Genomic DNA, 56157 nt, shown 5'->3' with positions numbered 1-56157 from the left:
ACTGTCATTATTGGCACTATGACATTACCATTCCCAATGTAAACATTGACTATAAGACATTACCATTCTCACTGTTATCATTGACACTTAATATAATCATTGATACTAAGACATTACCAGTGTCAATGAAATAATTGACAATAAGAAATAAAAATTCTCAATCTAATCTTTGACACTAAGACAATACTATTCTCAATCTAATGATTGACACAAACACATTACCATTCTCAATCTAATCATTGACACTAAGACATTTTCATTCTCAATCTAATCATTGACACTAAGACATTACCATTCTCAATGTAATCATTGACACTAACACATTACCATTTTCAAAGTCATCATTGACACTAAAACTTTACCATTCTTAATCTAATCATTGACACTAACACATTATAATTCTCTATCTAAACATTGACACTAACACATTATAATTCTCTATCTAAACATTGACACTAAGACATTACCATTCTTAATCTAATCATTGACACTAAGACATTACCATTCTCACTGTCATCATTGGCACTAAGACATTACTATTCTCAATGTAATCATTGACACTAAGACATTACCATTCTCAATGTAATCATTGACACTAACACATTACCATTCTCAAAGTAATCATTGACATAGCATTCTTAATGTATTCATTGACAATAAGACATTACCATTCTCAATGTAATCATTGACACTAAAACATTACCATTCTCAATGTAATCATTGACACTTAGTCATTACCATTGTTAATCTAATCATTGACATATTATTCTTAATGTAATCATTGTCACTTAGACATTACCATTGTCAATGTAATAATTGACACTAAGTCATTACCATTCTCAATCTAATTATTGACACTAAAACATTACCATTCTCAATCTCATCATTGACACTAAAACATTACCATTCTAAATCTAATCATAGACCCAAATTATTACCATTTTCAATCTTATCATTGAATTTAACACATTACCATTCTCAATATAATCATTGACACTAAATTATTACTATTCTCAATGTAATCATTGACACTAAAACATTACCATTCTTAATCTAATCATTGACACAAAGACATTACCATTCTCAATCTAATCATTGACACTAAGACATTACCATTCTTACTGTCATTATTGGCACTATGACATTACCATTCCCAATGTAAACATTGACTATAAGACATTACCATTCTCACTGTTATCATTGACACTTAATATAATCATTGATACTAAGACATTACCAGTGTCAATGAAATAATTGACAATAAGAAATAAAAATTCTCAATCTAATCTTTGACACTAAGACAATACTATTCTCAATCTAATGATTGACACAAACACATTACCATTCTCAATCTAATCATTGACACTAAGACATTTTCATTCTCAATCTAATCATTGACACTAAGACATTACCATTCTCAATGTAATCATTGACACTAACACATTACCATTTTCAAAGTCATCATTGACACTAAAACTTTACCATTCTTAATCTAATCATTGACACTAACACATTATAATTCTCTATCTAAACATTGACACTAACACATTATAATTCTCTATCTAAACATTGACACTAAGACATTACCATTCTTAATCTAATCATTGACACTAAGACATTACCATTCTCACTGTCATCATTGGCACTAAGACATTACTATTCTCAATGTAATCATTGACACTAAGACATTACCATTCTCAATGGAATTATTGACAATAAAACATTAACATTCTTAATCTAATCATTGACATAACATTCTCAACATAACCATTGACACTTAGACATTATCATTCTTAATGTAATCATTGATACTAAGACATTACCAGTGTCTATGAAATAATTGACAATAAGAAATTACCATTCTCAATCTAATCATTGACACTAAGACAATACTATTCTTAATCTAATGATTGACACAAACACATTACCATTCTCAATCTAATCATTGACACTAAGATATTTTCATTCTCAATCTAATCATTGACACTAAGACATTACCATTCTCAATGTAATCATTGACACTAACACATTACCATTTTCAAAGTCATCATTGACACTAAAACTTTACCATTCTTAATCTAATCATTGACACTAACACATTATAATTCTCTATCTAAACATTGACACTAACACATTATAATTCTCTATCTAAACATTGACACTAAGACATTACCATTCTTTATCTAATCATTGACACTAAGACATTACCATTCTCACTGTCATCATTGGCACTAAGACATTACTATTCTCAATGTAATCATTGACACTAAGACATTACCATTCTCAATGTAATTATTGACAATAAAACATTAACATTCTTAATCTAATCATTGACATAACATTCTCAATATAACCATTGACACTTAGACATTATCATTCTTAATGTAATCATTGATACTAAGACATTACCAGTGTCAATGAAATAATTGACAATAAGAAATTACCATTCTCAATCTAATCATTGACACTAAGACAATATAATTCTTAATCTAATGATTGACACAAACACATTACCATTCTCAATCTAATCATTGACACTAAGACATTTTCATTCTCAATCTAATCATTGACACTAAGACATTACCATTCTCAATGTAATCATTGACACTAACACATTACCATTTTCAAAGTCATCATTGACACTAAAACGTTACCATTCTTAATCTAATCATTGACACTATAACATTACAATTCTCTTTCTAAAAATTGACACTAAGACATTACCATTCTGAATCTAATCATTGACACTAAGACATTACCATTCTCAATGTAATCATTGACACTAACACATTACCATTTTCAAAGTCATCATTGACACTAAAACTTTACCATTCATAATCTTTTCATTGACACTAACACATTATAATTCTCAATCTAATTATTGACACTAAGACATTACCATTCTCAATGTAATCATTGACACTAACACATTACTATTTTCAAAGTCATCATCAACACTAAAACTTTACCATTCTTAATCTAATCATTGACACTAAGTCATTACCATTCTTAATCTAATCATTGACTTAACATTCCTTATGTAATCATTGACACTAAGACATTACCATTCTCAATCTAATCATTGACACTAGGTCATTACCATTCTTAATCTAATCATTGACACTAAGACATTACCATTCTCAATCTAATCATTGACACTAAGACATTACCATTCTCAATCTAATCATTGACACTAGCACATTACCATTCTCAATCTAATCATTGACATAGCATTCTCAATGTAAACATTGACAATAAGACATTAACATTCTCAATGTAATCATTGACACTAAAACATTACCATTCTCAATCTAATCATTGACACTAACACATTTCCATTTTTAATGTTATCATTGACACTAAGTCATTACCATTCTTAATCTAATCATTGACACTAAGTCATTACCATTCTTAATCTAATCATTGACATAACATTCTCAATGTAATCATTGACACTTAGACATTACCATTCTCAATGTAATCATTGACACTAAAGCATTACCATTCTCAATGTAATCATTGACACTAAAGCATTACCATTATCAATGTAATCATTGACACTAAAACATTACCATTCTTAATCTAATCATTGACACTAAGACATTACCATTCTCAATGTAATCACTGACAAAATGACATTACCATTCGCAATGTAATTATTGACACTAAGTCATTACCATTCTTAATCTAATCATTGACATAACATTTTTAATGTAATCATTGTCACTTAGACATTACCATTGTCAATGTAATCATTGACACTAAGTCATTACCATTCTTAATCTAATTATTGACACTAAAACATTACCATTCTCAATCTCATCATTGACACTAAAACATTACCATTCTCAATGTAATCATTGACACTAAATCATTACCATCCTTAATCTTATCATTGACTTAACATTTTTTATGTAATCATTGACACTAAGACATTACCATTCTCAATGTTATCATTGACACTAGGTCATTACCATTCTTAATCTAATCATTGACACTAAGACATTACCATTCTCAATCTAATCATTGACACTAAGACATTACCATTCTCAAAGTAATCATTGACATAGCATTCTCAATGTAATCATTGACACTAACACATTACTACTCTCAAAGTCATCATTGACACTAAGACATTACCATTCTCAATCTAATCATTGACACTAAGAAATTACCATTCTCACTGTCATCATTGGCACTAAGACATTACTATTTTCAATGTAATCATTGACACTAAGACATTACCATTCTCAATCTAATCATTGACACTAAGTCATTACCATTCTTAATCTAATCATTGACACTAAGACATTACCATTCTCAATGTTTTTATTGACATAAGTCATTACCATGGTCAATCTAATCATTGACACTAAGTCATTACCATTCTTAATCTAATCATTGACACTAAGACAATACCATTCTCAAAGTGATCATTGACATAGCATTCTCAATGTAATCATTAACACTAACACATTACTATTCTCAAAGTCATCATTGACACTAAGACATTACCATTCTCAATCTAATCATTGACACTAACACATTACCATTTTTGTTGTTTTTATTGAAATTAAGTCATTACCATTCTCAATCCAATCAATAACACTAAGTCATTACCATTCTCAATGTAATCATTGACACTAACTCATTACCATTTTCAATGTTTTCATTGACATAAGTCATTACCATGGTCAATCTAATTATTGACACTAAGACATTACAGAAAGTAAAAATCCCAGTCTTCACCAGAATTCAAACCTGAAACCCCTGGTTCAGAAGCTAACAACTTTACCACTCGGCCACCACACCTCCTACCTAATTTGACATTCTTTCTGATAATTAAGTAATAAAATGTATTCTTTGTCACAATTGGTCATAGTTAGAAGTTAGGCCTTTCTTAAAATTAGACAGTTTTTGTCTGACATGGTAGTTATCTTCTAATTCTTTTTTTTTTTTGGTTTCATTAATGTACTTAGTTTGTAGCTCCTTTTCCATATTTCATTGACCTCAGTTGATATCATGCAGAATGTCAAACTTTTTTTAGGTTGCATGCAATACAATAAAAAGCTATAGTATAATGATCTTGGCACAAAATTTTTTTTTTTGTTTTAATTTTCGAAAAGGTCAATAGCAAATATTCTTTTTTTTTTATGGTTTGCTAAGCCTACTTAGCATACTTTATAAAAGTGCATAATTTGACTATGGTGAGTAATGCTTATAATATTAGCTTTTTCTTGCATCAAAGTAAATCAGAAATTATTTTTTAAAAATCAAATGTTGATTTAACATGATCATCAATTTAGTTGCTCAGAAAAGAAAAAATGTCTTTGAATGAAAAAATGGTTAGAATTTTTAGAATAGTTAGGGATTAAAATGTAAAAAGAATGCCTTTTAGAATTTGCAATCTATATGGCAGAAGATGTAAATGTCATCTGTTTCTGTGGCCTACTGTTATAAAGGTATCATATGGCCAGCACAACGACCAACCTTCTTTACTTTCCCCAACTAATGTCAGATACCCATTAGAATTGCACTGACCCAAGGCATTCTAAAATCCTGAAATTCAAAAACAATCTTCAACAAGATTTGAACCTGAAAACCCTTAGCTCTAAAGCAACCGCACTAAACCACTTAGCACCCCCCCCCCCTCAACCACCACAGAGCTGTTGGGTGTTTGAGGTGTCCCTATCTCTACACAAAAAAATGCAATTAATTCTCAGAAAAAAGGACTATTTGCTTATAAATCAAATATTTATCTGATGATCAAAGAAAAACTCAAATCCCTTTAAAAAGTTTGTACAAATGCACATCTCTCAGTATATCAGAAAAACTGTGTTGCCACTCTTTAATGGTGCTTCACACATTGAGCATGTTTGTATTTTATACACCACATTAGATTACTATTGCTTTATGCCTGTGAAATATGGAAAGTATATCACCTGAAATACATCATGAATTAACTACATTTGCTGGGTATTTTAGTGAAGAAATTGTGGTTCAGAGAAACGCACTGCATGTGTCTAATGTCATTGCTGCCCAAGGCTGTCCTACTGATGGCTAGTATTCTTTTTCTGTAACTGTCCCTAACGATAGCGTTGTTGCTAAATTTAAGTTTACCTTATTTGTGTTAGACACAATCAACTGAAAAATAAGAATCCATTCGAGATTTAAGTCTCAACTTTGAGATCTTTGACTGTTTGGCGGATCTTAAAATAATGACTGTAAATAAAACCAAACAAACTGCACATGTGTAGTAAATGCCTCTCCTCTTGTTTCTGATTTGTCTTTTCATTGTTGTTAATTAGTCATCTGTTCTTGAACCAGTTTCCACTGTGTAGTAGTCTTTTCGCTCAACAGCACATCCTTAATGACATAATCAAAAACCAACATGACCATCCTAAGGAACACGTCAGAAATGTCATCTTGAGGAAGAAGAGACTGCTGGCAGAAAAGCCTGATACCAAATATTGAGTTGCTGCTGCTGAGAATTTCGCAGTTGACAGACACACTGAGAAAAAAAAACATGTTTGGATTTTGGGAGTTATTAGAGAACATGGCTTTACATTACATATCTTGATTCTTAACTTGCTTCATATGTCTCGCTTTTCGAGCAATAATAATGGTCAGTTCAACTTGTTTTGTCTTCATCCTAAAAGCTGCAATACAAAGAAGAATATCAGAACTACTCGATAAGCGATCAGCAGCAGCTTGTCCATCGCAACGAAAATCAATGCATTAGTATATTTAGTAAAGTTATTGACAGTTTCAGCAGCCAAACATTTGCAGTTTTCGTTTGATCGAATGTAGGGAAGCACGGTCCTCACTGATAAAGTTAACAATGAATGTGTACATTGAAGATTTTGTTCACGTTTTTAGTTTGTTTTTTTTATTTCATGAATAAATAGAGTATTTAATGTTTACTGTTGAGGCTAAGACTTTGAGCCATGGTTAGCAGCTTGCACTCTGTGAAAAATCCTGAGGGCGCCCATGCCCATGGCTAGATCATCCAGATGATAGATTTAGATATAATAATAGTAATACAGATACTGTGAGATAGAATATATTCTAGATCTAAATCTACATTAGATAAGATAATAAAATCTAATCTAAACTTGTCCTCTAGTCTACTAGTGCCTCAAGGTCAATATTCTAGACCTAGATCTCTCTATATATAATAATAATTTAACTTATGAGTAATAGAGTCTAGAGATCCATATAGACATAGACTATCTACTAGATCTAGATTAACTAGATCTAGATATGATATTGATAATCTATCTAGACGTCTAGAGTCTAGATCTACTAAAATCTACTTACGGTAAAATCATCGTTAACTAGAATAGAAACAATAGTTACTAGATTTACTAGAGTAGATTTTACTACTACTACTACTACCTACTACTAGTACTTAGTAGTACTACTACTAACTACTAATACTACTGTACTACTATACTCTTTGACTTAGACAAAATACTAATTATGGTACTAGATTTTACTAGATCTAGAACAGTTTAGACTATTAAGACATTTACCCGTGTTGCTTCATCCGAAAAAGATAAATGTTCGCGAACAGACAAAAGAATTTTTAGTTTATTTATTTTTTTAGAATTTTATTTTGTTTCTTACGCCTCTTTAAAGTTTCAACCTGCGAATGCTGTGAGTGTGAAAGCAAAACACTCGCCATTTTGTTATTTATATACAAAACTATAGATACGAATTTCGGCTAAGTGATAAAGAATTTAGTAAATATACGATTGCTTTCAACTATTACCCAGTAGATCTAGATCTAGATCAGTGCTTTTCAAACCTTTTTCAACAGGTACCGCTCGTCGATATCCAGTAAACTGAAGTAGATATACTTTACTGTTGAAGAATCGAGTTTTTAAAATAAAAACATCACTATAATGAAGATGTTAAAGCCAGACTCTATCCTGACTAGATATCTTGAAGTAACTGTTTAAAAACGGGCAGTGTATCTGTAACACGCCATTTTTTGGCGCCCCCTCCCCCCTTTTTTATTCTAGGAACAAAAATTGTAATATCATAAATACATTGCGCTCAAATAATAAGAATAACTATAGAGTGTATTACCTAGCTCAAAATATCTACAATATATAGGCCTATTATATAGTCACAATCTAAAACTTCGCTTCTACAAAATGCTAAAGTTTCTCGTGATAAAAAAAGGACTTGCTGTAGCCTATAAGGCTATAACAGTCATTTTTTTAAAGCCGTTTGTGTTCTGACATCTATTGTGTTTCAGATTCACTTATAACAGTTTTGTTTGGCGAAAAATTGATTAGCTATGACTTCTGTTTTAACTAAGAGAACAAAATATCGCATGTCTTTAGGTAAGGTAGGCTATATATAGATAATGTTTTTGCCAAGAGAATCACTTTTGAGATTTATTGAAATACATCATTTAGCCTACATGCTAAAATGCGTACTCAATTATACTAACTATAATGTACCTTAATATTCCATAATAAACTGTAGATCCGTGTTTCTCAAACGTTTACTAGCTGTGAAAACAATTTTATTTGCGCCCCCTTCCCTTTTTTAGCAAGATTTGGTCTAGGGAAGCGCTGAAAGCATCCCAATTGGGATCCGGAACGGTTTAACTCGGTTATAAGGACAAAGAAAAGTAACATACAGACATAATTTTCGCGTTTTTCTTTTAGAAGTAGGCCTAAATGTACAATATATTTTGGAATCCTAATGTACGTAGTAGATGTTCGTTAAAGCTGCTCCGTTTAGACTTTTTTTAAATTTTAATATTGAAACATTCGCTTGTCCAATGTGTAAATTTTTTTTTTAATGTTTTGAATATTTTTTTCATATTTCAAGTTTATTGCACCCTAGCCCAAACTTCCTCCCAGGACAAGCGGGGATAGTGGAGGGTAGGGAGACCATCGATCATCTGTACTGGACGCATATACCACACAACAAGCCATATCCGTATCCCCTTATTAAACCGGCTAAAACCGATAGCAGACAACATCATATCAGAAGAACAAGTAGGTTTTAGACAAGGTCGCAGCACAACAGAGCAAATCCTAAACCTCAGAATACTCTGTGAGAAATATCTCCAACACCAAGAGAATCTTTTCCATGTCTTTATTGATTTCAAGAAAGCTTTCGATTGAGTAGGCCTATAGCACGGAGCACTCTGGGCGACAATGGAAAAGTACAACATTAATAAAAACATAATCAAAGTTATCCAGAACCTCAACAAGGATGCCACCAGTGCCGTGTACTTCAACAATAATATTGGGGACTGGTTCAAAACCACAGTTGGAGTAAGACAAGGCTGCCTACTGTCACCAACACTCTTCAATATCTTCCTTGAAAGGATAATGGAAGATGCCCTCGAGGGCTATGAAGGTACTGTTAGCATTGGAGGAAGAAGAATTACTAACTTGCGCTTCGCAGATGACATTGACGGCCTAGCAGGGACAGAAGAAGAACTAGCTGACCTGGTGATGCGCATTGACAAGACTGCCGCAGCATATGGCATGCAAATAAATGCCAAAAAAACTCAAATTATGACCAATAGCCATCAGGGCTTTAAAAGAGACATCAGTATTGGAGGTGAAAAGCTAACTAGTGTTAACAGCTTCAAATACCTCGGAGCTATTGTCTCAGATGAGGGAACAAAACCCGAATTATTGGCCCGAATAGCACAGTCCATAGCAGCCCTTTCAAAACTTAAAATAATATGGAAAGATAAGGGCTTAGCCCTCGGCACCAAAATCAGACTGATGCGCTCTCTGGTCATGGCCACATTTTTATATGCTTGCAAGTCGTGGACGTTGAATGCAGAGCTTGAGAGGAGGATCCAAGCAATGGAATTGAGATGCTACAGAAGGATCCTAGGCATCACATTCAAAGACCGCATCACAAACCAAGAAATCAGAGACAGGGTTACTGTAGCGATCGGAGCCCATGATGACCTGCTAACTATTGTGAAAAGACGAAAGCTTAAAACCTTTGGCCACATTAAAAGATCTACGGGGCTCGCAAAGACCTTCCTTCAGGGAACAGTGCCAGGGAAAAGAAGAAGAGGCAGACAGAAAAAGCGATGGGAGGACAACATTAAAGAATGGACAGGCCTGCCATTGAGAGAGGTTCTAAACAAGGGAAAAAAAAGAGAGGAATGGAGAAAGACGGTCGACAAATCTTGCCTGGTGCCCCAACGGTCCAACAGACTAAGGGATAGGTAAAGGTAAATCTTCAAAGTTCACTTCAAAACCAATGTTGTGAACACATTCTCACGACGCTATACAAACATAAACAAGTATCAACTATTTCACCACACTCTGCAACGAATCTTTCAAGAAGAGCTCATAAAGCCTCAACAGAACTAGTTCTTTTCAAAGCCATCAAACTTTATGGAAACCCAACGTTGTATGTTTAAAATTTGGCACAAGTGACCAAAACAAAAAGTCCAATTTCTACATTTAATGTTGAATGCAAAATCTCATTCATTCTCTTCTATGTTAATGCTTACTTAGGATGCAATGACACACACAAAGGTTGAATTGTACTTTTGATTGTAGAGTGCTCAGATAGATGAAAAAATTGAGACATCGATTCTTGGGTATAGAAGATCGTACGACTACAACTTGTCTTTGCTTGAGGCAGATAATTACCACCAAATAGTACGCGTACCCTAGTGCTATTAGAGCATGGAATGGGTTGCCTGAGCTATCCAGGAAAACCAGTGACTTGGCAGAATTTAGGTCATTGACTACATGCATGACGCGTAGGACGTAATCATCTTGTTTTTTGAAGTAACGTCTGTATTATATAAGATAAGGCACGATACCATGTGCATGATTTGATTATAGACCTAGGTTTAGATCCTTTGTATCTAGGAGAGTGGTAGCCATACTCGACTTCAAACATGACTTCATTGGCCTAGGGACACGCGTAGGGCGTAATCATCTATTTGAAGTAGAGTCTGTATTTTATAAGATAAAATACACCCCTCCCCCGGGTTGGCTTGCGGTAAAGAAGGCTTCAGGAAGCAACGTCGAGGAAAAATCAGGAGTGAAGCCCCATAAGTTGGGAGTGTCAACTATAACAACTGAGTTGGTGCCAAATGTAACACGAAGCGTTCCATTGAATTTCACCAGCAAAGTCGAGAGAGGGATTGTGACGCATGGGTCACCCAAAGGCTGGTAATTGGCTGGTAGACCAGAGAATCTCAATGTAGACCTATAGCCTACAAGTGCAACCTTATTTTGAATTGCTGTTCTTTCTACAGCGAATCCTCTACGAAATATAGTAGTTATGTTGTTAGTTCATCACTTAGAATGGGAGAGGCTTGCAATATGGACCAGGATCAAACGTGGACCACCTCGATATTATGGAATGTACAGTATTGCCGTAAACCAAATATTTAGTACGCAGTAGTGACTGCCCTTACTTAGTTTCATATCTATGTTCATACATCAATGTACAGAAAACGAGCATTTCCCAAGTTAAAGTAATTTTGCGTTTTCGCATATTTTCTTCTAAACTTTGTTCGTTATTCATTTCTGTATGAAATATGGATCGTTTGTGTATTCTAATATAGGCCAGTGGTCTCCATTAGATTCGTGACCATATCGCTAGTGAATTATATCAGATCCCATATGTATTATAGGCTAAGTTTCTGTATTTTTCATTTTCTGTATTGCCAGTAGTTGCTAACAGTGGTTTAGACAAGAACCTGTTTGATGTCTGTTGAAAACAGAGATGTGGGGCTGAATCAAAAGGCAAATACTTCTAAAAAAAAAACATGGACTGCAGCAGTAAATAGGATAATATTAAAGGGAAGCAACTTGGCAGAGTACAAGTATTATCAGATGTCCGATGAAGATGAAATAGTAATAAAAAACATTTCTAGGAGACTAGATGCTCTTTGGTGGTACAAAAAAAAGGGGGCTAATGAAACTTGTAGATGATGTAGCTAAAAAGAACAGCCTCTATCATGCCTTGTTTGAGCAGTGAGATTGCAGCTATATAGTCTTTTATATTAAGTTGCCTGTAGTTCTGCTAATGCGCCCTTTTGGTGCCAGTTACTTATATTAGTGAGTTAATAAGGCTTTTTGAGTATGAAGTTTCAGTATTTCACATAACAGCTACACTTTCCCAGCTGTGACCTACATATAATGTTACATTCAGCAGACATAACAATGGTTCAGCTGTTATCACTTTAGGTTCTTATTCGCCCGCTACGATTTGTCTTAAATTTTCTTTTGGTTTCAAATGTGTAATTTCAGTACTAGTTTATAATTATTGATTTTCATTCAAACTGAGATGTAGTTATAAAGTATTTAGATCAGTGCAGTACATTGTAATGTGCTGGCTGAGAAGTTATGGAACAATGTCAGTATTTCTTAACTTAAAACTTAATCTATTCAACACAAGAAAATATATTAACAAGCAAAACTATAATCTGCGGACATGTCAGTCCATTTATTCAATGATCAACATAGTCAACCAAGGTCACTTAGACCCTTAATTTGAAGCAAACATAAATACATGAAATCTGTATGTACAGCAACAATGGTCATATTATAGAGTTCACTTCCAGTAGATCCCACAGGACTGGAAGCAATGCTTGCCACTAACACTAAGACTTTGAACTAGGACTGGATAGGATTTCAATTGAACAAGTGAAACGATCAACTCAACACCTTGGTCCATAAGTTGAACTGTTTTGAACCTGGAGAAATGACTCAATATAATTTGACCAGAAGGCAGATCTGTTTCAACAAAAGCCTGAGTTCTAATTCATAAGTCAACAATATCAAGAAAAAAAAAGTGTCACTTTGTAATTTTACAGAACCAACTGAATGGCCAGAGTCTAATGTACATGATATCACACATTCACCCACACTAGATCTACAGATCAACATATGTTACTATCTAAAAATGTTTGAGAAATATATAAATCAATGTTTCAAAAGGGAAAACAAAAGGTTTAAAAAGCTGCACATTGCCATCCAACTAACAATAGTCAACAAGAGACTGCAGTCTGGAAACATCCAGATCAAACTGGTTTTATTTTTTCTGTTTTTTGGAACATGTGAGAAGAAGTTAAGGAAATTATACACTTTCAATCAGATTACTAACTTAAGTACTAAGAGGCAACATTATCTATTTCTAGGCTCTAATTAGTAATATGATCACTAATATACCAAGACCCCCCTCCATAATGACGGAAATAAAAAGGAACAGATTACGCTGGGCAGGTCACCTTGAAAGAATGTCAGAGAACAGAGGAGCAGCAAAGATTGTTCACAAAACAAACAAAAAGCAGGAACCTCAGAGGTAGGCCACAGTACAGTGGCTTGACGATGTAGAGGCAGATCTAGAACAGCAGGATAGATCAGAATGAAAAGATGTGCTATAGTAGGTCAGGGCCCTCCAAGGGCTGTAGTCCCACCGGGATGGATGAACATAATGACTATTTTAAAGTTAAACTGCCATTATTACAAACTATTGAATTCAAACATGAGAAGGACCAACTGATTTTTATGTTTTTTTTAAAGTGACTGGATTTTTTTTCTACCTTTCCCAATTGAAATGTTTAATTCCCAATTGAAATGTTTAATATACACACCTCACTCATGTATCTAGCAATGGAAAGATGACTAGAAACTTTAAGACCAGAAAGTATTTACCATAAAGACTAAATAATTAAGCCCCAGCTGACTACATAATGAAGTCTCAGTCCCTAGATCAAGGATATGATTTGTCTCTCTTTTCTTTCATCTTCAGTTTTGGAGATCCATCTGTTTCATTAAACTGTTCCTGGAGAAAAGGAAAAAATCAAACAAGTCAAAACTTAAGACATAGAGAGGTATAGAGAATTATTAAATAAATTCTCTAATTCAAAGCAAATGAAAAAAATAAAAAAATAATTAAAGAAATGTGCACCCATATAAAGCAATAGAACACTGCAAGTCAGACATGGTCATGCCTTATTACTGTTACACAAAAACTAACACCTGAATTGTATTACCAGCTTCAGATAAGAAAGATACTATACAACTATTGTAAATTAAAAACACATATGTTTAACATGGCTTTACAATAGATTGATGCTTACTTAATTTGAAGAAGAAAAAAAAAACTTTGTTTTTCTATTACTTGATTTCTAAATCAAAAGTGTATGTTATTAGTGGACTGTAAGTAATCTATGTACATTGTTGTGGTACTACTAATAGCATTGAATATACAATTAATTTAGTTACATTTTAGTATTTAAAAAATAGTTTAGATGTATGTGTATAAAATAATTTGAAAACAAAAGCTTTTAGACCATGCTTATTTATGTCAATTATTTCACATGTGAAGAATGGTTCTTAGTGAATATAACAAAACCAAAAAATCAGTTTTCTGTCCATAAATGTTTACCTCTGTAAAATAACACAAATTAAACCTTTATGGCAATATCAAAAGGTCCTCAGTGCTTGCAAAACTCTCCTCCAGGGAACAGCACCAGGAAAAAAAAGGAGACAGAGGAAGCAATGGGAACACAACATTAAAGAATGGACAGGCCTGCCAATGAAAGAGATTCTATTAAGAGGAATGGAGAAAGATGGTTGACCTATATTGTGTGGTGCCCCAATAGTTCAACAGACTAAGGGACAGGTGAAGGTGAAAAGTTTACCTTGCTCTTAGAGGAGTGAATCTGTTGTTTAGATTTCTCTTTATAATCTCTCTCTGCATACATTTTGGAGGATCCATTGGCTTCCCCATTTTGTTTGCCTACATTTAGTGGAGAAAAAAAAGTTTGGAGCCTTGAGGCAGTGCCTTCATCTCAAAAATATTTGTACAGAAGTGTGTAAAACAAGGAGTTCTAGAATGATTCTATCAATACGTACGTGAAGCTAGATAATGATCCTCACTTTTTCTTCTTTTGGAAAGTTCTGGGTCATAGGTTTCAACAGTGTTCCTGAAGAGAATCACTGGAGTTGATATAATACATTTATAATCTCTCCTAAACTAATTTGATACCACTTAACAATTATCCCAATGTGTCCTAGTCTACATTTTTATAGCATTTAAGAATAATACAATTCATAATCTTTTCTTAAAATATACACCAAAATGTTTTTAATTGCTTAAAATTTAATTTTGAATAGTTCCCCTTGGAATACACAGATTTCTTATTTTCAATCGTGTTTTTTCCCAAAAAAAGGATGTTTTTCAAGAGTGGGGGCTAAAAAAAAAAGGATCTATATTTAATATTAATTTTTCATATGAAAATGACATGGGATAGTGAGCTCAAGACAATTAATTTATGTTTTATATACATTATATATTAAGTTATGTTAAAATATGAATAACTATCATTAAGAACAGTTTTAGTTCAGTTTGGATCATAAAATATGGTCTAGATCTTAATAGACTTGGTAAGTCAGTAAGTTTTTATTTTTACATTCCATTATCCAAAATAAAATATCGTTTAGGTTTTATAAATATTAGTATTTATCTAAAAAAGGCATACAGTCCCATTTAATTCTATACCAAACTTAACATTTTCCGAAAACAAACAAACAAGTTGTTGAAGTTTAATCATAACAGGGTAGTGAAATACATATGAGCAAAATGGATAATTCAGTTGGAACATGGAAAATAATTATGGAGAGAAAGAGTTAAAAAAAGATTTACACTAGGACACAAAAAAAATAAAATAAACATACCCTCTTTTTATCTTTACGATCTTTTTCCATTTCAAAAGACTCATCAGCTTCTTGACTTGTGGGACTCTGTCAAATAATAAGTAAACTGGGAATTAGAGCTCTATATCTGTTGCTGTTACCAAACAGTGCTCTATCAAGTGGTATTTACTGTTAAAGTGTCCACTGATTGGTGTAAATACCACAATGAGCTTTAACATAAACATCTTTTACATTTCACAAATTAGTTGACCAAGTGCAGGCAATTTTCTTTTCTCATTTAAGGTATAAACAACAAGAGCATTTTTTTTAAAGAGTAAATCAATGAAACAAAAGCTGAGATTTTATCTAGGAATAAAATGTTTAAAGTTAACTGCAGACTATCAGAGATTGATGATCCCAAAATGACAGCTAAAGCAATTTAAATTAGTTTTATGTAATTTGATAGTCTAAGCCATTATGAAGTCACACTTTAAACAACGAATATCCAGGTATATATTGTATATCACATAAGCTAAGCCACCCCATCATTTTTAAAAATTATGTTTAGCTTGGACAGAAGATGCCATATCAAAAATACTTTTAGAAGGAAGCAGGCTAAAAGAGATGGGGCTGACTTAGTGTGTCTAGAGGTCACAAGGTCATTACCTTTCTGTGCTTGCTTTGTTCATCCACTGGTGACTCCTACAATCAAGAAGTAAGTTGCACAACATGTCAACATGACATGCAGTGGCTGTTGTGGTGGTAAAGAAGAAGATGATGTGGTGGCAAAGCATCTCATGTTTTGTTTTAGTGCCACAACCATGCCAGGCCAGTGTGCAATTCATCATGCCCTTATCTCCCCCACCCCCCAAAAAAAAAAACCAATGAAAACATTGCTATATCAAACAACATATGATCAGGGCATGATGAATTGAAGACAATTGAAACAGCTTTCATTGCAGCAAGAAAAATATTTTAAAACAATTAAACAAATGTTTCTGATAAAAGCAAGACACTAATTAGTGAAACTTTTATTTGACTTATGAGTTTAGCTTTTGCAGTTGTAAGACCTAAGTAGAAAATCTCTATAAGAAGTCTTGAGAATAAGATATGGTTTCAAAGAAAACCTATTACCCTATGTGATTCACCTTCAAGTTTGGGTTGAATGAAGGTGGACAGCACTATCTCTCATGATATTTAATATAGAAGTTTTATTTCTAGGTTATGTTGGTATCTTTTTTATGTTATTGAATGAATATTATATCAAGATCTTTTTTTTTTAATTTGGATACATTCATTTCTTTCTGAACAATACATTTTACAAATAGGCCCACACATGTTTAGACTTGGGTCAGCTTTTACTTTCATATGGGTCTTGTTCTAATGGAAGTAAAACATTTTTGGTCAAAAAAAATGAAACAGGTTTACATCAATAAACAGAAAGAAAGTTTTGAAAAATACATTGGCATCCATCATTATCACTTAGATAATGGACATAAGTTACTTTTAGAACCAACATTCAAAGTGATGTGCAATAATGAAAAATAGAGACAGACAAAATCAATGTTGCATACAATCTACTGCTGGTTTGTTTATTCATGGACCAAAATGTACAGTACACTCACAAAACAAAGTGTACAGTACACTCACAAAACAATGTGTACAGTACTCACAACTGTTTCTATCAAGTTTGTTCTCCCACCTTCCTGTTAACATTTCATTTGTATTCTTACTAGCCAAGAAATGTACTCAGTCCCTCTCTATGGTCAACACTTTCTGGTCTTAAAAAGTTTCTAGTCATCTTTCCATTGCTACTTCGCTGAGACCACTGTATTGCCACTGATCACGGCTCCATTCCACCACCCCCTTTTTTTTTGGAACATGCTAACAGTGCAGCATAAAGACAAACATATTAATTACATTTCCTGTTATTTACATACTACAAAAGACAAGTATTGTTAACAGAAGTAAGACAAAGGAACAATCGCACTGGAGTGACAATAAGCAGCTACACGTCAAAACATCATCACAAAACAAGCTGACAGGTAAACAGGGGACCAAGAATGCAATGCAGACAGGTTGAGAGTCTAGTAGCCCTTTTATACTGGAAGCTTTAGTGATGTTATCTAATATATAGCATAGTGCAAAATTTACTCTCAACATGGGCAAATTGAGTTGATGTCTACAGAAAACAGGTTATAACTCAAACATCACAAAGAAGCTTGTTTTAAACCTAATAACTATTTCCAATAGCATAAGTATCGGAATTTAAAAATGGATACCCATGGAGAATTCCAAATGGTCACTGCCTCAGAATACATGTCAAATCACAGCTTTCATCAATGTTAATATTTCTTATTGATATCTGCACTGAATTCTTGCCTTTTTAAATACTTTAAAACAAAATCCAGAAAGGGTTGGATGTTATAGGCCCTGCTAGTTGTTTTCATTTCAGTGGATAGAGGATGGAGAGTGATTCGTTTCTGTATGGCTCCTTCAGTATGACCTTGTTCTTAGGTTGTTTCAGACAGCTGCAGAGGATGGATTAACTCTTGTATCACAGCAGTACATCAACGTAGCTGGCAGTCACTCAACATGCTGAAGACACCAACTTCACTTGAGACTTCTGACCAGGTGGGAAGACAGCACTGCTTCGTTCAGACAGCAGCATTTTATAACTTTGCTCAAATAATGACTTTCTTTTGATATCAGGACTCTGCTAGTCGAATGGTTTGCAGGTGGTATTAACAGCAGCAAGAAGAGATCATTTATTATCTTCCCTACTATCAACTTTCAAGGCGTCTATATTTCAGTCATCATATGTCAGTATCTTTCAATAAATGCTTCTTTGACTTTAACTGCACATATTGGTAAACCAAAGGCTGATGAGCAGCATGTTTCATAAGACCAATTTCCTCTCTTCACAGAAAGATTTTTGTTCACTACACCTCTATCTCCTCAAGAAAAGGATGCTTATCAAACAGATCAGGCTTTTGACACCTTGAAAGGTAAATTTCTTCCTCTGTTCCATTGGTTTCTTTGGCAACAATATTACATGACGCAATAGGCAGTCGTAGGCAGAGTGACGTTAGTTGGTTTCAAACCTGACCACTTGCAATATACATCAAAAAATAAGTTATCCATCCAAGATTTGTCTCTCTCTATGCAAGCTGCTTATCAATGTTATTGTTTTGAAGGAAGGGTTTCAAAGTGATCAAGCTCTTTGTTTTTAACATAGACATTTTCATTTCCCTTGTCACTGTGCTCTCTATGTCTGGGATTCACCTTTTTCTCAAGCCGCAATGTATCAGTATCATCCATTTTGTGCCTTCGTCTCTTGTCATCTGGCCCCAGCATTTTTGGATCTTACTGCCTCCATTTCTCTTGTTTATTCAAGCTCTCTTCTGTTAATTCTCTCCTTGTTTCACCTTCTACTTCCGTTTCCACATTGATTTCCTTATTGATTTGATCTCTGCTTTGAACACTTTCCATTTGATCTTGTTTTATTCACATTAGACTTTGGGTTATCTTTGACGCTTTAACACTTGACGGAGAGGATACTCCTTAAACCATATTGTGGTTAGCTTGTCTGGGAGAACTTGTCTCAGGACAAAAACCTTCCACTACACTTGTATACTAACCTGAGATGACCCACTCATTTCCAGACGCCTTCGTTTAGGATCTGAAAAAAAATAATTAAGAAGTTTCCACTGAAACCAGATTTGGTCTTCAGAACAACTGTAATGGTATAGAACAAATGACAAATAAAGAATAATGCTTACAGTGATTGAGAAAAAGGATTGTCTGGCAAATGTGGACAAATAATCAGAGAATATTGGCATTGCTTTTGTTGCTAACTGATTGAATCAATCAAAAATGTATTCCACACTTGTAAAAGAAGAGCACTGCTTCTATTAACTGGATGTTTTATATCACTATTTATAAAGCCCCATAGAAAATAAATAATATGGAAAGAAATCATGTGACTTAAAAGAATATTTTTTCTCTCTTCAGTAGAACTAGTATACACAAAACTGTACAACAGGAGGCAGAGTGGTAAAATGTCAAGCTTTGAAATAGACGTTTACAATTCCAGAGAAAAATGAAAGTTTAAATTCTGTATTTTAGGTCAGTCTATATTTAACTTAATTCTTAAAGGTACATTTAACTTAACTTTAACAGGTACATTTATTGGATAACAGAAAAATTGTCACATTTTGCATAGATTAGAAACCAGCTATTTAGAAATACAGGTATCATAAGAACAGGAGATCTAGCCTTGAAAACTTAACTAACTGGCTACTTAATGTCCAGGAGATCTAACCATGAGAACTAACTAACTACTTAATGTCCAAGTTGGTCACAAGATTCCATCCCACTAAAGAAATGATGGAGGGCTAGCCCAAAAATAAATTGGTCAGTGAGAAGTTCACAGGAAGAGAAAGTTAAAAAAAAAAGGTAGATGAATAATCAACTTTCCTAACTGATCCTGAACTATTGATATTACAGTTGACTTTGTACCTCTTTCCTCCAAATGTTTGGGTGATGGCTCAGCACTATGTCTGTGGGAGGATGCGCTCAAGTTGTGGCTTGCACTGCTCCCTTCGTAGTCTTTCACCCTGGATGAATGTCTCTCTTCCTCCTTGGCGAAGGCTTCACGTTCTTTCCTCTCACGCTTCTCTTCTTTGGCTTTCTCTTTGGCCAGCTTGGTTGCTTCCCTGTCTTAGCGGTCACTTTTCTTCAATTTCTCCTCCTTGGGCGTTTTGGGCCTAACTGAGTCCTCAGTCTGATCTGTGCCTGCCTGCCTGTGGTATTGGTCAGGACTATCTCGAGCTTCTTTCTTTACTCTAACAAAATTGAAATAAATATTACAAGTTAAATCTGGGTTTAGTAAAAAAACATGAAAAAATGTATTTTACTAACAAAGAAAAAAAGAACGATGCATTTATTGTACAGATCAATTGGGTTGGGATGTTTGTACAATTTAAATTGTCATTTGACAATTGTGGTAAAGTTTAAAATAAAGTCATAAACAAAGAAAACTAGCACAAGAGAACCACAATTTAGATATAACACAAAGGAGAAACTAGAGCTCCATTCTTCAACCTGATCAAACCACATGAAAGAAAAAGAAGAATTATGTAAATAGAAAATGTGAGGAAGTTTGCTTTCCTTTAGCTCCAACTAGAACTGACAGGTTCAAGAAGTGACAGGTTCAAGAAGTGACAGACCTATAACCCTATAACTCCAATTAAAAGCAAATATTAAGAAAAAAAACTCAGATCAAAACTGTATGAAATATTTTGAATGTGACAAAATTAATTTAAAAAATGTTAAAAACAAGTATATAATACCCACAAACATAGATAGAATGGAAGAATGATGCAGTACCTAGAGCAGGTAGAAGCAGTAGTCTGTGAAATAAAAGTCACTTGATGTCAGTTTACCAGTGTAGATTCTCTTTTTTCTCTGCTGCTCTCTTCTCTCTTTCACTTTCTGTAGCTCTCTTCTCTTCTCTTGAACTGAGTTCAGGTTTGACATCTTTGGAGCGTCCTGTTCAACATAAGACAAATATCACAAATGAATAAAAAAGATCAGAAGAATCATTGATCCTAAAAATATTTGACAAGTTTAAGCCTGCCTTAAAATCTACATCTCTCTCAATCACTGATCCTAAAAACGTTCGACAGGTTTTAAACAAATTTAAGCCTGCCTTACCATCAACATCTCTCTTAGTACTGATTCCTGATGAGCTGTCTGACTGCCACTGCTGTTGTGTCTGATTCTGTGCTGCTGTATTGTTGGTTTTCTTTGGCTTAGGGAAGAAATATGTTTCATTACTTTCACACCGGGTAGATAAAAAATGTATTTTAAATAGTCCATTCATTGGTCTATGTATATAGTAAAACTGTAGAAAGCATTGTTATATTTTTTTAAATAAAATTAATGTTGTGAATGTGCATACAGTTTGACAACAGACTCACTTCTTTTATATGGAATTCCGTTTCTTGTACCCAAGTTGGTTTCTTGCTCATTAACTGTCCAGCATACCTAGCATAGCATTACATAAACATTTGTGAAGGTAGGCAAATATACATATACAAAGGCATTTATAAAATTAGACTAAACTATCAGGCAACTCATGTCTAGTTTTAGCTATAATAGATTGTTCTTTCTTACAATATAACTAATGCATAAATATCTGGTCTTTTATCCTTCTCCTCTTTACTAAGTTTATCCACTTGTCTTTCTATGGCCATTCCAATCTGAGTCATTCTTGGAAAGTTAGGCAAAATCTGAGAGAAAACAAAATGTTATGTCACACAACTATATGTAAAGTAGAACAGCTGATAGGTTATTTACAAGACAATGTAAGGCAAGTGAATAAAGAAATGACCAATGTTGGGATTGTTAAAACAGATACAAAGTTAGGGATAATACTGTGTAGTGAATATTGGTAACTCAGTATGCTCACAATGATGTGAACATGGTCATCATTTTTTTTAAATACCAGCAGATAATTAGTGAGAACTAAATGAAAACAGTTCACCAGATCAAACTGTCTCCAGTACAAGATCTGACAGGAGAAACCAATTAGATACTCAGTACAAGATCTGACAGGAGAAACCAATTAGATACTCAGTACAAGATCTGACAGGAGAAGACAATTTGATACTGGGCCACAAAGGGACATCTTTTCTGTATCAAACAAAACTTGATTCAGCCCATACAGTAACAGTTGCTTTGACATTCAAGCAAATAATAACCTGAAAGAGAAGTTCAAGTCCAACAATTTTTTTGTTTCACCTGAAGCAGCATTTACCTTCAAAAACTATTAGCTGCTGAAATTGTGTCTTTATTTTCTTTTACAGACTTATGCAAGCAGGTATTTTCTTGTCTGAAAATAAAACTAGCCTGACCTTGTTGAAAACTAGTCTTTAAGACTATTGAATGAATCTTTCATTCTAGACACATCTACAAAACTATTAAATTGGGTTCAATTCTAATAGTTAGCTTCTCAATTATTGATGACATCCTATCATCACCATCAACAATTACCTATAATAATCATTTGATACAAAAATAATCTCAGAATCTTCATTATCTGAAAGCAAGAACTTATCAAGAACTTACTTTGGTCAAAACAATCAAAGAATTTCTCATCTGACTGTAGTTCTTGGACTCCAAACATGTGATCACAGACTAAAGAAAGAAAAAGGTAACAGTTAGCCTATTTAACCAGTCTAACTAGAAAAGCCAATGCAAATCCATGTTTTGGGCACCCTAGATTCTGGATCTAGCACAGGGGTTGTACTAAAGGTATAAGAGATGGAGGCACTGAGCTCTGTCTGACACAGGCTTTGTCTGCTCTGGTTTTATACTGTTGATGCACAAAATATTTTTTAAAATTTATAGATATATATTTAAAAAAAAAAGGGAGGGGGGCAATTCTGTATTATTAAACATGATGAATAATGTCTGCTTATACATTGAGCAATTTCTATAAGCTTTTTGAAATCTGCTTTTTTTTTCTATGGAGGATCCTTACTATATAAAGAAAAATAAGAAAAAACAGGTGTGAGAAGACCCATTGGCAGCCACATACTCCTATCAAGGTTAGTATAGGGGGGGGGTAAAGAGTTAATCATACTCCTCACATTAGTAATGCTCTTATAGCTACCCCACCAGAACTGACTGTTTAACAAAAGAAGGGAAGGGTATCAGTCCCCAAAAGTCCACACTCTAACCCTAAACCTAAACGCAAAGACATTTGATTTTAAAGTCTTCACCTTAGTTAGCCTAAAATGCCATTTATGACAAACATGTCTGTAATTAACATAATCAAGTCTGTTCATTTTGTTATTCATATCAGTTCCTTTACGGAAGACTGTTAGAAAACCTGGAAAGTTGAAGCACTCCTGAAAGTAAAAAAAAAAAAGTATAAAGTGAATAACTAGAAAAATGTTAGCACATCTTAGCATGTCTTATCAGAGAGAAAGATTGTTCACCTTTTCATAGATAGCTGGACTGCTGTGCCACCTCATGACAGTCTCTAAAGCACTGCACAGAAATCTGCCATAACGTCAAGCCTCATTATCAGTACAGCTAGTCAAAAACAATTTACAAAAAGTTTCAGGCTCTATAGAAATCTAAAATTAGAAAAAAAATTCAATCTGGATTGAACAGGATTTTTTTTTTGCATGATTACCTGTCATCTATATATCTTAAAACAACAGTATGGGGTGGAGTTTATGTATTTAAAATACTGGTGCAAACATATATAAATATATTGTAATTTGAATGAATTCCAACTACAAATATTGTAGATAGAACGTGCCCAATACTTACCCTATCATAAGTAATAAGAGTGGAAAAATTGGGTGTTTTTAAATTATGAAGAACTTGTATAAAATGACCACAGTATATGGCATCACTGGCAGTGAAACAACAGTGTGGAAACAAGCAATACTGAAGTAGATTGGTGGTCATCTCAGACTTGAGAGTCCCTGGGAAACCAGAGTTAGAACAAGATCAGATATGGGTACAAACGTATCAATGTATGTATATGTGTGTGTGCATGTGTGAGTACCTGTGGGAAACCAAGAATGTTTCTCCTCTTCTAGTCTCTCCATCACTCTCTGGACATGCTCCACCTGCCTCCTAGCTTCATCTTTCAATCTGTCAGTTAAGATCTTGCATCTTTCTTGCTCTTTACTATTCTTGCTGACAGGCTGCGAGAATTGAATATCATAACCAGGTTGTTATTGATTTCTAAAGAAACTATTATACAGAATCAAATGCCAGGCCATCATATAGAATACATTGACTACAAAAAGATCGGTCCAAAAATACTTGCATTGGAATTGGGCAATTACATCAACATGTTTTCTATAGACCATAGATGTCTAAATAGATCACAATTCTTTTTTTTTATTATTTAAATCATAGTTGTGGCTTTGCTTTTCAACATACAATTATACAGAAGAGAAGCAATCAAGGACAGATTAAACAAGGTGACTGAGAGATGATAAAGTGCTTGACTTTCAAACAAGGACAGACTAAACAAGGTGACTGAGAGATAAAGTGCTTGACTTTCAAACAAGGACAGACTAAACAAGGTGACTGAGAGATAAAGTGCTTGACTTTCAAACAAGGACAAACTAAACAAGGTGACAGAGATAAAGTGCTTGACTTTCAAACAAGGACAAACGGAAACAAGGTGACAGAGATAAAGTGCTTGACTTTCAAACAAGGACAGACTAAACAAGGTGACTGAGAGATAAAGTGCTTGACTTTCAAACAAGAACAGACTAAACAAGGTGACAGAGATAAAGTGCTTGACTTTCAAACAAGAACAGACTAAACAAGGTGACTGAGAGATAAAGTGCTTGACTTTCAAACAAGGACAGACTAAACAAGGTGACTGAGAGATAAAGTGCTTGACTTTCAAACAAGGACAGACTAAACAAGGTGACTGAGAGATAAAGTGCTTGACTTTCAAACAAGGACAGACTAAACAAGGTGACAGAGATAAAGTGCTTGACTTTCAAACAAGGACAGACTAAACAAGGTGACTGAGAGATAAAGTGCTTGACTTTCAAACAAGGACAGACTAAACAAGGTGACAGAGATAAAGTGCTTGACTTTCAAACAAGGACAGACTAAACAAGGTGACTGAGAGATAAAGTGCTTGACTTTCAAACAAGGACAGACTAAACAAGGTGACTGAGAGATAAAGTGCTTGACTTTCAAACAAGGACAGACTAAACAAGGTGACTGAGAGATAAAGTGCTTGACTTTCAAACAAGGACAGACTAAACAAGGTGACTGAGAGATAAAGTGCTTGACTTTCAAACAAGGACAGACTAAACAAGGTGACTGAGAGATAAAGTGCTTGACTTTCAAACAAGGACAGACTAAACAAGGTGACTGAGAGATAAAGTGCTTGACTTTCAAACAAGGACAGACTAAACAAGGTGACTGAGAGATAAAGTGCTTGACTTTCAAACAAGGACAGACTAAACAAGGTGACTGAGAGATAAAGTGCTTGACTTTCAAACAAGGACAGACTAAACAAGGTGACTGAGAGATAAAGTGCTTGACTTTCAAACAAGGACAGACTAAACAAGGTGACTGAGAGATAAAGTGCTTGACTTTCAAACAAGGACAGACTAAACAAGGTGACTGAGAGATAAAGTGCTTGACTTTCAAACAAGGACAGACTAAACAAGGTGACTGAGAGATAAAGTGCTTGACTTTCAAACAAGGACAGACTAAACAAGGTGACAGAGATAAAGTGCTTGACTTTCAAACAAGGACAGACTAAACAAGGTGACTGAGAGATAAAGTGCTTGACTTTCAAACAAGGACAGACTAAACAAGGTGACTGAGAGATAAAGTGCTTGACTTTCAAACAAGGACAGACTAAACAAGGTGACTGAGAGATAAAGTGCTTGACTTTCAAACAAGGACAGACTAAACAAGGTGACTGAGAGATAAAGTGCTTGACTTTCAAACAAGGACAGACTAAACAAGGTGACTGAGAGATAAAGTGCTTGACTTTCAAACAAGGACAGACTAAACAAGGTGACTGAGAGATAAAGTGCTTGACTTTCAAACAAGGACAGACTAAACAAGGTGACTGAGAGATAAAGTGCTTGACTTTCAAACAAGGACAGACTAAACAAGGTGACTGAGAGATAAAGTGCTTGACTTTCAAACAAGGACAGACTAAACAAGTTGACTGAGAGATAAAGTGCTTGACTTTCAAACAAGGACAGACTAAACAAGGTGACTGAGAGATAAAGTGCTTGACTTTCAAACAAGGACAGACTAAACAAGGTGACTGAGAGATAAAGTGCTTGACTTTCAAACAAGGACAGACTAAACAAGGTGACTGAGAGATAAAGTGCTTGACTTTCAAACAAGGACAGACTAAACAAGGTGACTGAGAGATAAAGTGCTTGACTTTCAAACAAGGACAGACTAAACAAGGTGACTGAGAGATAAAGTGCTTGCTTTTCAAACAAGGACAGACTAAACAAGGTGACTGAGAGATAAAGTGCTTGACTTTCAAACAAGGACAAACTAAACAAGGTGACTGAGAGATAAAGTGCTTGACTTTCAAACAAGGACAGACTAAACAAGGTGACTGAGAGATAAAGTGCTTGACTTTCAAACAAGGACAGACTAAACAAGGTGACTGAGAGATAAAGTGCTTGACTTTCAAACAAGGACAGACTAAACAAGGTGACTGAGAGATAAAGTGCTTGACTTTCAAACAAGGACAGACTAAACAAGGTGACTGAGAGATAAAGTGCTAGACTTTCAAACAAGGACAGACTAAACAAGGTGACTGAGAGATAAAGTGCTTGACTTTCAAACAAGGACAGACTAAACAAGGTGACTGAGAGATAAAGTGCTTGACTTTCAAACAAGGACAGACTAAACAAGGTGACTGAGAGATAAAGTGCTTGACTTTCAAACAAGGACAGACTAAACAAGGTGACTGAGAGATAAAGTGCTTGACTTTCAAACAAGGACAGACTAAACAAGGTGACTGAGAGATAAAGTGCTTGACTTTCAAACAAGGACAGACTAAACAAGGTGACTGAGAGATAAAGTGCTTGACTTTCAAACAAGGAGTTCCTGTTTCAAATCTATGTGAATACTGGGATTTTTAATTTTGGGACTTGGTTGGTTGTTGTGCTGGCTGTGGGCCATAGAAACAGATGATAATTACATCATCTGCCCTTCAGATTGCAGTCTGAAAAGGGAACTTACTTATTTTTTAAATGAGGTGGCAATTAATTTAAATGTCTGGCTAACTTTTATTGGCTGCCAACACAAATGGTTAGAATGATAAAGGAATGATAATGTGAAATGTGTTTAATGTTCTTGAAGTATACAGAATTAATAACATTATATCACATCTAGTCTACATACCATGTCTTTGTTAGCTTCCACTGTACTGATTTGATTTTCCTGCAGAAGATCTGTTTCTCATAAGCACCTTTAGGAACATACAAGTCATACATGGACAGTGACCAGAAAGTGATGTAGAACTGTGGCCTGGAACAAGGAAACATTCATTGGGTTACACAAGGGAATCAATCATTCATTCTTGAATCAAGCTGGGCTGCTATGTAAGACTTACGTCAGGTCATCCCAAATTTTAGATAAAAACACTGGCTTGATGGCTTCAACCACTGGTCCCATAACCTCTTTGTAAGCATTAATGTAGCAAATGGTCTAGAATCAATGAGAGACACAAAAAAATGTTTTATGTAAAAAGAAAATGAGTAGAAAAAGACAAAAGATTGAACAATATACTAAAAGCTACCTTATGATTCTTTTTGTCCTTCAACTTTTTCAGTTCATCATATTTGACCTGTAATGAGATGTAGAGACTTGGGTTCACTCTCTTAAGTATTGCACAACAGTCATTAGTATATTAAACTTTTTTTTTAAAACAAAAAGTGAAAGTTAAAGACTCCAGGGTAAATGACGATGCAGTGTGGCTTAGCACAATGACCTTGACTTCACCAGCTGTAGATGCATACCCATCTAGAGTAAAAAACCATAATGCTTCACCAAGACCCAATCTGTGACTTTTGATTCAAAAGGCTCAACACTTTATCAATCAACTACCCTGCCAAACTTAAAAATGGAGTATTAAGAATAATTATAAGAACAATTTAAAGATGAAAAGAATTATTTGCTTTTCAAAGAAAAAAATTAAGAAACATATTGTTATACTAAATCTGGGCAGACAATTCAATTTGAAGCTTACATTGATAGCATGTGCATAGAGAAGTTTGGAGAGAAAGAAGGCAGCTGAATGAGGGATATGGTAGGTTGATAACAAGACATCAATGGGAGGTAATCTCTTCACAAACTCTTCTGTACTGAGTTGCATGAAGAGGAAACTTTCTTGTCATATTTTCCACTGTCACTAACAACTAAGATGGGCTGTGAGGTTGAGTGGCATGAACTGCTTGGACATGTAACAAGGGGCATAAGTTTGAATCTCAATGTACATCAGGAAATTTTTATATTGACATGTGATCGAGTTGTGTTTGCTGAGCACCCAAATAAAAAAGAAGCACAAAAACTTTCTCCCAGACACCCTCTTTTTTTAAAATTCTTTTTACTTGGCTACAATGTCAAAATAATTACAAGTGCAGGAAAATATTAATAAGGAAGCATGGTCAAGAGGCTAAGTACGCTTGAACTTGGCCTGGCTACCTATGAAGGGGGCTCGAGGTTCAAAACCAGACTAAAGGCAGCAATGCTAGGATTACTATGACTCAACTTGCCTAACTGTCGACCAGAGGGTTTCACCGTCTCTTTAGAAAAACGCCTACAGAAAAAAAAGGAGATTGTTTAAAAACATATCTACCCTAACTTTATGATTTATGAATTTTCGAATTAAGTATCTCAATTTAATTGAGAATTCTATTTATAAACACAAACTATAGGCAGCTCATGGCAGTGTTAGGATTAAATACAAGAGAAAGCAAGGGCAATAATTGTCTAAACATCTCAGGACACAAGTTTTAGACTTACTTCATGATGTATTTGGCTCTATCCAGACAATCTGCTCTTGTACTGATAAGTATTGGATACAAGAAAAAACTCTCATTTTTCCATGTCCCATAGAGATGATATCTGAATGGTAAAAGAAAGTTGTTGTTTTTTTTTGCTTTCATTAAGCCTCTAAGTGGGCAACACATTTTCTAGGTAGGGCAACAAGAAAAATGTTATTGCTAAAGGGAGGCACACACAAAAATCTAAAAGATGATGCCCACTTCGATAAAAACAAGTGTCCATGATCATAAGATAATTACAGATGTAGCAACATTCAGCTCTCTCACCGTATCTCATATGGATAGAGTTTTAGTAGAGTCCACAATTCTTCAGCCATTAAAGAAGAAGGGAAAGAGATGGTAGCAGGACTTCTTCAAGAGCATTTAAAAATTTAAAATTTAAAAATTATGTTCACTCTGTTCTAAAATACACACTCAGGCTATAACTGTATTCAGTGTTAGCTTGGTTTAAAAAGTGTTGAAAAGTAATTTTTCATTTAATCTATTCATGATCTTTATATTTAAAAGTTTTTAATAACCCATTGTAACAGAATGTTGTACTATTCATTTCAGTTCTAAACATAATTTATTTTGTAATACCATTTTGTATATGGGAATTCTAATACTTTGTCTTAGATATAATAGAATTATGTGCTGGTGATTACTTAAGGGATATTAATTGAATATGATCTCGCTTCTAATTGTAATTCATTTAAATATTTATGAAAAAATAATTAGTTGAACAATATTTTTTTTTAATTGCAAAATAAGATAATCATATTTACAAAAACATTAAAATTATATTTTCACCATCAAAATAGGATCTTGAGAAGCATATGGACCAGGTAATACAACATTGGCATGGCTAAGTGATAGAGCTGGTGATAGGTGTAGGCTAGAGGACAATCACAGGATTCTACTTTCTTAACTCTCCACTTGGCTAACACAGATGCTAACCCTATGTTCCTGAAAGACAAGAAATTAGGATAATAAAACTAGTTGTTTTTTAAAATTCTTATGAAAAAAAAAAGTCAGTAAAACATCATACTGATATTAGTTCTATTTAGAAATGTAAACTTACTTTTCATACAGAGGTTCTATCACTCTATTTACTAATGAGCAAAGGGCATAGGAGATGGATGGATGAACCAAAACAAAGTTTTCAGGCAGCCTGTCAATGATGGCCCTAGCATTCTCCCAGGCTCCTATTTCTAGCAAAGCTTCACACAGACCAAGTTTTTGAATGTTTTCTCTCTGAAAACAAAAAGATAGCCAAACTTACTTAAGTCATATTGTTAACCACTTATTAATATAAATTCTTTAATCTTTCAAAACAAAGAAACATGTTTTGTTATTCTAAAGCACAAACTTAACATTGTCATTAATTCTGCATGTGCTTTTAGTAAAGATGAAGTTAACCTTTCAGACTTTACAATCTATGGGGTGGATGATGTAAAGGTCATTTGTAGCCAGGTCCACTGTTAAAAAGGGTGTCATGTGGCCAGCACAACAACCAACCACCTTTACTTTTCCCCAACTAATGTCAGGCAGAGCTGGATGGACTCAGAGGTGCTCTAAAGATCCTGAGATAAAAAATCTCACTCTTCATCAGGATTCAAACCCAGGAAGCCAAGAGCTTTATCACTCAGCCACCACATCTAGTAAGTGTATTTAACCATTTTGTCACATCATTGTTTGATAGTTAGTGACATGTATTTTGTTGGGAAGCACAAAGTACATGGTATATTCTTGTTCACAAATCTCATTCTAGAATTTTAACCACATGGGTAGAGGCAGTGATCGCCATGTTCTTAAACTGTAAGGATGTCTAATGTAGTTGATTCAATAGTTTAATACCAGTTGTTTACTTAGAATATTTCATTGGATTTATGAAGCATCATATGTAATTCTTTATGGCTGGAATTGCCAGTGAACTGTTTTTTTATTTTATAGTAAATAAATCTTGTCAGCTAACCAAGGTCTTATTTGATGAATTTTAATAAGTGTTGTTCTGTATGAATCGGAGTGGACTTGTGTGACATCAAGTAGTACAAAATTCATCTTTAAGTACACTACTATATACAATCAAACGTCACATAATAGCAGTGACACCATTGTTATACTACTAAGCTCAAATACAAACTATCACCACCTCAAAGTTGGTGTCATACAGAGATACACTATTTTGATATTACCAGTTTAATTCACAATTCATGGTTTCTGAAGGTGAACACTTTTAACCTTAAGCTAAGTAGTTACTTGATAGCAGTCAGTAAGGGGCAGGCATTGAAGGTAGTCACTTGAGAAAGTTATTGCAAGCAGTCACTATAGAGTTATTATAAAGCAGTTGACATTTGTACGTTTTTAAGTTATTACTATTTTTGTCAAGTATTTCTATAAAGGATTATTACTGATTATTCTTGGATTGTGTATCAAATTTCCTATGTAGTGTTGTTATATACATATACATTAAACATATTTGTGTCTGCTACATTAAGTGTTATTTCCTCATTTATGAGAGCTGTATAAATGTGCAAATATTCATCCTGATAATGTCTACAGTATATAACTCATTATAATATGAACCCACCTAACCCTAACCCTAATTCCTGATAATGTCTACAGTATATAACTCATTATAATATGAACCCACCCAACCACCATCTAAAATAAAATGGTGACACAAACAAAACACACAAATTAAAAGACATAGAAAGTAGAAATAATGGCATACAATTTTGAAATGTTTATACTAATGAACTAATAGCTTTAACTACTGCTAGACCTTACCAAATCAATAATCTGTTGTTCTTCTTCTTTCTTTTCATCCTCTTTTTTATCAGCCAATATCACAGTACTCAGCTTTTTAGCATAGGCTTTGGCATCTGAGACTTCTTTGTTGTGAAATGGAATTATTTCAGAGTCTGCTGGTAATAACTGTCAAATTCACAATCATAATATTACCAGTACATCCAATACAGAAGAGCCAAATTTAGCCCATAAACAACAGCATAAAAACAAATTATAAAAATGTTAAGAATGACAACTACAAGCATTTGGAAAAAGATTTCTTTAAGTAAAAAAAAAATAAAAATACAAGTTGAATGTTTTTGAAAGCTGTGTGGCATATTTTCATGCATTTTATACCCTGCATATAATTGTCACCTGCACAAATTACAAATTAAGTAGAAACAAAATAGTACGAACAACACCATTATATACCCCACATGTGCAAAGTGTGACTAAATTACTGGTAAATAAAGTACCATCATTGGTACTATTTGTTTTCTTGAGGTTTATAATGAGATGCTCATAAAGCTTTCCAATGTACACGTAAACAAAAACACAGCAAACTGTATAAAGACACACCAGTATGTTGATAGGTTCCGTTATTCTTTGTTTAAGAATAAAATGATTCTTGTTAACCCAGTACCTTTTTACACTGGCACAGCTGCCATTCATTTGTAAAAGTTGTATAACCCACAATAACTATATGCAAGAAAATACAGTAGATGTACAAGTTCAGAGTATTTACCAAAATCAACTTACATAAGAATACAAGTCATTTAGATCTACCAGCTCATTCTTTAATAAAAGTGCTGCACGTGAACAATGATTTGGGAGTGCTCCAGTCAGCAGACTGAGAAATAGAACAATTTAAATGAAACAATGTCAGGATAAACAAAACACAAATATGTTGACATGTTTCATGATGATAGCTTTAATTCTTCACATAAACTTTTATCCTAACAATGGCTCAGACAGCAGAACAAAGAGTATTACCTCTCTGAAGTGAAATTTAAATCCTAGAATATGGCACAAAGTCAACTTGTCTATAATGTATGCGCGCAGGAGTGGAACATAGAAGAGGCATTCTTCAGGATGGCATTCAAAAGCTTCAAGGATAACGTCTAACATGCGGTTAGGATGAAGATCAAAACAACCTAAAAAAATATAAAGAAAACAAAAGTTGATAATTAAGTTACTAATTTACGCCCTTTTGAATTTTAAAGTTGAAAATTAATTTTACTGGTTTTTATTACATCATAATGGACCAATGAGTTACCAATCAATGATTGAATATTCTGCAGCACTTGTTCCCAGGAAATCTTGAGATTGAAATCTGGATTTAATTTAGTGATTAATTTTGAGTAGCCTTCACTTTCTTCTCTTAACAAATTAAACTTCTGCTGCTTGTAACTGAAAAAAAAAATAATAATAATTATAACACAGTAGCTCATGCTTGCATAGAATTTCAAAACTATTTGTAGGCTATGATTCACAACCTGTAAACAAAAATAATAGAAAGAAGAATAAAATTGGAACCAAATTAATTGCATAACATTTGGAAACCATTATTTTTAAACAGCTCTATTGCTAACTAGCACAGCACCTTTGCTAATCACCTCATCTTAATATTTTAATAATTGCTAATCACCTCATCTTAATATTTTAATAATTCCTATTTACAACTGACTAAAGTTGTGTTCTGGTTTAAACATTTGAAGGTTAGGGATTTGGAGGGGTCAGGGTTGCATACCAGGTATGCCTTTAAGCAGGTTCCACTGTAGGGTTTACTAAAGTCGAGTTTCGGTCTTCACATATTTCTGATTATATCCAACTTGAGAACTGACTAAACCAACCAACTCTAAGGAGTCTTGGTCTAATCTTTCTTTTAAAAGGCAATCAGCTATAATAGTGTTCTGAAATAGTACATAAAAATACTTTTTTGAAAATACAACACTACTATTAATTAAAATATTGTTTTCCTCATATACTGCTGTTTAAAAAAAAAAAAAAAAAAACATTTATTAGATGAAAAGGCACACACTTTAAAAATCTATAATAAAATAAAACTAGCACAGATTATTATCATGCCTGAAATAAAATGAAATGAAACAAAGACCAAAATGAATAAGGATTTAAACACACTTTAAAAAAAATAGAAACTAAATGCACCCATTTATCCGATGACTGATTCTGTCAAACAATGTTCTTTATGGATTTCTTCTGATAAAAACAAATAGCTTACTGGTAATGCCCCAACTAGTGTAATAAATTTCTCTCTTGTCAATTCATCAGAACAAGCAGTTTCAACATCTGAAATGAAAACAAATCAATTAGTGTTAAATATATGTACAGAAGCCTTAATTTTTAGATTCCATTTACTTAGTGTTAGTGTGCTTTAAAAAAATAGAGGAGTCTTACCCACTATTTCCAGTACATCAGCAAGTGTAGATGGTAGCCATGGAAATGTTTCCTGAAATAAAAGACTTGGTGCAATATATGCCCAGATTGGTTTTTTAAAATATATAACATCTATCCTAGTTATAGTATATAACATCTATCCTAGTTATAACAAAAAAGAAAGGAAAAAGAACAATAGACAGACAGAAAAAGTGAAGGGCAGACATCAAAGAAAGGACAGGCCTGTTGTTAAAAGAGATTCTAGTCATGGTTACAAAAGAAAAAAGGAATGGAGAAAAAAAAGCAGATCATGTGTATTGCCCCAACAGACTAAAGGATGAGTGGTGGTGGTTCAGCATTGACAACAAATTTGATTTTTTTTAAATGATTTTTATTTTATAGCAATTTAAAAGTAAATTAAGGAGTGGAGACGCACCTTTGAGAAGACTATTTTAAATGAAATATCACATATGTATGCTAGGTTTCAATCCTTAGGAGTATCTACATATAATATATATTATATAGATAGTCTAGATCTAGTTACAGTTATATTGCATTACTTAGAACTCAATTTTACTTCAACTCCCACAGTTCAAGTCAGTTATGAAGCTGAGATTGTTTAAATTTTAGTGTTTTGACTAACTTTACTTAAGTTTGAATGGCAGTTACTGAGTGAGTTACTGATTACTTACTGATAACTGTTACGTGAGTCACTGTACAGTGTAAATAATAACTTCTAGACTCTAGCTAGTAACTAGACTAGTCTAGTAGTAAGTCAAGTAGTACTACTTATCACTACTACTAGACTAGTACTGAGTAGTAGTGTAGAACTTGAACTTCTAGTTCTAGATCTAGATTATACTATGATTATAGTATTTTATAGTATAGTAATAGTATAACTAGATGAGTAGATCTAGATTATTTAATAAGTTTAGAGTTCTAGATTCTAGATCTAAGTGTAGTGTGCACAGAATGAGAGGAGTCTGAGTACTCTCAACTCTAGTCTGAGTAAGTTGAACTTGGAAGTTTCAGTGGAAGTGTCACCAGTGAGAGAAATTATAGTCTATGGGTAAAATCCGCAGGTCGCCATTGTCAGCTAGGCGTCCTTATCTACCTTTTGTTGGCAGTGGCCAGGGAATGGTGTGTGGTGGTTTTATTATAATCTTATCTTTTAAATTACAGACACGTCTTCAGGAAGATAGGCTAATTACGTCAAATGCGCTTCATGTGTCAATCTAGTCATGCATGTTAATAAGTGGCTTTTGAATCGCTATGTTTGTTGGCCCTTTTGGATGAAGCCTACTAATAGCACTGTCTACGGATGTAGGCTATTACTAATACATTATTTTTGAAAACGTTTTAGATTAAATTAGTATTACACTATAGTCCGTTAAAGATGTAGCCCCTTATATAAGAGAATATAAAACATTTAACAATTTTATGCATGCCATAGTGGCATTCATAAGATCCTTTAGGCCCATTTGAGTACCGACCCACCGGGCATTGCCCAAATGTCCATATAGCCAGTCCTCCCCTGCTTGTAATAATATAACATTATTATTGTTATAAAGGAGGCTGTTACGTTTATAGGCATATGCATGGATGCAAGCAACAGAACCCCGTTTTGCCTGCAAGGGGGGGTCGGCAATCCCAAAAAACCTGCAAGCATGATGCCTCTTATACTTCTCGACATAAATAAAACATTTACCGCTATATATATATATAAATATATATGTCTTTAAATACAAACTATAAATTCTATGCTTTTACTTAAATTACTATAATCTACATGTATGTTTAAACATTTCATTTTTTTTATATATAATATGCACATAGATAGGCCTACCTACTACTACTATATTAGTATAAATCAAACTTTGTAGCACCTATGTTAAAAGTTAACTCTATTTCAAATAAAAGATCTAATAGATCTAAATATTTATTGGCTGACAGAGTAGTCAGTAGATCTTACCAAATATAGAACTAGTTAACTGGATCTTCTAACTAATAGTAGCTTAGAGTACTTAGTCTTAGACTGATTTTTATACTAGATTAACTAGATATCTAGATCTAGTCAAGATGTTATTTTAACTCTATGATAATAGTAACAAAGTAGATCCATCAATTTACATCTATCTATATCTAGGTCTAATAAAGAAACTAGTAAGTATTAAGTTAATTAAGTATTACAGATCTAGACATACAATATTCTCTGAGTCTAAGTCTAGACTTTAACTTGTCTAGGAATAGAGTGTCACTAGAGCTACTACTAGATATTAGATTTTCTCTAGATTTAGGTATAGACTAGACCTAAATCCAAATTATATACTCTAGATTTAGTTTCAGATCTTGAAGTTAGATTAGTTAGATCTATATACACTAATCTAGTAATGCTAGATCATAGAAGTGAGCCCTGCCCCTACTTACTAGCCCTAGCTAGAATCATCAACTAGATCTAGATTACTAGATCTAAAATCTAAATCTAGATGTAGACTAGAGTCTTGCCTTTTTTAAATAAGTTTTTTTTTATTATTAGATCTAGAATCTAGATTTAATTAGATCTAGACTTTACTAGTAGAATATTATATCTGATAATAGATTATAAAATAATACTAATAGATACGATCTTCTTTTGATCTATGCTGCTTCTGCCCAGGGACTAGACCTAGTCAGGCTACATCTAGACTCTGGTAAATTGTAACTGTAAGATAATTATTCCAATTATCTAGATCTAGCCTGACTAGCTAGGTCTAGTCCCTGGGCCTGGATATAATTAAATCTAGATTCTAGGACTAGATCTAATAATAAAAAACTTATTTTAAAAAAGGCAAGACTAGAATTGACTAGATCTATATTATTATAGATCTCTATAAGTTTTATAACTATCGTTACTATCATTATTAATACGGCAATGATCCGGTACGGTAATTTCGCATTTTCGGGTAAATACGTTCAACTTCTAAGATCATTTTAAAATGTAGAAATAGATCTAGATCTCTAGACTAGATCTAGCCTTTAGGTCTGGTTTCAATTTTTATGCCGGCAGATCAAACTTATTAGAATTAGATCTAGATCTAGATAAATAGATCTACTTGCTAGATCTAACTTAGTCTTAGGCGTCTCAGGCGGGGCCATACGGATTTGTTTCTAGCTTTTGTTTACGTTTTTGATACAAAGCGAAAGTTCGGAAATAGCGCATGCGCTGTAACTTAAGAATTGTAACCCCCTGTCTTTCTTTGAATTCAACTTATTAAGTTTTAGTTTGAAAGTACAAAACGTGAATGTGAAAAAAAAAAAAAAAAAGTCCGATACTGAATCGGCAATCAGTCGGACTGGCGTTTGCCGGCAAGCTTTTTTTTAAACTTCGGTTTTGCCGGCTATAGCCGGCGATCTTGCATCCATGGGCATATGTGTATTTATAGATGTTATCATGTTATGTGTTTGTTTTCTTTTAGTCTCCCTTTTTCTACTGATCGAACAGAACGAGACAGCTGGGGGTCACTCACAAAGGCCGCGGGATACACATTTGAGACCAAAAGAAAATCTGCTGTCGAGGACAGAAGCAGACGGCGAAAAGAAAATCTATATCGACCACCTGCGGACAATGGTTATGCTTGCCCTGGGTGTGGGCGGGTATGTAGGTCACAGCTATCTGCAAGGGCTGCGCAGCCACGGGAAATACTTTCATTCCTCAATCATCTTCGGACTCGAAGACAAGCCTTATTAGTGTGTTCACGTGTTTTTCTCAAGTATGTTAGGCCTATAAGTGTGTATTACAGTCTCCTGTTAGTGTTGTTTTCATCTTCTTGTTTTCATGTCAATAAAATTGAGTTGCATCTTACACATCAGTGTTGAAATCAAATATTAGACTTAATTGATAGCCTAATATATCAGGGGCAATACAGTATTTTAGATAAATAGCCAACTCATTACTAGCCGCAACAGAGTCGATAAAAGAAACGTAGAAAAGAGCTAACCTAATAACGTATATGCTTCCATAGGCCATGACTAATTTAATATCCCAGATAAGCTCGTCTTTTGCATCCATCTTAGTGAAGGCTACATTGAAAATGAGAATATATGTTAAACTTTGCGAACACATTGAGATTTTATGTGTGTGTGTGTGTGTGTGTGAACTAACAGGGATTCGTGTTCAGTACCAGTACATGACGATGATGTTTTGTAGACATCGTTGATCACGAATGAGAAGCATTTTGTTAACTTCTATACATGGACAATGGTTATGCTGTGCTGGAAGAGGCAAAATATGTAGGTCACAGCTGGTGCTGCGAAGCATTGGGAAATACTGCATTCCTCAACAATCTTCGAACTCGAAGACAAGCCTTATTATTATAGATCCTTAGTTTGATTCTTTCCCTTTAACAGGACTATCTTCATTACAGAGAATCAACTATACACTAATAATAACATAATGAAACAGAATTTTTTCTCCGAAATATTAACATGGGCATTGAGCTGAATTTACTTTTAAGTGTATTTTAGGTTTGGCTTAGTCAAATTGTAATTAAAAATAATATTTTATTTATTGTTCTTTTAATTAAGTTCATTATGACATCTTTCAATTTGTAGTCACTCACCATTGCCATAAGGCATTACCATTCTCAATCTAATTCATGCATTGGCTCATAATGGCTAAAAGCCTTAGTGTGATATTCAGTATTTTTGAAAAAGAAAAATGTTTTGTTGAATAAAAAGTTGCATTACAATTTACAATTTTAAGTGAAGAAATAAAAAAAAAATGATTTAGAAAAGAGGACCATTGCAGTTCTAGTCAAGACATTGAATGCAAAAAGTGATCACTTATTTCAAGGAAGAGGTAATAAAAAAATGGGTAAAATTTTTAATTATCTTTAAATAGGAGAATCACAGAAGACTGAGTCCATGTTTTGACTTTCATATATAGATTTATGGATTTCAAATATTTACACTTTTCTTTAGAGTAAACTGTTCTGGTATTCGACATACATCCAAGCTTGTGCTAGTTGTGCGCCAGACAAAAGAAATGTTTGCTTTACATGTTTTGGCTGTACCTGCAGAGTTGAGGATAACTAAATTCCAAGTACAAACCTCCTGCAAGATGACCGGGATGTCATTGGGCAGAGTATGAACTCTGGACCATTGAGAACTCTGATCAACAGTCCAGCGTGCATACTGCTACGTTACAACCAGGCAGCTATCCAATGTTTATGATCAAAGTTAATATGATTAAAATAGATGCTTCCTTAGAGTGGTTTCAAAAAAAAGAAATGTAATGATTTCTGTGACATATCCAAGTAGAACATTAAAGTTAAAAAAAAAGTAAAAATAGGCTTACAGATGATCATAGTTTATAAGTGCGGAAAGAAACAATTTAATTTAAGAATCTATATTTATGAACTAACTAAAACACAACAGATATGTAAGCATAAATAAATAAAAATGTTAATTTGAAAACATCAACAGTGCAACAATTTTATTATTTTTTTTTACAATTGTAAAATAATATAGAAAATACAATAGACTTGCATATAGGAACACTGGACCAAACACAGTGATGTTTCCTACATTTTGTGACTTTACCATCACAAAAGAGATACAAGACACCAATAGTAAAGACAAACAACACAAATAATCTTTTGTTCCCCGGCAATCAAATTATTAAATAGAAACAAATAAATAAATTTAAGTGATTTTAAAAATGGTCTCAAAGATTATGCAGACACCTTGTTTTCACATTTGGAAAGATTGCAATCTAAATGGGAACAAACTGATACCAGAAAATGAAAATCACTGATTACAAAACACTAGTATATATGTTTAAATATTGATAATCACTGAATGCAATTACATTAGAAAAACGTTTAATATATACAGAATGGAATGTTCTTAATACCTTTTAACAAAACTAACTACAGCCAAACCTAGTTGTATTAGATTTCATAAGAATAAATTGTTAAATATTTTTAAAGTATTGACAAAACCATCATAAGAAAATCAACATACAATTTTCATGTGTCACATTACTTCTCTCCCAGATATTCATTCATGTTAGCTTTAATTCTTACAGGCCTAAGTTAAGTTATGTGTTAAGATGTAGGTGAGATCTCAATTGCTATTTAATTGTGTTGGGCTGTAAAAAAGTATTCAAAATTTTAACCAGTCAATATTTAGAATTTTATAAAACCTAATCAATTTCCATAAAAAAATTGTAGAGCTTGGCAGTGACTGTACAAAGATTTAAAAGTGAGACTTTGATAGAAATAAATTAAGCTATACTAATTATGTTACTATTTTACAAGCATTGCATAATTTTCAAGCCACTTGTCACTGAATCTAATACAAGATTAGGAAAATGAGCCAAGCCATAGCTGTCTGTGCCAATAGCTGCTAAGCCAGATACTGGAGAGGTGGGAATAGTTGCATTGAATAATATAACTCCATCCAGAGCTCCAAGTGCACTTGAACCCTGAAAAAATTTTTTTTTTAAAAATAGAGTTATAATCCTGGTGGTGACAAAGATGGGGGTAGTGGTGTGTGTGTTTTTAGCCGATGCAAAATGCCCCAGGCCAGCGCTAGATGAGCGGTCAACCAGGATGAGTTGTGACGGTCACCTGAGAAGAGTGTCAAACATTGCGGTTTGGGCAGGATCAGTGTTCTGAATCGAACTCAGGCCAGTCACAAGAGATGTGACTCACTCAAGAGTCATGTGATTAACGGAATCCGGTTCTAGAATGCCATTAGAGACCCTATATGAAGAACAAAGGTACCAGAGTTGACTCAGTCACAAATTCTCGATCTACCATTCAGTACATTACGACAGAGTTCAACAAAGTACAGCGAAGCCAGCAGAGGTCTTGCTACAACAGTACAGATTTGATACAGCAGTTCAGATGTCCATGACAGAACATTGTACAGTCAGTGTTATGTGTAGCCAATTGTACAGTATTAGCTGTGATTTGTTGGACATTTAAGTTTTTGGAGACCTGAGTTGTCAAGTGCAGTTGCAGAGAACCTGAATAGTGAGATTTGTTACAATAGGTACATTTCAATTACATATTCAGATTTGATCATTTAAAGATTTCTTCTAAAAAGAAAATAATTTGATTTTAAAATGATAAGTTTACATATTTTTTTTTAGTATGTCAATGCAAGTTATGTTCATCGAATCTTTGTTCTAGCTCTATTTAATAACAAACTTTATGAAACGATAAAAAACTGTTTTTCTGTGCTCTTTATGAATGTATGTTGGCCAGCTCTCATTAATATATAGAAGAGTGGCTATGCAGGCTTTGTACACTAGCATTTTGGTTGGTGTGGTCAGTAGTTTTTTTTCCCCAAATACAATTAGAGAGTTTTTCCAATTCTTTTTGTCACCTCAAGGTCTAAATTTAGGTTGCTGGCAATAAATCATCACAGGTAAGTAAATGCCTGAACAATCCGATGTGATTTCTGATGCTTATAGTAGGTATTTCTGAGATGTGACAGAATTTCAACGATGGCACACAGCTGTTAAGTAATTAAAATGTAGAGTTAAGACTAAATTTATTTTTGTATGATGATTTGCTTTTATACTCAATGATGAGTAATGACTCTTCAAAATTTCTCCTTTCTTTAACCTTTGCTCTCAAAATTCCCCTTTTCAAAAAGAACTCTTTTTGTGAAAAAAAAAATCACTAAAAGACATTGTAGACCAACATATAACGGTCTAATTGTGGTATGTTACAGTTTTTCTTTCTCTCTTTTAATTTGAATAAGGCACTAAATGCCATAGCGTTAAGTTAGATGTTAGAGAAAAGAGCTAATGGCACGAGCTGAGATTATTTCCCCTTTTTAACCTATTATGTGTCTATAACTATAGTAAAAATCAAATAGGAGAAAAAATAATTAAGACTAAAATGAACTGCCTGACCTAAAACATTTAGTGACTGACATAAAACATTTAGAGATTGACTTTAAAAAATATATTTTAAAAAAACATTAAACAACATCTATTAATAAAAAAAAAATACTTCTAAAAAAGAGAGAAATGGATGGCCATTAAAATGATGTATAACTTGGTATAACTAGGTTTTACAAGATTAAAACAATAAAAACAACAGGTTCGAGTGCCTGACTTTTTGAAGACAGGTGGACCCCCACACCCCAATCAGATCTGTTATTACTGGTACCCTCTAACATTTACCCAAAGACCAGTAATGTTTATAAGTAGGAATTTAGTAGGCCTATACAATAAACATTATGCTTATATACATATAAAATCTGTATATGTCTTGAGTATTTACTGACTTACACTGGGTGCGCGTGAGGCCCTTAGTTGCCTGAACATGGCATCATGCTGATGTGGCTCTGCATGTGTTCCTTACTTCTAGCATGACCCAACTAGATCTATTTCATCAAACATTTTCATGTGATTAAAAAAAATGGTCAAAATATCAGTCAAAGAAGTTGAAGATTCATTGACATTAGATCTAGACTAGATCTAATGTTTACTTCACTCACTCTCTCTCTCTCAGAATCGAACTAGATCTAAGTCTAAATTTAGAGCTAAATTTCATGATCAATGTCTTTATCAATTTCAACTTCATTATTAGCTGTATTTAGTGTATTATTTGCGATAATGGGTCTAAAAATTGAAAGGTCATTGAGAAAATGGCCTGCACAGCTAAGGAAAATAAAAAAAAAATCACCAAACTTTGACGGCCCATAGAAACTGAAGCGAAAGACATAAAAATATCAGCTTTTTTAACAAAACAATCTATATTTCTACTTTTTAAAAAAACCCAGCCAGCTCAAAATAACACCACGCGTCACACAGGAAAACAAGAGCTACACAAGTCATGCTGTGTGTGTGCTGTGGTGGGCGCATTAGTAGCGAGTGGGGCATTTGGTCGCATTAGTAGCTAGTGGGTTAAATGTATATAATCTGTCTTTGTTTACTTACCAAAATCATTCCTTAAGTTCATACATGCCACTTTGAAGTATATATAAATAATGCCTTGATCTTTAAAGGCATCACATCCACCTAGATCCACTCTGGCAGCTACAAAAACTCCACTAGTAAAATTTAAGGTGGAGATACGGAAATTTATTTCAGAATATCAGACCTATAAAATAGAAGAATGTCTATTGTATTAATATAAAAAATAAGGTTTAGTAACTAAATATATTACAATATGCATTTTCTAGTGTGTGAAATGGACAGCTTACATGGATAATCATGAAATCAGAAAGGCTAATTTAGCACATTGCAATGACTTAGTGAGGAGATTTAAGTTGTTTTAGTGAACTTCACTTTTTATATTAGAGATATTTTTAAAAAAATGCTTAAATGTGTAATAATTAGTAAACTTTATCATTAAAATTTTATATTCAATGCTTTGAGTCAGTTTATAGAATAGGCTTGCAACAGTAATAACCAAGCCAGATTGCATTATACAATCATTTTTAAATAATGAGCAATGTATTATATTTTTATAAAGTCTTACATACTAGAACAAAAGTTTGGGTTTCCAAAGTATTGCAAAAAAAATTATTCAGTTTCTATATACAAGGTGGCCCAAGAGTAGGTTTACAGGTTTACCACCCCAAACTACAGCCTAGTGTTTTTTTTATATACTATACTACATAAACTACTATTTGTTTATCAATCATACTACTGCTACAAGTGTTGATATTTACTTGCTACACTACTTGCTATTATTTACAACAGATACTAGTATTTGACCTATTGTATCTTTCATCATTTCATGCCTTGTTCTAACTAAATACATTGTAATAAGAATTAAAGTAACACTGTAGAGAAACCTAAAACAAGGCTTTATTAAGCTAGAATGACACATGAACTGATGAAAGATACTAAGACAATAACACATTAAAACACATTCTCACAATGTTACACCAACATAAACAAGTATCAACTATTTTATCACAATGTAGCTATCATAGCTATCATGTTTACCATTAAAACTGATAATTTATACTCTGAGGAATGTTTTTATTGGTATTACTAAGCAAGTAGCTTCCACCATATGAAAGGTAGTTTAATAACTGTAAACTTACTTTTGGGTCACCCTGTATATCAACATCTGTAACAAGTCTTTCTGTAAAGCTTGCTAACCTGCTATTTCTATTATGTTTGGCTTTTATAGTAAAGATTTCAAGATTTGAACACTATACATGTATTTCTACTTAACATTGGTTTAAAGTACCGGTATATATATATAATCCTTACCTGTGCAGTCTTGTGTTGCAATTGGTCTGTAATACCCAGTTTGGCATGAACATGAATAACTTCCTGGTGTGTTAACACACTTTTCATTCTTCAGACTATTGCAGCTACTGGTATTTGTACACTCATCTACATCATCATCACATGTTGGACCAGTCCATCCCTTGTTACAGAGACAAGTTCCATTTGTTTTGTCACAAGTTGAATGAAAGCTGTTACAGTTACACTGTTGGCTACAGTCTTTACCATAGAAGTTGTCACTGCAAGCTGTGGAGATACATATGAATCTTGTCACTAGTAATATTAATTGTGACAATTATTTAATCACTATTCTTCTTCTTCAGTCCGATTTCGAAGCTATACTAAAGAGCCAACAAGAAGCTTTTTAACACAAAACATTTAGTATAAACTTAGTAAAATAAAATAGATATGTTCTTGTACATATATTAATTTTTTAAAATAGCTTTTATATAGGCCCACATTCATGCTAATATGATGCTCGGAGTATTCATTTTTGGATCAGTGGGGAAGGGGGGATCCGGGAGATGGTTTTCTGTGCTGCCTTTAGGCACTCAGTAAACACAGCTCAACTCGAGTTGGGTATCAAACCTCTAGCTCCTTTGCTATGTAGCTAAGCCAAGCTCTAGCTTACTTAGCCTCTTGTTTAAATATCACACACTGAAATGTATTTAATCAAAATATAAATCATGTTAGTATTTAAATCTTTAATTCAATAATATACTAAATTCAACAGGATAATCACTATAAGTATGCACAGTGACCAGATTGCAATACTTTTGGTATTGAGACCAAATATAGTATCAGTACAACTCCTATGTTCAGCTCAAATGAAATGTTCATGTCAGGTATAAATATATATAGTTCGTCCATCGTGGTTCTATGATGATCACTTTGTCATCCAGGGGGCTGAGGGCTTTGCACAGGGATTTTATGCTTCCTCATGTGGCTGGTGTGTCCTATGTGAGCCTGGAATGTTCAGCTGCACACTGGGCAGGTTATTCCAGCTGGAGCTAGAGTCATGGACTTTGCTTTTCTTCTCTGGCATTTTTCTTCTGCCAGCGTGGTTCTCTTTTCCTCAGCAACCTGTGTGCCAGTTTTCACAGCGCGACCCCATGATGCTCTGTCATGTGCCTCTGTCTCCCAGGTGGCTGAGTCTATGCTGAACGCCTTCAGTGAAGCTTTGAGGGTGTCCCTGAAGCGCTTTCTTTGACCACCTTGCCAGCGCTTTCCTTTGCTTAGTTGGCCATACAAGAGTCGTTTAGGGATGCAGTGATCTTCCATTCTGCAGACATGTCCTGCCCATCGTATCATTTTCATTTTGTTAGAAAGAGGACCTTTACTTAAAAGAAAAGCTGCAACTCACATATATATATATTACCCATGGGTCTTTATTTGTGTTATCACTGATTTTATCACTGATATAGTGTATTAGAAACAATGAAACAAAATAATAATGTTATAAATGAAGCAAATGCGTGAATGTAATAATGTTATGTTTTGCGTATGCGTGACCTTTCGGTAGTGTCTAGTGTGTAATAAACACACAATATCATGAATGGCTTTTAAATGTAGACGAATAAGTTGCTGCATTAGGGAACAAATTTTTGTAAAAACTTTTGAAACACAAATTTGAAGGTTAATTTTATTAATGAAATGAATGGACTATATTTTGTATGCTCATGTGTTATAGTTAAAAAAAATATTTGCGAAGAGCAGATCTATCATCTTAGAATAAGATCTAGGCTTAGAGAGATTTTCTGTTCCGCACATGTGTGACCTGTGTCTTGTCTCATGTAAACATGGCTATATGATCTAGATCCATGACATAGTAATACTTTCATAGAGTTGGGCAACTTTTTTTTAGAGGGTCTTAAGTTTGTTTTAGAGTTACTTTACATGTTATTTTTCCAGTTAGTATTCAAGGAACATTTATGCCAAGTTTTTATCAAAATTGGTCTAATGGTTTTGATTTCTATTTGGGACATACCTATATACATACGCCTTACTTTCTGCTTCATATTATAGATAGGCTATATAAGTAGTTATATTATAATAATTTATTCATTGTTATTAAAATTTTAAGGACGTGACAACTGTCTATAAATATTATTCTAAAATAAAGAAAATACGTTAAGAGACTATATGATACACTTACACTGGCAAATAATTCCATTGGCAGCCAAAGATTTACCAGGAGGGCAGGAACATATAACACTTGTATTGTCAGGTGTTTCACTGCACAGATCACTACAGGAACTAGAGCTGCACAAGTCTACATCTGATACAAATAATACAATTTCTATATAAAGACATCACTAAATATGAAATGAAAAAAAGAAATATATTAGAAACAAAAATAGTAAAACATTATTTAAACCTAAGCCTCAATCATTTTGCAGAAAATATTTTTAAAAAAAAAAAAAACCTCTACAGGTTCTCAAATCACTGTTTAAAGCTTGTCCTTTAGGACAGAAACAAGTTTCATTGCCATTGACATTAATACACTGGTACTGACAAAGTGAACTGTTGGTGCACACACTGGTCACTGTGAACAAAAAAAGATTACCATCAGAATGAAATTCAAATTTTAAAATGACCTATCAATAAAGATGAATGGACAAGATATCCATTTTTAAAAATTGAGGTAATTATGATAAAAACCAAGAAAAAGTTCCCTTTAGAGATCTAATATCATAAAGATTAGAATATGTAGAGCTCATGGATTATCTGTGGTTGACAGTTAATGAAGTGGCCTGATCAGCACAATGATTCTTTTCTTCTCTTTCCCTAACATATCATGCACATCCTTTAGAACTCAAACTCAGTACAGTCTAAAAACCTGAGTTAATGTATTTCTAAAGCAAGACTCATATTACAGATAAAAGCAGAGTGTTTTAGCTATTATCCATCGCATTTCCAAATCAATAACGATAATTAATAACATTCTTCATTTTGTAATTGCATATAAATGTTTAAAGGAATCAGTACTATTTCTTTTTTCAACTTCACTGCTACTAAGGAGCCAACATCTCATTCAAAGTCTCAACTATTATCTAATAAAAGCCAGGAAAATCGATTGTTTTTCACAAATAAGATAATCTTACCATCACATGTATATCCATCTCTGTTGAGGACATAGCCAGGTGTGCATGAACACCTGTAGTTGCCCAATGTGTTGATACATACACTTGTACATCTGTCTATTTGTCGAGCACATTCATTGATATCTGAGTACCAAAATACAGAAACACTAGATTAGATGCATGTTATCTTTTAGAGGATCTACTAACATAGATCATTATTAGAAAAAAAAAAGTTACATTTTTCAAAACTAAACTAAACTTAACTAGTGAGTGTGCTGAACCACACTTCTTATAAATTACCAATCAAATTAAAACAAAGGCTATAAAACAAAAGGTATTTCCTACCATCACATGTGTTAGTTGATGCATTATAAGCAAATCCTTTATAACAGCCACAGCTGTAGCTACCAACAGAGTTCTGACATGTCTGCTGACAAGTGTTTAACCTTGGATCCAAACATTCATTGACATCTAAAGAGTTCAAGCAACATTTATGACATATCACACATAAAGTTACGGTACACTAAATAAATAAATAAAGGAACAATATGTTAATTAATACAATTTGTTGAATGAACATTTAGGAAAATTTTTCAAACATTCATAATAAGAGTTAACTACAATTATTATTTTTTTTTATGAAATGACATTGAACTATCTGTGGTATCTTACAACTAGATAAAAATTTGTTTTGATAAATTTCTCTTAAATCTTTTTTTTAAGAAACAGTTCTTGTAAGAAAAAGTTCATATCAATTATTTTGTTTACTGACCTTCACACAATGTGCCATTAAGTCTGTAACCAGATTTGCAAACACATGAATCAGGACCTATATGACTCACACAATCCTGTCTGTCATTACACTGTAATTCCCCATTTGTACACTGGTTCACATCCACATCACAGAAAACTCCTAGGGTTGGGAAATAAGATGGAATAATTAGATCTAGTTCTTGGTAGATTTATTTAGTCGCATTTTAAGTGTTTTCTTGTGAGAAAAAAGTATTATTTATATGTTCATTAAATCTGATTTTACATTCATAACAATAAATAAAGGACAATAAAAAATACAATGAATCTTACATCACGATGTCATTGATTTGTTTTACAAGTTTTGGATGTTCCTTCAGATTTGAATATAATTACATCCTAGCCTAAACTCTTACAGAAATAAATAAGAATTTCTATCCAGAGCACAGAGTTAACATAGCATTATAATCTTGTATATACCTGTATATCCAGGTCTACAAATACATCCTCTAACATTATCACATCTTAATGCTCCAGTAGAACAAGAACAAGATCTTGAACAATTGACTCCCCAAGTTGTGCTACTACAGTCTGTAAGCAGGAAACATTGGAATCAATGTCTTGAAACATTAAACACAACAAATTTATTTTATTTAAACAAGAAAATATATTTATATTACTTAAAAAAAAAAAAAACAAGTTTATATTAAGCATAGGTTTATCAATTAGTTTGGGTCAGTCATGTAATTAAAATCGTAATAGATCTAGACTAACAATAAAAAAGCATTTATAAAAAAAAAAAGGAAAGGAGGGGAAGAGGGAACTCATGGCTCAAGCCAACATGATAACCATTCTGCTAGTGGAGAGCTTATGAACACAAAAAATGTATAGTTATCTATTGTTTCTATAGTCTCGACCTATTTTTCAGGTTTGTGTTCACTCAGACAATGACCTACAAAGTAGACTAATTCAGCTTATAACAGCCCTTCAGCCAATTACAATTTATTTCCCTTGTTTGAGATACAAAACAAAATAATTAATTACCCATAGTTAATTAACTAATCTGTTAATTTTTTAAATTGATTCTTGTGTTGTCAGGTAAAAGAAATAAGCTTGATCCGAGATTGGGTATGGGAGAAATAACTTTTTACCAGAAAGACAGACAGAATGAGTTGATATAAGCTTTGTAAAAAAAATCAATATAACATAACAAGAAATGAAACATTTCTAATTAAAAAATCTCACAGATCACCAAAAACAGCATTTGAAAGCATTTCCATAAGAGTTTTTAACCATTGTTTTATAAATAGTATTTAAGATTTGTTACACTATTGCAGTTGCGTCCATCATTGTCCAAACTTGACCCAGGGGTACATGAACAGCTGTATCCTGGTACTCTGTTAACACATCCAGACTTGAAGCTGTACAAGTTCTTTGTTGATACTTCACATTCATTGATGTCTGTAACCAAATTGTGACAGTGAATGTTAATCTCATTTTAAAACTTCCTATCCTAGAAAAGATTCCAGTTATACACTAATGTCATAATTAAGATAAACCTTACCTTCACATGTGTCTTTGCCAACTAGATTGTAACCATCAGCACAAATACAATATGAAGTGTTCTGTTGAAAGTCTACTGTGCATCCTTGAGAGCAGTTCAGTTTCTCAAAATCACTGCATACATCTTTCACTGGAAGTGTCAAAAAAATTCATTAGCTTTTTATTTGAACATTATAATACTTAAAGTAATTATTAAAAAAAATAAAAGAAAAAAATGCAAGGCCAATGACACTAGCTCCAGCTTGAATAACCTGCCCAGTGTGCAGCCGAACATTCTGGGCTCACATAGGTCTCACCAGCCACATGAGGAGGCAAAAAAAAAAAAACCAGTGCAAAGCCCTAAGCCCCCCCCCCCAACCTGGATGACAAAAGTGGTCATCATCAAACCACAATGGACGAACTATATAAACAGAGAGAGAGAGAGAGAGAGAGAGAAAAAGAAAGTTGGAGTAGAGAAAGAGAGAGTCAGGGATAGATATACTTAATAATTACCTAGTAGACATGTTAGCCTATCATCATTTAATCTATACCCGTAGTTACAATCACAGTTGTATTTTCCAGGCACATCAACACAGATTTGTTGACATTGATGGTCCCCATTAGCACATTCATTGATATCTGAGGAGATTGTAACAGAGCAACTTGAGTTTTTTTTTTTTGGATTCAATGATTTCTAAAACATTTTATTAGCTCTAGAATTAATGTCTAAATTGATAATGAAGTTTATCAAGAAAATAAATCTGTGTCAATTATTTGATGTGAAACATACTAATGCAGTCCCCTTTATCATTTCTTGCATATCCAGGCTTACAGTTGCAGACATGACTACCAAAGTTATTGACACAATCTTCAATAAGTGGGTTGCAGTTGTTTAGGGCAGGATCAACACATTCATTTATATCTAAAACAAAATAGAATAGAAACAAATATAGCATTTTTAGGCAGTAGTGATAAATGTATACGTTGTTATATTTTTATAATATTTGAGGAGATGAGACGTTGTTCCAGGAATGAGGAAAGAATTTTCTGTTGGACATAACTTTATAAGTTTCAGATGTTCCATCGGGCATTAAGATTATTATGTCTTAGTCCAAACCTCCTGCAGGATGGCGACAAGCAAATTTCGCACCTATGGCCATCAAAACGACAATCCTAAACACATGCTATATACCAAGGCAGCCATCATCCTGGCTGATTATGTTAAGTGAAAGTAATCTCTTTAGATATACCTAAAGAATAGGGGTTAAAAAATGCTCTATTTTCTTTTGATTAATTTTCTGGATAGTAGTGACATGGGATAATGAGCTCAAGACAAGAATTTTTATGATTTAGGCATGTTATAATTTAAATTTCATGAAAATATTAATATCTATCATAATAATACTTTTATTTTAATTTGGATTTTAAAATATTAACTACATATTGTCTAGATCTACTTCATTTTTAAATTCCATAATCAAAAATTAAATTAAAATTTAGTTTTCTAAACATTAATTTGTTTTAAATAAAAATGGCATGCATTCACTTCTCTATCAAACGAAACATTTTCTGACAACAAACAAAAAAGTAATTGAAGTTTAATTATAACAGGGTAGTGAAATACTAATGAACAAAATGGATAATTTCAGCAAAATGTGAAAAATAATTACAAAGAGAAAGAGTTAAAGGAAGTATCAACAAATCTGTTTAAAGTAATAATTCATACAGCCCTAAATGACTTTAAAAAAAAAGGAAAAAAAAGCTTAAAAGACAACATCATTAGTAATGTAGTATTAGTAGTCAAAAGTACTGACCTTGACAAGTTCCATTTCTAACATATCCAATAGGGCAAACACAGGAATAGCTTCCCAAAGCATTAACACAAACATCACCAATCAAACAGTTGTCTGTCCTTAGTGTACACTCATCAATATCATTGTTGCAGTTGACTCCCTCCCAGCCTTTGTCACATACACAGCCTCTGACAGGATCACATGTCCCGTGCCCACTACACTGATATGATTGATTGCAGTTGACACCATAGAAGGACTTCTCACAAGCTGAAATGTGTAGACCTTTCTCATTAAGTAAAAAGCTTGACAGAAAAAAAAAAGCAATTTATTATCCTTGGATTTCAATGGAGTTAGCATGTAAATTACTATTCATTAATATTTTGTTTGGTTAAAACCACACAGTTACTTTGAACATTTCCAGAAAACAGTGCTTGCAAACATTGTCATAAATGTGTATTTTTATAGCTATTATAAATTTTACATTTTAAACACAGCATTTATCATGGGATGATAGCATTAATAAATGACTTTTATAAGACATTAGAGAACACTTATTGCAAATGTAAATAATTCTTCAAATTGAATTTTAAAAGCTTTTTTTTTTCTTTCCCAATAAAATGAAGAAAAAAAACAAACTTCAGAACAAATGGAAAGAGTGTTTTTATTTTTGCCAATATATTTGACTATTAATGTACTAAAATAAATGCCAACCTGTACAAGAAGTTCTATCTGCTTCTAGTTTAAAACCAGCATAACATGAACAAGTAAATCTGCCATAAGTGTCTGTACAAATTTGACTACAGGGCTTCTTGGCAAGACTGCATTCATCTATATCTGAAGAGGAAGAGAGCTTTTTATTTTGTAATTGCAGTAAAGAATTCCAAATAATTTATTATCAATTTTGCAACATATAATATTGATCTTAAAAATATTCCTAAATTATTTTATGATGCTTACAAAAAGATAATATAAAGAAAAAGATGTATAAACCCTACATAAAACAAATTAAGAAATCAGAAATTACACTTAGTCTAATATATAAGAAAAGATCATATAAGAAATACATTTCTGATTGTTTTGTCATCTAATTTTGTATAATGCAAGAAAACTTATAATTGTATTTTATATTTACTTGTGCATGTTTTGTTATCTCCCTGAAGTGCAAACCCCACTTGACAATCACACCTTGCTGTACCATTGTTAACAAAACATAGCTGGGAACAATTCAGGGCTTGGCACAGCTCTACATTACTTGAATCTGTAAGTTATTTTAGGTTGAGCAATATTAACAAGGAACTACAAGTATTATTCAATAATATATATATATATATATATATATATATATATATATATATATATATATATATATATATATATAATGAATGTTTTTAATATGAAAGAATAAAATTACATTTGCAGTTAAATTTTGTTTTCTCTCTTTATCTTAGAAAGAATGCTTAGAATTATCGTAATAATGAAATGCTGAGCATTTTGTTAGTGGTGTGAAAATATGCACAAACATGTACATGCATGTTATAATATAAGACAAGTTAAGTTTGCCAAGTTTTTGAAGATCACAATAGATGTGAGCAACTCAAAATACAATATATTAGGGCCTTGAAGTTTTCAAAATTAGTACAAATCAATAAGCATCAAAAGAAAAAAAAATATTTTATCTTCAGCTTACTTTTTTCACAAACTCCACTTTGGAGAGTATATCCATTGAAACAATTACAAGAGTAACTTCCAATTGCATTGACACAAGTTTGTGAGCAGTCATCTATGTTCTCTTCACATTCATTGATATCTAGCACAGAAAAAAATCAAACAGCCAAAATATGGGGTCCAAATAGATCTAGTTTACAATTTTACCACTATTAATTCATAGAAATAGAAAACAATACAAATGTTACTATCACAAATGCTTGTGTTGAGTGTATTCAATCTGAAACCAATGTTACAGCTACAAATGTAGGATCCAACAGTGTTTTCACATCCTTGTGGACATGTCAAATTATCTTTACATTCATTGATGTCTAAGAAACAGAATGTCAGAAATAGTAAAAACAATCATCATTTTCTTTCTATGAAAATTTTAAAAGCCCATAAATTTAATTACATGTTAGTTTGATTAATACAAATATTTGTCTTATAAACTTCCAGATTGTCAGAGTAGACCATCCATGTTTTTTTTAAAGATAACTACAAGGTACAAAAATTAGTTTATGTTTTAAAAATCATGTAAATGAATTAATTTTATATTTTAAGTTGATCACCGTCAAATTTCATTAGTGTGTTTGAGAGACTTAAAACCTCTCTTCCAAAAGCACTGGACATTTCCTGCAGTTGTGCACAGTGATAATAATAATCTTTATTATCCATAAGGAATTTTGTCTTACAAATTGAGCATTACACACAAAAAATTATAACTATAAAAAACAAAATATACATTTTGTGAAATATTTTTATCAGATAGTTGAAATGTATTTAATGATTTGAATGCAAGGAGTTTTTGTGTCTGTTTGTCTTTGTAATGAGTGTCTCATGATGGTAAAATGACAAAATCCTGACTCTAGGGTGCTTTTTATTTCTAAAATGTTTTTTCTTTCTTATGAATGTTTTTCACAAACAGATGCCCAAGTGTTGTTTTTTTTTTACCATTAACTTTACTAGCAGCATGCACATATATCAACATACAGGTAACGAACATGTGGCTTCACAGACTTGTCATGTTTTAAGTTGATAACATGTACTATTTAATCATTTAACACACGACATTTAACAAACAAAATTATAACTAAATATTATTGTTTCAAATGTCTAATAAGGGTAACAGATTTTCTATACAAATGAATACGAGAATCAGGGATTCAACATAATTAATTTCTACTAATGAACTTACAAAAAAAAAAAAAAAAAGTCACGTTGGTGTATCAGCTAACTGACAGTACCAACCCGCCACTCCCTCACTCTCGCGTTCTTCATTTCTAGACTAAATCTAATTGCTTTTAAGAACCAATCAACGTATAGATCTAGACACAATGTGTTCCCCCACCTTTTCTGTTCCTCCCCCCCCCCCAACCATGACCTCCGTGACCCAACAGGACGGCTTAGCGTGACATCCGTGACCGCTCATAAGCTAGTCAAGAGAGGGAAGAAAAAAAAAGGATACGAAATGCGTAACGCGACGGGTTAAATGCGTATTTGCGTACTGACGGTCATTTTTGGGAGATTTTGCGTAACGAATAAGCATTTTGCGTAACGGTAGGCAGGTCTGCTCACAGCTTAAATAGAATAAAATCTGCTAAATTTTAGAAACAATATAAAAAAATCCCAATCAATAGAGTAAAAAAAAGTTTGTAGTACTCCTTTTCAGACCTTGTGATCTATAGAGCAGATGATGTAAGTATCATCTAATTCTATGGCCAACAGTTAACAAGGGTGTCAGGTGGCCAGCACAACAACCAACCAACCACATTTACTTTCCCCAATTAATGTCAAGTAGGCCTACCCATATGATTAGGGTTGGGTGGATTCAGAGGCGTCCTAAAAATCCAGTTCAGAAGTAAGTTCAAACACCAGCCTTTACTGAGATTTGAACCCAAAACCTCTTGGTTCAGAAGCCAAGCACATTAAAACTCAGCTACCACACTGCTCAATTATAAAATGTCTAATAGATCTAATGAAAATTGCAATTTAAAAATTAATCTGCTATCATATTATCTAGACCTAGATCTTGGAGTATCCTGTCTAGTCTCTACTCTAGATTTTTTTTACTAGATCTAGAATCATTTAGATTACATTTCTACAACTAGACCAGACTTGAGACTAGTAATATTGTAATATTTAATTATGAGTATGAGGCTAGTAGTAGTAGTAGTACAACTACTCACGCACTCACGGTACTACTGGTAAGTAGTACTACTACTAGTTACTAGATCTACTTAATACTTAGACTTAGTATTTAGTTTATTTAGACCAGATGACTATAGAGTCTAGTAATAGTAATAGATCAGATGATCTAACTACATCTACCAGATTCATTTAAAATTTATTACCGAAATCGTCAGTAATTCGTCAGTTAATTGCCGTCAGTGGCGTCTGTTAGAATCTGTTTACTAATCTCAATTGCAAGAGAATCAACAGAATCATCTAGACTTGATATGGGAATTTGAAATCTATCAATTTTCCCTGAATTTCTATGACAAACATTGAGTGTTGCCATTTCTTTTATTTTTAGATCTAAATATTAATGTCACTGTTTTTGTTTACAATGAATCATGAAAGGAATCTACCTAG

General features: G+C 33.3%; 1 protein-coding gene, 1 long non-coding RNA gene and 1 pseudogene across 2 annotated transcripts; all 3 read right to left on the bottom strand.

Moving 5' to 3' along the window:
• Window positions 1-4550: 4550 nt before the first annotated feature.
• Window positions 4551-7857, bottom strand: LOC129923010 (uncharacterized). The gene is made up of 2 exons (XR_008774948.1): window positions 7536-7857; window positions 4551-6511 (listed from the first exon to the last, which is right to left on the bottom strand). It is a non-coding gene; the product is annotated as an uncharacterized LOC129923010 (long non-coding RNA).
• Window positions 7858-17231: 9374 nt separating this feature from the next.
• Window positions 17232-43536, bottom strand: LOC129922756 (THO complex subunit 2-like; annotated as a pseudogene).
• A 5012-nt stretch (window positions 43537-48548) lies between these two features.
• Window positions 48549-54506, bottom strand: LOC106069034 (fibulin-2-like). The gene is made up of 12 exons (XM_056009771.1): window positions 54135-54506; window positions 53772-53894; window positions 53546-53665; window positions 52991-53116; window positions 52570-52692; window positions 51880-52125; window positions 50856-50987; window positions 50579-50704; window positions 50088-50216; window positions 49851-49984; window positions 49004-49114; window positions 48549-48686 (listed from the first exon to the last, which is right to left on the bottom strand). The coding sequence occupies exons 1-11, from the start codon at window positions 54238-54240 to the stop codon at window positions 49049-49051; spliced, it is 1431 nt and encodes a 476-aa protein (XP_055865746.1). The 5' UTR covers window positions 54241-54506; the 3' UTR covers window positions 48549-48686; window positions 49004-49048.
• Between the last annotated feature and the right edge of the window lie 1651 nt (window positions 54507-56157).

Source organism: Biomphalaria glabrata, chromosome 14 (assembly GCF_947242115.1).
Source record: "Biomphalaria glabrata chromosome 14, xgBioGlab47.1, whole genome shotgun sequence".
NCBI lineage: Eukaryota > Metazoa > Mollusca > Gastropoda > Planorbidae > Biomphalaria > Biomphalaria glabrata.
Note: the sequence above shows the minus strand (reverse complement) of the source record. Positions and strands in the feature narration are given on the sequence as shown.

Excerpts from the sequence above, each read along its gene's own strand:
- LOC106069034 (XM_056009771.1), bottom strand. The coding sequence starts at position 54,240 with ATGGATAATAAAGATTATTATTATCACTGTGCACAACTGCAGGAAATG. Across the intron at positions 53,666-53,771 it reads CAACACAAGCATTTGTGATA|ATATCAATGAATGTGAAGAG; the intron begins GTAACATTTGTA and ends TTTCTGTGCTAG. Across the intron at positions 52,693-52,990 it reads AGATAACAAAACATGCACAA|ATATAGATGAATGCAGTCTT; the intron begins GTAAATATAAAA and ends CTTCCTCTTCAG.